General features: G+C 43.1%; 3 protein-coding genes across 4 annotated transcripts; 2 read left to right on the top strand and 1 right to left on the bottom strand.

The window, feature by feature from the left end:
* The first annotated feature begins 244 nt into the window (after positions 1–244).
* Positions 245–13,389, top strand: LOC139536249 (zinc finger protein ZXDC-like). Of its 2 annotated transcripts, XM_071336608.1 has the most exons (10): positions 252–2,320; positions 4,690–4,842; positions 6,291–6,369; positions 9,710–9,840; positions 9,937–10,107; positions 10,195–10,919; positions 11,246–11,327; positions 11,725–11,897; positions 12,139–12,240; positions 12,649–13,389. In XM_071336608.1, exons 1-10 carry the CDS (start codon positions 280–282, stop codon positions 12,733–12,735), a joined length of 3,744 nt encoding a protein of 1,247 aa, XP_071192709.1. In that variant the 5' UTR covers positions 252–279; the 3' UTR covers positions 12,736–13,389. The 2 variants fall into 2 exon arrangements, 1 of the variants encoding a protein (XP_071192709.1); XR_011667281.1 differs by lacking the exons at positions 12,139–12,240; positions 12,649–13,389 and having other exon boundaries at positions 245–2,320; positions 10,195–10,947; positions 11,725–11,791.
* Positions 13,390–14,462: 1,073 nt separating this feature from the next.
* LOC139536250 (cilia- and flagella-associated protein 100-like) lies at positions 14,463–37,662 on the bottom strand. The gene is made up of 13 exons (XM_071336609.1): positions 37,572–37,662; positions 37,217–37,243; positions 34,704–34,798; positions 31,724–34,361; positions 31,468–31,548; positions 23,129–23,343; positions 21,809–21,905; positions 18,375–18,417; positions 16,488–16,642; positions 16,040–16,175; positions 15,581–15,783; positions 15,176–15,269; positions 14,463–14,887 (listed from the first exon to the last, which is right to left on the bottom strand). Exons 4-13 carry the CDS (start codon positions 32,047–32,049, stop codon positions 14,774–14,776), a joined length of 1,464 nt encoding a protein of 487 aa, XP_071192710.1. The 5' UTR covers positions 32,050–34,361; positions 34,704–34,798; positions 37,217–37,243; positions 37,572–37,662; the 3' UTR covers positions 14,463–14,773.
* An 11,037-nt stretch (positions 37,663–48,699) lies between these two features.
* Positions 48,700–58,582, top strand: LOC139536248 (Krueppel-like factor 15). The gene is made up of 3 exons (XM_071336607.1): positions 48,700–48,889; positions 50,829–52,342; positions 58,222–58,582. The coding sequence occupies exons 2-3, from the start codon at positions 51,084–51,086 to the stop codon at positions 58,385–58,387; spliced, it is 1,425 nt and encodes a 474-aa protein (XP_071192708.1). The 5' UTR covers positions 48,700–48,889; positions 50,829–51,083; the 3' UTR covers positions 58,388–58,582.
* Positions 58,583–60,948: the final 2,366 nt, after the last annotated feature.

Raw genomic sequence — 60,948 nt, 5'->3', positions numbered from 1 at the left:
AATGAGCTTATAGTGGCACCTAGTGGTCCTCAATAACACAATCCCCGGTAATTAATAAAAACATTTAAAAAATACTGTACTTCATTTTGCTTTCAGAAAATACGCATGACAATGATAATAACATGAATGTAACGAGTATAAATTAAGGCTATTAGGGGCTTTTGAATATGGTTTTGCCCGATCCATTCCACAGTTCACTCCTCTTGGGCCACGGTTCACCATAGACTGTGGAGTGGCTTCCGGGTCTCCTTCCATAATTGTGTGAAGGGCGGGCCTTTTATGCAGTACTGCTACAGGGATACAAAGATGGAAATACAGGGGCTTTCTCATGCCCAAAACATTCACTGTCAACATGGCGCCCCACAAAGAACAGGTTCGTATCCCCTTAGGACAACGACAGGGGCACGTTCTCTCTCCATTTCGAACGAAAATGAAGCACAGGAGGATTCGGAATCGCATGAACTTCAAAGTGACAACAACAATAGGACAAGAACATCTACATTTCGCCTACTGGCAGAAAATGGCAGCGTTCTTTGCCTGCCCGTCTGCAAGCAAAAGGGTAAAAACAATAGCCCACTTCAAACCCAAACAGCGAATGTGGGGCTTCGTAACATGAATACTTTGAAAGCGAGGGAACTGCTCCGTAACATGAATACCTTGAAAGCGTGGGAACTGAACGCAAAACTACCTCCACACGATTTTTTTAGGACTGGTTACAAATACGAAATTGAAAGTGGGGACAAGTTATTGCAAATGGCGTTGCCTTTCTTTGCAGGAGAAGAGGAACAATATCAGCAACAGCAGCTACAACCTCCGGTTTTACGGCAGCAACATGAAGACGGCGCTTCCCTGTTGCAGTCATTGTCGAGCGAGAGCACCACTAACGCTAATAAAAACACAGAGGAATATTATGTGGTTTTCAACATTGTCCAAGATGATGGTAATGGGGCAGATAAAGACAGACTGGGAAATCCATATAAAGATGGGGATACGTTAAACGGTAATATGAAGCTTGAACATTCCAAGATCAATCAATGTAATTCGATGGAGTTTCAAACCACCAGTACTCTTATTGAATCAGATGACAACTTGAACAATTTAGCAGCAGAGGCCTTGAAACGAACTGTTCATTTGTGTAGTTTGTTAAATTCAAGTTCAAATAGTGAGGGTGAGGCAACTGTAACGAATGAGAAACCGTCTGTGTGTTATGAAACGGGGAATGAAAAAAATGATGCTTTGACAAACGAATATGTCGAGAACCTATGTGGCCACCAAGTTTGCATTGAAAACATTGACAGCAACACGCCTGACCAATTATCATCTCAGATCGAAGCTCAAGATAGCATTGCCTTGATTTCAGAAAACACCGATATTGTGGAAATGAGCGACGCTATAGACTTATTTTACGACACTGGTAGGAGCCTGTCAGCCAATGCAGATCCCACCGAGTCCTTCTCTGGAACCATCATGATTAACAACCAAAGCATCATAGTAACCATAGAAAACGGGATACTGACTCTAGCTGCACCTCCAGATGGTTACACCCACAAAGATGACGGAATATTTGGCTTGAAGGAACACCTTGGAATGAAAGACCACGAGGACATAGTGCTTCTCAACTATGATAGCGGGACCAAATCCATTGGGAAAATAAGCAACATGGCAGGTATTCGGGCAGGTCTCCACGAACAGTCTCGGCTGGATTTGACTGTGAGTGACTCGGAACTGGCTCTGGCTGACAACTGTTCACTGTCAGAGTTGGGTCTCTCCCTGGAAACGTGCCCAGTCATCAAGCAGGAGAGCCGGAATCTGTGTGCCATAAGCGAAGGTGACTTGGTTTCCCAGCGCCCAGAGGGTTCTTCGGTCGACAATGACGGCTTCCAGCCTGTCAGCATCATCGGCGCTTTGGGACTCTCCAAGAAAGGTGCCTTGGTCACGATGTACTGCTGTCCCCAGCCCGGCTGCCCCAGCACCTTCGACACGCGCCAAAAGCTCAAGATGCACCTTCTTAACCACACTGAGGACCAGAGGCCCTTTAAGTGCACTTTTGAGGGCTGTGGCTGGGCCTTCACCACCTCTTACAAGCTCAAACGCCACCTGCAGTCCCACGACAAGGTGCGGCCTCACAAGTGCGAGTGGGAGGGATGCGGCCGCTGTTTCACCACGGTCTACAACCTGAAGGCGCACGTGAAGCAGCACGACCAGGAGAACACCTTTGTGTGCGAGATCTGCAGCGAGCGCTTCCGCAGCGCTACGCGGCTGACCAATCACCAGCGGGCCCATTTTGAACCCGAGAGGCCGCACAAGTGCGAGTTTCCAGGTGAGGCAAATTACTTTTTAGTGTGGTTGAATTTGACTCATGTTTGTGTTCAAGGAAATACCACTCAAACTATTTTGGTGTTTGTTTCAATAGTCCACTCACTGTTGATACAGTCCTAAAATGTTTTGCATGTCAGCGGTCAAGTTTTCAAGATATAGGATCGGAGGGGTGAGCCCCGAATGGGAAAAATTGGCATCCAACTCGGAATTCCATGTTGGGAAGGTGGGCATCTTTCTAGAGTCCCGCCTTTCTGACCTGATCACTGACATTGTGATTTTACCTTGGTGCAAGAGTGTCACTTGCCACATCATCATGATGTGTTTTGCATTATCATGATGTGTTAAGTGACACTATTGCTGTGTTCAAAACAACCTGGAAATGGTTGATTTCAGTGTGTTCAAGACAAATGGGAACTTTGGGAGGGGGACGGGGACTAGCTCCGATTGGGGAAAAATAGTTTTGAACGGTCACCCAAGTCGGAAACACATCTTTCTAGAGCTCTGACCTGAAGATCACTGAAGTCATGATTTATTTTTTTATTTTTTTTCTGAGTACCCAGTTGTCTTGAAAGCACTATTTGCTTCTTGAAAATCCATTATCCCAACTACTTACATTACCAGTCAAAAGTTTGGACACACCTACTCATTCAAGGGTTTTTCTTTATTTTTACTGTTTTCTACATTGTAGAATAATAGTGAAGACATCAAAACTATGAAATAACACACATGGACTCATGTAGTAACCAAAAGTGTTAAACAAATTAAAATGTTATTTTTGAGATTCTTCGAAGTTGCCACCCTTTGCCTTGACGGCTTTGCACACTCTTGGCATTCTCTCAACCAGCTTCATGAGGTAGTCACCTGGAATGCATTTCAATTAACAGGCGCTACTTGTTAAGTTATTTCCTCAATGCGTTTGAGCCAATCAATTGTGTTGTGACAAGGTAGGGGTTATTTGGTAAAAGTCCAAGTCCCTATTATGGCAAGAACAGGTCAAATAAGCAAAGAGAAACGACAGTCCATCATTACTTTAAGACATGAAGGTCATTCAATGTGGACAATTTCAAGAACTTTGTAAGTTTCTTCAAGTGCAGTCGCAAAAACCATCAAGCGCTATGATGGAACTGGCTCTATTAGGACCGACACAGGAAAGGAAGAGCCAGAGTTACATTTGTTGCAGAGGATTAGTTCATTAGAGTTAACATTACCTCAGATTGCAGCCCATATAAATGCTTCAGAGTTCAAGTAACAGACACATCTCAACATCAACTGTTCAGAGGAGACTGTGAATCAGGCCTTCATGGTCGAATTGCTGCAAAGAAACTACTACTAAAGGGCACCAATAAGAAGAAGAGACTTGCTTGGGCCAAGAAACTCGAGCAATGGACATTAGGCTGTTGGACGTCTGTTCTTTGGTCTGATGAGTCCAAATTTGAGATTTGTTGGTTCAATCCGTCATGTCTTTGTGACGCGGAGTTGGTGAACAGATGATCTCAGAATGTGTGATTCCCACCGTGAATCGTGGTGTGGGGGTGCCTTGCTGGTGACACTGTCAGTGATTTATTTGGAATTCAAGGCACACTTAACCAGCATGGCTATCACAGCATTCTGCAGCGTTACGCCATCCCATCTGGTTTGCACTTAGTCCCACTTTCATTTGTTTTTCAACAGGACAATGACCATACACACCTCCAGGCTGTGTAAGGGCTATTTGACCAAGAAGGAGAGTGATGGAGTGCTGCATCAAATGACCTGGCCTCCACAATCACCCAACCTCGACCCAATTGATATGGTTTGGGATGAGTCGGACCGCAAAGTGAAGGAAAAGCAGCCAACAAGTGCTCAGCATATGTGGGAACTCCTGCAAGACTGTGGGGAAAAGCAAAGGGTGGCTACTTCAAAGAACATAAAATATATTTTAATTTGTTGAAAACATTTTTGGTTACTAGACCACTCCATGTGTGTTATTTCATTGTTTTAATGTCTTCACTATTATTCTATAATGTAGAAAATAGTACAAATAAAGAAAAACCCTTGAATGAGTAGGTGTGTCCAAACCTTTGACTGGTACTGTATATGTAAAACTTTTTGGGACTGTATTAAGTGGACTCATCAAAAAATATAAGTGTATATGTGTGTGTATGTATGTACAGTTGGAGTATGTGTGTGTATATATATATATATATATATGTAATGTATGTATGTGTGTATATATACATGTGTGTATGTGGATTTTTACTTTAAGTCATTGACCATGTTTCCTTGCTTAATTCTATCGGAGTAAATGGTTTATATGCATGTGTGTGTTCACTATTCAAATGTATTGTCATCACTTATTTCCTGTGTGTGTGTGTGTGTCTCTTACCTCAGGCTGTGAGAAGAACTTCATCACCTACAGTGCCCTGTTCTCACACAACCGCACACACTTTCGTGAGACGGGCCAGTTCATCTGCGCCTACCCGGGCTGTGACAAGCGCTACGACAAGGCCTGTCGCATCAAGATCCACATGCGCAGCCACACAGGTACTTTATAAGGATGGATTTGTTTATATAACATTTCAAGAGGTCTCCGGGCCATTTACATTGTCTGGAGTAAGGAGGGAACTTGCGTTGTGTGTCGCATCCACCTGAAATGTTCCCATACTACATATACAGTGCATTCGGAAAGTATTCAGACCCATTGACTTTTTCTACATTTTGTTACGTTACAGCCTTATTCTAAAATGGATTAAATAAAATAAACAATCTGCATCAATCTACACACGTTACCCCATAATGACAAAGCAAAAACATTTATTACAAATAATAAACATCGCTTATTTACATAAGCATTCAGACCGTTTGCTAAAAGACTCAATTGAGCTCAAGTGCATCCTGTTTCCATTGATTATCCTTGATGTTTCTACAACTTGATTGGTGTCCGCCTGTGGTAAATTCAATTGATTGGACATGATTTGGAAAGCACACACCTGTCTATATAAGGTCCCACAGTTGTCAGAGCAAAAACTAAGGATTGGGGTTGAAGGAATTGTCCATAGAGCTCCGAGACAGGCTTGTGGCGAGGCACAGATCTGAGGAAGGGTACCAAAACATTTCTGCAGCATTGAAGGTCCCCAAGAACACAGTAGCCTCCATCATTCTTAAATGGAAGAAGTTTGGGACCACCAAGACTCTTCCTTGACCTGGCCACACGGCCAAACTGAGCAATCGGGGAAGAAGGGCCTTGGTCAGGGAGATGACCAAGAACCTGATGGTCACTCTGACAGAGTTCCACTGTGGAGATTGGAGAACCTTCTAGATAGTCAATTATCTCTGCAGCACTCCACCAATCAGGCCTTTAGGGTGGAGTGGCCAGACGGAAGCCACTCCTCAGTGAAAGGCACATGACCGGCCGCTTGGAATTTGCCAAAAGGCACCTGAAGGATTCTGACCATGAAAACAAGATTCTCTCGTCTGATGAAACCAAGATTGAACTCTTTGGCCTGAATGCCAAGTGTCTCGTCTGGAGGAAACCTGGCACCGTCTCTACGGTGAAATATGGTGGCAGCATCATGCTGTGGGGATGTTTTTCAGCTGCATAGACTGGGAGACTAGTCAGGATCGAGGGAAAGATGAGCGGAGCAAAGTACAGAGATCCTTGATGAAAACCTGCTGCAGGGCACTCAGGACCTCAGACTGGCGCGACGGTTCACCTTCCAACAGGACAACGACAAGAATGGGAGAAACTCCATTCAAGAAAGTACTGAGTAAAGTGTCTTAATACTTATGTAAATGTGATATTTCCAGTTTATTTTATTTTTTATAATAGACCGTTTAAAAATCATATATAATTGTTTGTTGGCTGAACACTATACAAGCTGAATGAAAACTGCCACAGATAGATATGATCAAAATGGAGACACAAATTCCTATTATTATGTTTGTTTCACCAGCAGTAGTTTCTCTAGGCTAAGTCTTGCTTTTGGTTTCAGGCGAGAGGCCGTTCGTCTGCGACTCAGAGGCCTGTGGCTGGTCCTTCACCAGCATGTCCAAGTTACTGAGGCACAAAAGGTAACTTGAAGCTTTCCCTCACTCAACTGTCCATCCCTCTGTTTAGGCATTGTGCATTATGACAGTGTGGGTCCTGTGTTTTTAGTTTATGACCTCCCAACTGTCCTCCCAATAATTAATCCTATGTGAAAGTGTTGGATTTATAGTTGAGTCAAGACTCTTGCCTAATTGATAATATACACTGGACAAAAATAAATGCAACGTGCAACAATTTCAAAGAGTTTACTGAGTTAGTTTATATAAGGAAATCAATCAATTGAAATAAATTCATTAGGCACTAATCTATGGATTTCACATGACTGGGCAGGGGTGCATCCATAGGTGGGCCTGAGAGGGCATAGGTCCACCCACTTGGCAGCCAGGCCCACCCACTGGGGAGTCAGGCCCAGCCAACCAGAATTAGTTTTTCCCCACAAAAGGGCTTTATTACAGACAGAAATATTTTATGGGAGAGAAATTAACATGACATTTTCTGGCAACAGCTCTGGTAGACATTCCTGCAGTCAATGTGCCAATTGCACACTCCATCAAAACTTGAGATGTCTGTGGAATTGATTTGTGACACAACTGCACATTTTAAAGTGGCCTTTTATTGTCTCCAGTACAAGGTGCACCTTTTTATTGAACCTTTATTTAACTAGGCAAGTCAGTTAAGAACAAATTCTTATTTACAATGACGGCCTACCAAAAGATGGCCTTCACTACTCAAAAATAGGCTATTCAAGGTCTCGCATCTGAGCCCGACAGATGGATACATACAGAGCATTCGGAAAGTATTCAGACCCCATGACTTTTCCCACATTTTGTTACGTTACAGGGTTTTTTTTCAATCTACACACCATTTTTTATTTTTTTTTAAATTTAACTAGGCAAGTCATTTAAGAACAAATTCTTATTTACAATGACGGCCTACCAAAAGGCAAAAGGCCTCCTGCGGGGATGGGAGGCTGGGATTAAAAATATAACAACAGCATGGTAGCAACACAACATGGTACAAACATTATTGGGCACAGACAACAGCACAAAGGGCAAGAAGGTAGAGACAACAATACATCAAATGAAGCAGCCACAACTGTCAGTAAGAGTGTCCATGATTGATTCTTTGAATTAATACTCCAGTTTGAGTGTTTGTTGCAGCTTGTTCCAGTCGCTAGCTGCAGCGAACTGAAAAGACGAGCGACCCAGGGATGTGTGTGCTTTGGGCACCTTTAACAGAATGTGACTGGCAGAACGTATGTATGTGGAGGATGAGGGCTGCAGTAGATATCTCAGATAGGGGGGAGTGAGGCCTAAGAGAGTTTTATAAATAAGCATCAACCAAGGGATCTCGCGAGGGGTAAACGGAGTAGTATAGAGTGCAGTGATGTGTCCTATAAGGAGCATTGGTGGCAAATCTTATGGCCGAAGGACATTTAGCCGCTCGAGAGCACCCTTACCTGTCAATCTATAAGTTATGTCTCCGTAATATAGCATGGGTTGTTTTGGAGGTGTTCAGAACAAGGTTAAGGTCAGAGAAAGCTTGTTGGACACTAAGAAAGCTTTATTGTAGAGTATTTAACACGAAGTCCAGGGAGTGGCCAGCTGTGTATTAGACTGTATCATTTGCATATAAATGGATGAGAGAGCCTCCTACTGCTTAAGATATGTTGTTGAAGAAAATAAAGAAGTGCGTGGGGCCTAGGATCGAGCCTTTGTACTCCCTTGGTGACAGGCAGTGGCTGAGACAGCAGATGTTCTGACTTTATACACTGCACTCTTTGAGAGAGGTAGTTAGCAAACCAGGCCAAAGACACCTCCGAGACATCAATACTCCTTAGCTGGCCCGCGAGTGGAATGGTCTACCGTATCAAAAGCTTTGGCCAAGTCAATAAAAATAGCAGCACAACATTGCTTAGAATCATGGATTGGCAATGGTGACATCATTGACCTTTAAGGTTGCGGTGACACATCCATAACCTGAGCGGAAACCAGATTGCATACCAGAGAGAAAGCCAGACATCAAGAAAGCCAGTCAGTTGATTTATTGACCCGTTTTTCCAAAACTTTTGATAAACAGTGCAAAATAGAAATTTGCCTATAACAGTTAGGATCAGCTTGATCTCCCCCTTTTAAATAAAGGACAAACTGTGGCTGCCTTCCAAGCAATTGGAACCTCCCCAGAGAGAATTGATGGGTTAAAAAGGTCAGAGATATGCATGGCGATAATAGAGGCAGCAACCTTAAAGAAGAAAAGGTCTCAACCATCTGAACCAGATGTTTTAGGAGATCCTTTAGCACCTCTGACTCAGTGACTGCCTGTAGGGAGAAACTTTGTAGCGGGGCAGGGGGAGAAGAGGGAGGAGCATTAGAGGAATTCGCATTAGAAGGGGTGGAAGATGGGGAAATGTTGGACGGGCAAGGAGGCATGGCAGAGTCAAATAGGAATCCTGGAGTCAAATAGGAATCCTGACTTAAGTGGTTATTAAAGAGGTCAGCCATGTGCTCCTTATCAATAACAAACACATAACACCCAGCCGATAACACCCAGCAACAGTCAACAAAGACTTATTTTAAAGTTTTTAACGCGTAAAACCATCAACTCATATTGTTTGGGGACAGGCTTGGTTCAGACAACCGAGCACTGAATGTGTTCCTTGGTAAAGATTGCCACTCCGCCAACTTTTGGAAAATTTGTCTTGCCGAAAAGGGTTATAACCAGAAAGGTTAACATCAGTGTTCAAAACACTCTTCCTTAACCACATCTCAGTAATGACCAACACATCTGGACTGGAGCTGTGAACCCACACTTTCAGTTGATCCATTTTAGGTAATAAACTTCTAGTGTTAACATGCAGAAAACGCAGGCTTTTACGAGAGCAGAAATCATTGAAGCAGATATCAGAGCACAAATCCGAGTTGGGGCTGGCAACAGAAGATGGGCCAGGGTGTACATGCACATTTCCAGATATAATCAGCAATAATACAATCAGGGCACGGCAGAAGACAGGGAGAGCTCTGCAGTGTTGATTTGTAAAATTTGCATGTGCATTAGATGGCAACAAGATCATAATGTATAGCAATTTCATCAGTGTGCAAAGCTGTCAAGGCAAAGGGTGTATACTTTAGAATCTCAAATAAAAAAATATATTTTGTTTAACACTTTTTTTGGTTACATGATTCTACATGACTCTACATGATGTGTTATTTCATTGTTTTGATGTCTTCATTAGTATTCAACAATGTAGAAAATAGTAAAAATATGGAATGGAATGAGTAGTTGTCTAAACTTTTGTCTGATACAGTATGTATTACAAATAAATTAAACCTTGAATTACATTGCCCCCCCGACTGTTGTTTTCAGGAAGCACGACGACGACAGGCGCTTCACCTGCCCAGAAGAGGGCTGTGGAAAGTCCTTCACCCGGGCAGAGCACCTCAAGGGCCACAGCATCACCCACCTGGGCACCAAGCCCTTTGAGTGCCATGTAGATGGTAGGCATCACTCATTTGTGCCACTGTCACTTTCTTTTTTGTGTCTGGTCATTTTATACATGTAGGGTTAATGGAAACCTTTTTATCTTATTGTAGGCTGCAGTGCCAAGTTCTCAGCGCGGAGCAGTCTGTATATCCACTCAAAGAAACACAAGCAGGATGCGGGCAGCCTGAGGACCAGTTGCCCTGTGGCCAACTGCAGCAAGCACTTCTCCTCCCGCAGTAGCCTGAAGAGCCACATGCTCAAACACCACCACCTCAACCCCGGTACGGAACACACACGCGCACACTTCCTCAAGAAACACATGCTCAAATACCCCCACTTCTTGTGTAATGACTCTCTCCTCCAATCAGACGTGCTGAGCCAGCTGGAGGTCACTCCCACCCTGACCCCCAGCAGCGAACTTGTCAGCGCCTCCACCACCACAGGAACCGGCTCTGGGGGCGACCAGCTGGCCCACCTGGACCTCAGCTCCCTGTTCTCTGCTGTGCCCGGGGGTCCCGTGCCTGTACGCGGCACACGGCCTGTGGGTGCCTTCGCCATGGACCTGTCACTGGTCAGCTCGGGAATCCTCGCCATCGACCCTGCTTCGGTTGGCTCAGCCCTGTGCACGTCCGGGCATGGCGCCACCGTGGCCAAAGCTTCCTTGGAACCGCTTATCCTTGCGGCCGGGGACGACATGGTCGGGGGAGTCCTCCCTACTCGGGGCACCCTCCACCTGGAAGACGTGCAGACGGTTACCCCCGAGGCCCTAGGCTCCCTCACAGTCCTCACCATGCAAGCTGCTAGCTCCTCTGCGGACCACCACATCCTCAGCTCCTCCAGTGCACTGTCCCCCGAGCCCTTTCCCTCAACCCTGGCTGTGCCCCCCGGGCCCGGGCTCCTCTCGTCCCCTTCTAAGGTGGCTGAGGCTGGAGGGAGCAGGGTTGGCAGCAGGCCGAGGCTGGACTGTGTGGAGGTGCTGGGGCAGCACGAGGCAGACAAGGTGCTGACCCAGTTTAAGGGCCATGGCGGCGGCAGCACTTTCAGCCCGCAGAAGGACTCCGTGCTCAGCCACATCTCAGCCTACTCCTTCCTGGTGAGTGGCTTACTAAACGAACGCTCTGGTGAGTGGCTTACCAAACGAACACTCTGATTACAAGTTGCCCTTCAAAGCACTGATGAGTGGTCTATTCACAGAATTAAATAGAACAGTATCATATTTAACCTCTAGCGATCTGTTTTTGGAATGTGCAGACTCAGTGTACTCTTATTTGAAGTTTTTCTTTATAACCACAGATCTAGGGTCAGATCTCCCTACCCCCAAACCCATTTGACATCGATCCATTTGAGGTCTGACGTCCGTTGAGACGCGATGTTGTTTTGTGAGTCACTGCATATTTTTTTTATGCGTCTGTCTTGTAGGAGAGTAGTGGTTCAGCTCGGACCGACTACAGAGCCATCCAGCTGGCCAAGAAGAGGAAACAGAGCGGCCCCCCCTGCTCAGGTACATTATAACACACACTCAACTCCGTCATGGGTCTAGTGTCGAACAGGAACAATTTATTTGTTGGTTGCATATTGGGCTCCCGAGTGGCGTAGAGGTTTAAGGCACTGCATCTCAGCGCAAGAGGCATCACTACAGTCCCTGGTTCGAATCCAGGCTGTAACACATTCGGTCATGATTGGGAGTCCCATGGAGTGGCGCACAATTGGCCCAGCGTCGTCCGGGTTTGGCTGGGGTAGGCCGTTATTGTAAATAAGAATTGTTCTAAACTGACTTGCCTAGTTAAATAAAAAATAAATTAAAGCAACATCCAAGCTAGCATTTGTTTTGTAGCAGTGCTTGTGGAAACTGATTGAACCTGCATTCAAAAGCTGTTTTTGTTTCATTGTCTTCACAGCAAGCTCAGGATTGTGCCAGAGGAAGAGTAAAGGCGGGAAGGCCAGCAGTGCCTCAGTGCCAATGGTTCCCACAAGCACCCGTTTTGTTGAAGGTTCTGCAGCAGCCAATGGGGGACTGACTATCTGTGACCCTGTCACAGGGGCCCAGTATGTTCAGATACAACTCCTGCAGGTGAGAAGGTTCTCTAACAGCAACATTTAGAATGCTGTTAATTACTTTTTCAGCATTTCTTTCTATAAAGCACAGAGCAGAATGCCAAGGTGAAGGCATGTATTACAGGCCAAAATAAGTTTGTGCGTGTGTCCGCTGGCAGGGGCCACCTGGCTATATGGAGGTTTTTTAGTATCCATGCATCTGACCTTTTGAATGTAATGTGATTTATGGATTCATATAAAGTATTTGTCTGTGTCAGGATGACCCGGCCAGTGAAGGGGACCTAGCCTTCCAGCTGAGCTCCCAGCCTTCCAGCTCCCATTCCCAGCTGACCGTGGACCTGCCAGTCAACATCCTACAGGTGAGTACTCCCCATGAAATCATAAAGGGTCATTTCTTAGCACCGTTTCTTATACAGATGTATAAAATCAACATTTGAACATATCTAGACACTGGTATGTTGCTGGACATCATTAATGTGAGGTCTTAAAGTGGTGGAGAGTCTCTTTTTAACTGGACAAAACAATGTGTCCTCCATAGGTCGTCACATATGTAGTGAGCTGCCAGTTTAATTGAGAACCACTGCAATCCTGAAATGGAGATGTTTTAAAAATAAAGATGGAAGGGATTTAAGCTAAGCTTTTTAGTTAGGTCTGTATTTGAATGTAAGTAATTGAGGTGTGTTTGCCTGTACTATAATTGGGGTGTATTTGCCTGTACTGTAATTGAAGTAGAACTAAATGAGTCATTTCTGTCTGCCTTTCCTCAGGAACCTCCTGCTATGACGGAGGAAGACAATGGCTCGGACAACTCCCAGTTTACAGGAAGCACCATCAACCTGCAGGACCTGGAGTGAGAGGGAGGGGGTATGAGAAAGTTGTGTACATCTGGGGTGTGGATGAAGTGGAACCCAGAACCAAATGCACCTTGGGAAGAGTTGAATGATAAATTAAATGAACATTTACATTTTGGGACTTTTTTTCTTCTCACTTTTTACTGTTTCCGAAATCTTGTTTGTACCACAATCATGATTGCGAGAAAGACACGCTGTCTGTCTTTTTAAAGAGAGACTGTCGTTTTGCACATCCAGTAGGTCCTTCGTCTCTTGTCAAACTGTGACGTCTTGTCAGTCTCAGCTACGTTGCCATGTTGCCAGACACTCATACACTGTGCTGTTGTCAGAGCTTCTGTCTAATAATGCCTTACAGACATGATGTACTATACTCATCCATTTAGCAGACACTTTCTGTTTGTTAGACTTATGTAGTTGTTTGTTAGACTTTTATGTAGTTTTAACTTTTTGGTGGTGGGTAGGGTCAGATATATTTTTCTACAGCTGTCATATGAGCTACGTAGGAATGAGACGTTCAAAATGTTGCCGGTCCACTTGTTTATAATATCTGTAATGCTTATCTATGTGTGACGACTTCCATCTAGTTATTTATTAGCCTTGTTTTACAAAATGTCTGAATCCAATCGCCAGGAGATTAAATAAAAGATTGAAGCACAATTCTACATTTATTTTGTACAATAAGCCTAGTTTTGTGTTATGGACTTGGCTAAACATGGACTTCATGAGCACAGGTTCGTGCCGTGGGGGAGATCTTCGTGGGCTATACTCGGCCTTGTCTCAGGATAGTAAGTTGGTGGTTGAAGTTATCCCACTCGTGGTGTGGGGGCTGTGCTTTGGCAAAGTGGGTGGGGTTATATCCTGCCTGTTTGGCCCTGTGCAAGGGTATCGTCGGACGGGGCCACAGTGTCTCTCGACCCCTCCACTCAGCCTCCGGTATTTATGCTGCAATAGCTTGGGTCAGTCTGTTATCTTATCTGGTGTCCTGTGTGAATTTAAGTATGCTCTCTCTAATTCTCTTTCTCTTGGAGGACCTGAGCCCTAGGACCATGCCTCAGGACTACCTGGCCTGATGACTCCTTGCTGTCCCCAGTCCACCTGGTCGTGCTGCTGCTCCAGTTTCAACTGTTCTGCCTGCGGCTATGGAACCCTGACCTGTTCACTGGACGTGCTACCTTGTCCCAGACCTGCTGTTTTCAACTTTCTAGAGACAGCAGGTGCGGTGGAGATACTCTGAATGATCGGCTATGAAAAGCCAACTGACATTTACTCCTGAGATGCTGACCTGTTGCACCCTCTATAACCGTTGTGATTATTATTTGACCCTGCTGGTCATCTATGAACATTTGAACATCTTGGCCATGTTCTGTTATAATCTCCACACGGCACAGCCAGAAGAGGACTGGCCACCCCTCATAGCCTGGTTCCTCTCTAGGTTTCTTCCTAGGTTCTGGCCTTTCTAGGAAGTTTTTCCTAGCCACCGTGCTTCTACACCTGTATTGCTTGCTGTTTGAGATTTTAGGCTGGGTTTCTGTACAGCACTTTGTGACATCAGCTGATGTAAGAAGGGCTTTATAAATAAATTAGATTTTTATATCTGGCTCTCCTGTTTTCACTGTTTATATAGATTTTAGGTTCCTATTGAATTCCCCAAAGAGGCTAGAGTAGTCAGTCCATATAACTGCTATTCACGTATAAGGTAAATAAGAAGCACAATAGATGTGTAAGAATAATATGGTTTGACAAAATATTGTAATTTAATTCTGGTATGTTAAAATAATCTAATTCTATAAAATATGTGGGGAGAGCACTGTCCATCTGCCTCTCCACCAAAACAAAGTCCACGTGCTCCCTTATTCCATCATGTGACATTACCAGTGCCCAATAGGGTCATTGTAAAAGCCATACTTATACCCGTCATACCCAATTATTTAAAAAGTCAGTATTTACAGTGAATCAGTCACAGCCCCACAATAGGCCAAAACAGAGATGAAAGGAGTTCCGGTCAGTTGTGGTGTATGGGGCCGTGTTGTGTCTTGGCCCTTTACATGAAGAAGTAGAGCTGCTCATCTTTCTCCTTGTCTGAGATGTCATACACCTGGCTGGTCTTCAGCTTGCGGGCAGGGCGCTGTGATCTAGCCATCAGTTTCTTGCCAGTCTGGAGAAAAAGGCCTTATGTTAGCATCAGCAAATAAAGAGAACACAATGGTATGGTTTCTTTAGTACAATTATATGAAATTAACTCATGACATTTACCCAATTGTATTGTACTAGAACAGTCCACTTGGTAATTAAACCAATGGCTTAGTTATGCAATATCTCATTTAGCCTATAGGCATCTAATGACAACGTAATGTTACACACTGATTTTCGGGCAGAAATTGGCTCATAATTTTGTACTATAGGATTGTAATGGTGTAGTATTGAGGCAGATTGTGTGACTGACTGTTTTCTTGACGTCAGCCTGGGCTCTCTCCAGGGCCCTCTTTAGCCTCTCTTCCTGGTGCTGCTTGTCCTGATGCATCTTCTCATCACGCAGCCTGGGGAAGGGAAGGAGGAAGTGATTATAGGGGGGAAAGAAAAGGGTAGATTAATCTAAACAGCTAGATACGTTTCAAACTAAAACATTATCTGCTCTGGTACTCAGCTACCACATGGAACATGAAATGTAACGGGGCCCAAGTCCAATTGCACAGACCTGAGTTTCGTCCTCTGCATCAACTAACCACGTTCATGAACTAACCAAAGGCAACTAGGCAAAGCCTAAGGACCTAGAGATTTAAATGGAATAGGGCCAAAGTGACTAGCCTATTTGACGGTCCTACGAGGCTGCGTTCCAGCTCTTGCGTACCTGAACCTCCTCTCCTTTTCCTTGGCCCTCTCGGCGAGCACCAGCCGCTCCTTGGGGACGATCTCCACATTCTCCAGCAGCTCGTCCAGGCGGCTCTCGATGGCCTTCAGCATCTGCAGCGTGCTCAGGTTGGCCTCGCTGTCGCCCACGCAGCCCCGGTACACCTCCTCTACCTTAACGCCCAGGGAGTCAAACATACCCTCCTTCAGAGTAGAGGGAGAGAGAGAAGGAGAAAGAACAAGAGCGTGAAATATCTATGTGATCTAAGGCCAATGACTGGCACACTACTGGTATTAGCATGTCCTCTGATTCTCTGCGTAACTCCCAGTGACCTGTTCCATTTCCTGCTTTGGGTAAAAGTTGTCCGAAGTCACAGATCTAGGATCTGCTTACTTTCCCAAAATCCTAACATCAACCATGTGCTCTAAACTGACCTTAGATCAGCAACTTTCTTCCTACCTGGTCGTCCGACTTGTACTTCCCAAAGTTGAAGAGGCGGGCCCTCAGCTCCAGCTCGGCAGCCCGTTCCCTCTCCCTCTGGATGGTGTGGGTCATGATGTCTATCTGCTGGGTCAGCTGGTTGGTCTCCACCTCCCTTCAGAGAGGTGGATGTGTGCACACAAATAGAAACAAATGCAAGTGAGGAAAGAGAGAAGGAACTATAGAGGGTAGAGTGTTGACATAAAACCTTGCTCTTGTCAATGTCAGTCAACATCATTTCTCATCCTCCTTTTTATAAGTGAAGTCCGACTGTACGAGCACCCATATTACGTAGAGATGAACTCTGCTATACCATTGAGTTCTAGCCTATCTACAATAACTATGGTAGTGTACATTCACTTTCAACTTGGCCCTCACTTCCCTCTCTATCTACCTCTGACCTCTGACCCCTGCAGACCTTTCTTACATCTTCTTGCGGTTGTAGTCCATGACCTGTCGGAACTCCTCCTGGGCGTCTTCGGTCTCCCTGGAGTTCTGGATCAGAGAGAGATTCTGCTCTTCCAGCTCTGTCAGCAGCTCCAGCAGCTGCCTGGGGTCCTTGAAGTACAGCTCCGGGTCCTCCTGCAAGGGGCAACAAACACCACATACAGGTGACAGACTTCTTTCGGGGTAAGTGGAAAACTAAGGGTAAAGTTTATAAAACATTTAAGGGAAAGATATCCTTTAACAGGAAGCTAGATGGCCTAGATGCGAGAAGTGGGGTTTGAGTTTGGCATTGTCAGATTTGGGGCTGGTTTTCCCAGATTAATCCTAGTCATGCTCTCTTAAAAATAAAGGTTAAAGTTGGAACCAAATAAGGTTTCTAAGAGCGATGCCATATGCGGAACCATTTTAGGTTCTCTGAAGAAACTTAAATTAGATGGTTATGTGAAGAACCATACAAAACTCCAGGTAGAAACAAAAAACAGAAATGTTTCGGCCCTCTAGGACCGGAATTGCATAGTTCTGCTGTAGGGTCTTGAGCCTTATTTGCATATTTCCCAGGGTGCCTTTCAAGTGAATTTTAGAGTTACGAGTACCACCCATGACTATGTTTGCTAGTGACAGAGACACTATTGTTGTATTAATTCGTTTTCATTACTGTGGTCTTCACCAAGTGAAATACTAAATGAATATGAGAAGACTAAGATACTTTATGAGACTACCTAAAGGATTTAAACTAGAACAATCATTTCAGTAATGGGTGCAATAAATCCAAGTAACAGATTGGATTAGTTGAGAAAAATCTGTTATTTATATTTCAGTAGAATAAGATTAATTAATAAATCAATGTACATGCAAAAACTGATATTGAAACAAGCAATGCTAAAAATCTACCTGCAGTAGAGCATGCTTGGAAATATGATAATGATGGGCGTGGTTTTGGTCCAACTCTGGTTATTAACACCAACACTGGGGTTATTTTACACCACTGAGAGTCAATTGAACTCTTTACAGTATAAATTAAACTCCTGAATCAACACTAGAAATATTACACTGAAAAAGCAACAGTAGTTATCAGTGGCCAATTTGCTGTGTGCTAGGAAAGGGAGACATCCGCAGGCTTCCGTACATTTCAAGAATTCTGAAAAACCGTAGATGCCACGCCAAGAAACCGACACTTAACTCAAAGGTTCTTTATCGGGCAAGTGTTCTCCAAGGAACATTAAGAGCTGAGGAAGAACCATTTAAGAACCTTCACCTTTTTCAGTGTGGAGTAAAGATATTTTAAGTAGACCTGGGTTCAAATACATGTGTATTCGTGTATCTGGTATTCAATTTTAGTATTTTCAAATACACAGCCCAAAACTACTTTTATTTGATTATTTGAATGGTTATGTGTTAAAAACCAAATCGTCTACCAAATTATATTTGAGAGTATTTTCAAATACTTATTTCAAACTATATTTCAAACACTATTTTCAAATACCTGGGTTAAATGCATGGGAGTGTATTTGAGTCAATGTATTAGTGTTTTCAAATACTTTCCAAGTGTATTTCCAAATACAGTAAAATATTCAACTACTTTTATCAAATAAAAGATATCTGAATACTTACTCTGAATGTATGTGAAAGTAATTGAGATATTTTAAATAGTATTTCAACTCTCCATTGAGCTTGCTTTTTAGGCCTGGGGCTTAATCTGTGTCCAGAAAACCAGCCCATTACATGTTCTGTCATATTCAGGCTGTATTTACATTTTATTCAAACCGTCTCATTCATAAAATTCTGGTGTCAGCTTATCAATGGATGAAATTTGCCAGAAAGCAGTTGTCTTCCAGCGTAATTCTGATCTTCTAAAGTTGAAACTAACCTCATATTCAGAGCTGTCAGTCTTCAGCTCTGCCACAGGGTTCCTGAAAAGACAGGAATTCAGCACTATAGCAACAATTAGAGCATATAACATGGTCATCACTTTTCTTTTCTTTTTTCTTTTATTTAACCTTTATTTAGACAGTCAGTTAAGAACAAATTCTTATCAAATTGTATTAGTCACATGCGCCGAACACAACAGGTGTAGACCTTTCAGTGAAATGCTTACTTACAAGCCCCTAACCAACAATGCAGTTAAAAATATATGAATAAGAATAAGAAATAAAAGTAACAAGTAGTTAAAGAGCAGCAGTAAAATAACAATAACGAGACTATATACAGGGGGTACCGGTACAGAGTCAATGTGCGGGGGCACCGGTTAGTCGAGGTAATTGAGGTAATATGTACATGTAGGTAGAGTTATTAAAGTGACTATGCATAGATAATAACAGAGAGTAGCAGTGGTGTAAAGGGGGGGGGGGGCAATGCAAATAGTCTGGGTAGCCATTTGATTAGATGTTCAGGAGTCTTATGGCTTGGGGGTAGAAGCTGTTTAGAAGCCTCTTGGACCTAGACTTGGCGCTCCGGTACCGTTTGCCATGTGGTAGCAGAGAGAACAGTCTATGACTAGGGTGGCTGGAGTCTTTGACAATTTTTAGGGGCTTCCTCTGACACCTCCTGGTATAGAGGTCCTGGATGGCAGGAAGCTTGGCCCCAGTGATGTACTGGGCCGTACGCACTACCCTCTGTAGTACCTTGCGGTCGGAGGCCGAGCAGTTGCCATACCAGGCAGTGATGCAACCAGTCAGGATGCTCTCGATGGTGCAGATGTAGAACCTTTTGAGGATCTGAGGACCCATGCCAAATGTTTTCAGTCTCCTGAGAGGGAATAGGTTTTGTCGTGCCCTCTTCATGACCATCTTGGTGTGCTTGGACCATGTTCGTTTGTTGGTGATGTGGACACCAAGAAACTTGAAGCTCTCAACCTGCTCCACTACAGCCCTGTTGATGAAAATGAGGGCATGCTCGGTCCTCCTTTTCCTGTAGTCCACAATCATCTCCTTTGTCTTGATCACGTTGAGGGAGAGGTTGTTGTCCTGGCACCACACGGCCAGGTCTCTGACCAACTCCCTATAGGCTGTCTCATCGTTGTCGGTGATCAGGCCTACCACTGTTGTGTCATCGGCAAACTTAATGATGGTGTTGGAGTTGTGCCTGGCCGTGCAGTCATGAGTGAACAGGGAGTACAGGAGGGGACAGAGCACGCACCCCTGAGGGGTCCTTGTGTTGAGGATCAGCGTGGCGGATGTGTTGTTACCTACCCTTACCACCCGGGGGTGGCCCGTCAGGAAGTCCAGGATCCAGTTGCAGAGGGAGGTGTTTAGTCCCAGGGTCCTTAGCTTATTGATGAGCTTTGAGGGCACTATGGTGTTGAACGCTGATCTGTAGTCAATGAATAGCATTCTCACATAGGTGTTCCTTTTGTCCAGGTGGGAAAGGGCAGTGTGGAGTGCAATAGAGATTGCATCATCTATGGATCTGTGGATCTGTTAGGGCGGTATGCAAATTGGAGTGGGTCTAGGGTTTCTGAGATAATGGTGTTGATGTGAGCCATGACCAGCCTTTCAAAGCACTTCATGGCTACAGATGTGAGTGCTACGGGTCGGTTGTCATTTAGGCAGGTTACCTTAGTGTACTTGGGCACAGGGACTTTGTTGGTATTACAGACTTGGACAGGGAGAGGTTTAAAATGTCAGTGAAGACACTTGCCAGTTGGTCAGCGCATGTTCGCAGTACACGTCCTGGTAATCCGCAGCCTTGTGAATGTTGACCTGTTCAAAGGTCTTGCGGAGAGCGTAATCACACAGTCGTCCGGAACAGCTGGTGCTCTCATGCATGTTTCAGTGTTATTTGCCTCGAAGCGAGCATAGAGGTAGTTTATCTTGTCTGGTAGGCTTGTGTCACTGGGCAGCTCTTGGCTGTGCTTCCCTTTGTAGTCTGTAATGGTTTGCAAGCCCTGCCACATCCGATGAACGTCGGAGCTAGTCCAATTCGATCTTAGTCCTGTATTGACACTTTGCCTGTTAGATGGTTTGTTGGAGGGCATAGCGGGATTTCTTAAAAGCTTCCTGGTTAGAGTCCCGCTCCTTGAAAGCGGCAGTTCTAGCCTTTAGCTCAGTGCTGATGTTGCCTGTAATCCATGGCTTCTGGTTGGGGTATGTATGTACGGTCACTGTGGGGACGACATCATCGATGCACTTATTGACGAAGCCAATGACTGATGTGGTGTACTCCTCAATGCCATAAGAAGAATCCCGGAACATATTCCAGTCTGTGCTAGCAAAACAGTCCTGTAGCTTAGCATCTGCTTCATCTGACCACTTTTTTATTGACCGAGTCACTGGTGCTTCCTGCTTTAATTTTCAGATTTGACAAATGGAGGGTGAGGGAGAGCTTTGTACGTGTCTCTGTGTGTGGAGTAAAGGTTGTCTAGAGTTTTTTTTTCTCCTCTAGGTTGCACATTTAATATGCTGATAGAAATTTGGTAAAACAGATTTAAGTTTCCCTGCATTAAAGTCCCCGGCCACCAGGAGTGTCGCCTCTGGATGAGCATTTTCCTATTTGATTATGGCAGAATACAGCTCATTGAGTGCGGTCTTAGTGCCAGCATCGGTCTGTGGTGGTATGTAGACAGCAACGAAAAATACAGATGAAAACTCTCTAGGTAGATAGATTATCTCATGATAAGCTGTAGACCACACTAACTCAGGCGAGCAAAACCTTGAGTCTTCCTTAGATATCGTGCATCAGCTGTTGTTTACATATATCCAGTCTGCCACCCCTCGTCTTGTCAGACGCCGCTGTTCTATCCTGCTGATACAGCGTATAACCAGCCAGCTGTATGTTGATAATGTCATCGTTGAGCCACGACTACGTGAAGCATGAGATATTACTGTTTTTAATGTCCCGTTGGTCGTTTAATCTTCCTCGTAGGTCTACGATTTTATTTTACAATGATTGCATGTTAGCTAGTAGAACGGATTGCAGGGGGGGTTTATTCGATCGCCTACGAATTCTGAGAAGGCAGCCCGACCTCCGTCCTCTTTTTCTCCGTCGTCTCTTCACACAAATGACAGGGATTTGGGCCTGTTCCTGGGAAAGCAGTATGTCCTTCACGTCAAACTCGTTAAAGGTAAAAAAAAGCTTCTGCCAGTTTGTGGTGAGTAATCGCTGTTCTGATGTCCAGAAGTTATTTTCGGTCATAAGAGACGGTAGCAGCAACATTATGTACAAAATAGGTTAAAAAATAAGTTACAAACATTGCAAAAGAACAAACATAAAAACACAATCGGTTAGGAGCACGTAAAACGTCAGCCATCTTCTCCGGCGCCGTCTTCCACTTATTTATAATGACTTGCACACACAAACACTCACAATTTGTCACTCCGACCTGTCGACTGTCTAGAGGGGTTCCTAGCATCCCGGATCGGTGGCAGCTCTCGGTCCGCAAATGACCCCTTACGGTCCATAGCTGTGTGTGTGTGTGTGTGTGTGTGTGTGTGTGTGTGTGTGTGTGTGTGTGTGTGTGTGTGTGTGTGTGTGTGTGTGTGTGTGTGTGTGTGTGTGTGTGTGTGTGTGTGTGTGTGTGTGTGTGTGTGTGTGTGTGTGTGTGTGTGTGTGTGTGTAAGAGAGAGAGAGAGCAAGGAAGAGAGAGACATAGACAGAGAGAGAGAGAGATAGATAGAAAGAGAGATAGACAGAGAAAGCGAGAGAGATCGACAAAGATAGAGACAGAGAGATAGATAGAGCCACAAAATGAGGTGGAAACTGAGCTGCACTTCCTAACCTCCTGCCCAATGTATGACCATATTAGAGAGACATATTTCCCTCAGATTACACAGATCCACAAAGAATTTGAAAACAAATCCAATTTTGATAAACTCCCATATCTACTGGGAGAAATTCCACAGTGTGCCATCACAGCAGCAAGATTTGTGACCTGTTGCCACAAGAAAAGGGCAACCAGTGAAGAACAAACACCATTGTAAATACAACCCATATTTATGCTTATTTATTTTAACTTGTGTGCTTTAACCATTTGTACATTGTTACAACACTGTATATATATAATATAACATTTATAATGTCTTTATTGTTTTGAAACTTCTGTATGTGTAATGTTTACTGTTAATTTGGTTTATAATTGGCTCATTCATCCCCCTCCTCTCCCCTGTAACTATTCCCCAGGTCGTTGCTGCAAATGAGAATGTGTTCTCAGTCAACTTACCTGGTAAAATAACGGTAAAAAAAAATAAAAAATTGTATTGTTTATTTCACTTTTGTATAATATCTACCTCACTTGCTTTGGCAATGTTAACACATGTTTCCCATGCCAATAAAGCCCCTTGAATTGAAATTGAATTGACAGAGAGATAGATAGAGACAGAGAGATAGATAGAGACAGAGAGATAGATAGAGACAGAGAGATAGATAGAGACAGATAGAGATAGATAGAGAGATGAACAGAGAGATATACAGAGTTAGAGAGACAGAGTTAGAGAGACAGAGTTAGAGAGACAGAGTTAGAGAGACAGAGTTAGAGAGACAGAGTTAGAGGGACAGAGTTAGAGAGAGAGACAGAGATAGCGAGACAGAGGGGGAGAGAGAGACTTATATAAAGGGAACTTTAGTGTAGACACAATAGAGCATCACATCCTGTATGTTTTATAACAAACACTAAGAAAGAACACATACTAGTACGTCTTTTCGGAGTAGCCCTCTCATCTTTGTCTTTCTCTTTGGGCTTGTCCTTGGTGGCAGACTTGGTGGCAGACCTGGTGGCAGACTTGAGTTTAAGGGTCTTGGCCTTGGCCCTATGTGCCTCTTGCCACTCTAGAGGGGACAGCTTGAAGAGGAACTCCTTGTGCATCTTGAACTCCTTTATGATGTCCTCAAACTTAGAGATGTCACTGCAGTGGGAGAGCACACACGCACGCACACAAATGAACGAAGGCATGAACATGTGCACAGACACACATCCTTGAGATATACATGATATACACACACAAACATCATGCATTGATGTTATAGTTGATTTCCAATATTATACTGAGGTAGGAGGCCATGCCCATATTAGCTGTAATGCTCTGTATGTTACCCACCTCTTAATGCTCACCATATTAGCTGTAATGCTCTGTGTGTTACCCACCTCTTAATGCTCACCATCTTAGCTGTAATGCTCTGTGTGTTAACCACCTCTTAATGCTCACCATCTTAGCTGTAATGCTATGTGTGTTAACCACCTCTTAATGCTCACCATATTAGCTGTAATGCTCTATGTGTTACCCACCTTTTAATGTTCACCATATTAGCTATAATGCTCTGTGTGTTACCCACCATCTTAGCTGTAATGCTCTGTGTGTTACCCACCTCTTAAAACCTCTCTGGACCACCCATCCCGGATCCGGGATAACTGTCATCAGAAACGCTGACTAGCATAGCCTAGCCTAGCGCCACAGGGATATAATATAATATAATTTCATGAAATCACAAGTCCAATACAGCAGATGAAAGATAAACATCTTGTGAATCCAGCCAACATGTCCGATTTTTAAAATGTTTTACAGCGAAAACACAACATATATTTATGTTAGCTCACCACCATATCCCAAAAAACACAGCCATTTTTTCACAGCAAAGATAGCTTTCACAAAACCCACAAATAGAGATAAAATTAATCACTAACCTTTGAACAACTTCATCAGATGACAGTCATATGACATCATGTTATACAATACATTTATGTTTTGTTCGATTATGTGCATATTTATAGCCAGAAATCATGGTTTTACATTGGCGCCATGTTCAGAAATGGCTCCAAAATAGCCAGAATAATTACAGAGAGCAACGTGAAATACAGAAATACTCATCATAAAACTTTGATGAAAAATACATGTTGTACATATAATTAAGGATAAACATCTTGTGAATCCAGCCAACATGTCCGATTTTTAAAATGTTTTACAGCGAAAACACAACATACAGTGGGGAGAACAAGTATTTGATACACTGCCGATTTTGCAGGTTTTCTTACTTACAAAGCATGTAGAGGTCTGTAATTTTTATCATAGGTACACTTCAACTGTGAGAGGCGGAATCTAAAACAAAAATCCAGAAAATCACATTGTATGATTTTTAAGTAATTAATTTGCATTTTATTGCATGACATAAGTATTTGATCACCTACCAACCAGTAAGAATTCCGGCTCTCACAGACCTGTTAGTTTTACTTTAAGAAGCCCTCCTGTTCTCCACTCATTACCTGTATTAACTGCACCTGTTTGAACTCATTACCTGTATAAAAGACACCTGTCCACACACTCAATCAAACAGACTCCAACCTCTCCACAATGGCCAAGACCAGAAAGCTGTGTAAGGACATCAGGGATAAAATTGTAGACCTGCACAAGGCTGGGATGGGCTACAGGACAATAGGCAAGCAGCTTGGTGAGAAGGCAACAACTGTTGGCGCAATTATTAGAAAATGGAAGAAGTTCAAGATGACGGTCAATCACCCTCGGTCTGGGGCTCCATGCAAGATCTCACCTCGTGGGGCATCAATGATCATGAGGAAGGTGAGGGATCAGCCCAGAACTACACGGCAGGACCTGGTCAATGACCTGAAGAGAGCTGGGACCACAGTCTTAAAGAAAACCATTAGTAACACATTACGCCGTCATGGATTAAAATACTGCAGCGCACGCAAGGTCCCCCTGCTCAAGCCAGCGCATGTCCAGGCCCGTCTGAAGTTTGCCAATGACCATCTGGATGATCCAGAGGAGGAATGGGAGAAGGTCATGTGGTCTGATGAGACAAAAATAGAGCTTTTTGGTCTAAACTCCACTCGCCGTGTTTGGAGGAAGAAGAAGGATGAGTACAGCCCCAAGAACACCATCCCAATCGTGAAGCATGGAGGTGGAAACATCATTCTTTGGGGATGCTTTTCTGCAAAGGGGACAGGACGACTGCACCGTATTGAGGGGAGGATGGATGGGGCCATGTATCGCGAGATCTTGGCCAACAACCTCCTTCCCTCAGTAAGAGCATTGAAGATGGGTCGTGGCTGGGTCTTCCAGCATGACAACGACCCGCAACACACAGCCAGGGCAACTAAGGAGTGGCTCCGTAAGAAGCATCTCAAGGTCCCGGAGTGGCCTAGCCAGTCTCCAGACCTGAACCCAATAGAAAATCTTTGGAGGGAGCTGAAAGTCCGTATTGCCCAGCGACAGCCCCGAAACCTGAAGGATCTGGAGAAGGTCTGTATGGAGGAGTGGGCCAAAATCCCTGCTGCAGTGTGTGCAAACCTGGTCAAGAACTACAGGAAACGTATGATCTCTGTAAATGCAAACAAAGGTTTCTGTACTAAATATTAAGTTCTGCTTTTCTGATGTATCAAATACTTATGTCATGCAATAAAATGCAAATTAATTACTTAAAAATCATATAATGTGATTTTCTGGATTTTTGTTTTAGATTCCGTCTCTCACAGTTGAAGTGTACCTATGATAAAAATGACAGACCTCTACATGCTTTGTAAGTAGGAAAACCTCCAAAATCGGCAGTGTATCAAATACTTGTTCTCCCCACTGTATATTTATGTTAGCTCACCACAATATCCAAAAACACACCGCCATTTTTTCACAGCAAAGATAGCTTTCACAAAACCCACAAATAGAGATAAAATTAATCACTAACCTTTGAACAACTTCATCAGATGACAGTCATATGACATCATGTTATACAATACATTTATGTTTTGTTCAATTATGTGCATATTTATAGCCACAAATCGTGGTTTTACATTGGCGCCATGTTCAGAAATGGCTCCAAAATAGCGAAAGTAATTACAGATAGCCACGTGAAATACAGAAATACTCATCATAAACTTTGATGAAAGATACATGTTTAACATATAATTAAAGATACACTGGTTCTTAATGCAATGTTAATGTTAGATTTAAAAAATAACTTTAGTAAAAAGCACAGCATGCATTAATCTGAGACAGCGCTTAGCCATTCTCCGCCATGTTGGAGTCAACAGATATACGAAATTACATCATAAATATTCCCTTACCTTTGATGATCTTTCATCAGAATGCAGTGCCAGGAATCCTAGTTCCACAATAAATCGTTTTTTTGTTTTATAATGTCCATTACTTCTGTCGAATTAGCAACTTTGGCTAGCATGTGTAGTTCACGTGTCCATAGAACTTTACGCTAATGAACGAAAACTTCAAAAAGTGATATTACAAATCAAATAAACTGGTCAAACTCAGTTGAGAATCAATCTTCAGGATGTTTTTCTCATATATATCCAATAACGTCCCAGACGGAGCATTTCTTCATGTCTATCTAACGCATTACAGACAAGGACATGACATTTCCAATGTGCGTGGCCGAGAACTGGCAATATGCCTGACCTGTCACTCCAAAGGCTCTCATTCGGTCCCACATCAGGCTAGACGCTTCATTCCACGTTCTACTGCCTGTTGACATCTAGTGGAAGGCGTATGAAGTGCATACAGATCCATAAATATAAGGCAATTGAATAGGCAATACCTTTCACAGCGACCCATTTCAGAATTTTCACTTCCTGTTTGGAAGTTTGCCTGCCATATGAGTTCTGTTTTACTCACAGATATAATTCAAACAGTTTTAGAAACTTCAGAGTGTTTTCTATCCAATAGTAATAATAATATGCATATCATATGATCTAGGACAGAGTACGAGGCCGTTTAATTTGGGCACCAATTCATCCAAAAGTGAAAATGTCGCCCCCTAGTCTTAAGAAGTTTTAATGGTCACCATATTAGCTGTAATGCTCTGTGTGTTAACCACCTCTTAATGCTCACTATCTTAGCTGTAATGCTCTGTGTGTTACCCAACATCTTAGCTGTAATGCTCTATGTGTTACCAACCTTTTAATGGTCACCATATTAGCTGTAATGCTCTGTGTGTTACCCACCTTTTAATGGTCACCATATTAGCTGTAATGCTCTGTGTGTTACCCACCATCTTAGCTGTAATGCTATTTGTGTTACCCACCATCTTAGCTGTAATGCTATGTGTGTTACCCACCTTTTAATGGTCACCATATTAGCTGTAATGCTCTGTGTGTTACCCACCATCTTAGCTGTAATGCTGTGTATTACCCACCTTTTAATGGTCACCATATTAGCTGTAATGCTCTGTGTGTTACCCACCATCTTAGCTGTAATGCTATATGTGTTACCCATCTTTTAATGTTCACCATCTTAGATGTAATGCTCTGTGTGTTACCAAACTTTTAATGGTCACCATATTAGCTGTAATGCTCTGTGTGTTACCCACATTTTAATGGTCACCATATTAGCTGTAATGCTCTGTGTGTTACCCACCTCTTAATGGTCACCATATTAGCTGTAATGCTCTGTGCGTTACCCAACTCTTAATGGTCACCATATTAGCTGTAATGCTCTGTGTGTTACCCACATCTTAATGGTCACCATCTTAGCTGTAATGTTCTGTGTGTTACCCACATCTTAATGGTCACCATCTTAGCTGTAATGCTCTGTGTGTTACCCACCTCTTAATGCTCACCATCTTGGCTGGAATGCTCTGTGTGTTACCCACCTCTTAATGCTCCCCATATTAGCTGTAATGTTCTGTGTGTTACCCACCTCTTAATGCTTACCATCTTGGCTGGAATGCTCTGTGTGTTACCCACCTCTTAATGCTCCCCATATTACCTGTAATGCTATGTGTGTTACCCACCTCTTAATGTTCACCATATTAGCTGTAATGCTCTGTGTGTTACCCACCTCTTAATGGTCACCATCTTAGTTGTAATGCTATGTGTGTTACCCACCTCTTAATGCTCACCATCTTAGCTGTAATGCTCTGTGTGTTACCCACCTCTTAATGCTCCCCATATTAGCTGTAATGTTCTGTGTGTTACCCACCTCTTAATGCTTACCATCTTGGCTGGAATGCTCTGTGTGTTACCCACCTCTTAATGCTCCCCATATTACCTGTAATGCTATGTGTGTTACCCACCTCTTAATGTTCACCATATTAGCTGTAATGCTCTGTGTGTTACCCACCTCTTAATGGTCACCATCTTAGTTGTAATGCTATGTGTGTTACCCACCTCTTAATGCTCACCATCTTAGCTGTAATGCTCTGTGTGTTACCCACCTCTTAATGCTCACCATATTAGCTGTAATGCTCTATGTGTTACCCACCTTTTAATGTTCACCATATTAGCTGTAATGCTCTATGTGTTACCCACCTCTTAATGCTCACCATATTAGCTGTAATGCTCTATGTGTTACCCACCTCTTAATGCTCACCATCTTAGCTGTAATGCTCTGTGTGTTACCCACCTCTTAATATTCACCATCTTAGCTGTAATGCTCTGTGTTTTACCCACCATTTTAGCTGTAATGCTGTGTGTTACCCACCTTTTAATGGTCACCATATTAGCTGTAATGCTCTGTGTGTTACCCACCTCTTAATGGTCACCATATTAGATGTAATGCTCTGTGTGTTACCCACCATCTTAGCTGTAATGCTCTGTATGTTATCCACCTCTTAATGCTCACCATATTAGCTGTAATGCTCTGTGTGTTACCCACCTCTTAATGCTCACCATCTTAGCTGTAATGCTCTGTGTGTTACCCACCTCTTAATGCTCACCTCTTAATGGTCACCATATTAGCTGTAATGCTCTGTGTGTTACCCACCTCTTAATGCTCACCATCTTAGCTGTAAATGCTCTTTGTGTTACCCACCTCTTAATGGTCACCATCTTAGCTGTAATACTCTGTGTGTTACCCACCTCTACATGCTCACCATATTAGCTGTAATGCTCTGTGTGTTACCCACCTCTTAATGCTCACCATATTAGCTGTCATGCTTTGTGTGTTACCCACCTCTTAATGGTCACCATATTAGCTGTAATGCTCTGTGTGTTTCCCACCTCTTAATGGTCACCATCTTAGCTGTAATGCTCTGCGTGTTACCCACCTCTTAATGCTCACCATATTAGCTGTAATGCTCTGTGTGTTTCCCACCTCTTAATGGTCACAATCTTAGCTGTAATGCTCTGTGTGTTACCCACCATCTTAGTTGTAATGCTCTGTGTGTTACCCACCTCTTAATGGTCACAATCTTAGCTTTAATGCTCTGTGTGTTTCCCACCTCTTAATGGTCACAATCTTAGCTGTAATGCTCTGTGTGTTACCCACCTTTTAATGGTCACCATATTAGCTGTAATGCTATGTGTGTTACCCACCTTTTAATGTTCACCATATTAGCTGTAATGCTCTGTGTGTTACCCACCATCTTAGCTGTAATGCTATGTGTGTTACCCACCTTTTAATGGTCACCATATTAGCTGTAATGCTCTGTGTGTTACCCACCTTTTAATGTTCACCATATTAGCTGTAATGCTCTGTGTGTTACCCACCATCTTAGCTGTAATGCTGTGTGTTACCCACCTTTTAATGGTCACCATATTAGCTGTAATGCTCTGTGTGTTACCCACCATCTTAGCTGTAATGATGTGTGTTACCCACCATCTTAGTTGTAATGCTCAGTGTGTTACCCACCTCATCATGTTCACCATATTAGCTATAATGCTCTGTGTGTTACCCACCTCTTAATGTTCACCATATTAGCTGTAATGCTCTGTGTGTTACCCACCTCTTAATGGTCACCATATTAGCTGTAATGCTCTGTGTGTTACCCACCTCTTAACTGTCACCATATTAGCTGTAATGCTCTGTGTGTTACCCACCTCTTAATGGTCACCATATTAGCTGTAATGCTCTGTGTGTTACCCACCTCTTAATGCTCACCATATTAGCTGTAATGCTCTGTGTGTTACCCACCTCTTAATGCTCACCATCTTAGCTGTAATGCTCTGTGTGTTTCCCACCTCTTAATGCTCACCATCTTAGCTGTAATGCCCTGTGTTTTACCCACCATCTAAGCTGTAATGCTGTGTGTTACCCACCTTTTAATAGTCACTCTATTAGCTGTAATGCTCTGTGTGTTACCCACCTCTTAATGGTCACCATATTAGCTGTAATGCTCTGTGTGTTACCCACCATCTTAGCTGTAATGCTATACTGGTCACCATATTAGCTGTAATGCTCTGTGTGTTTCCCACCTCTTAATGGTCAACATCTTAGCTTTAATGCCTTGTGTGTTACCCACCTCTTAATGGTCACCATGTTAGCTTTAATGCTCTGTGTGTTACCCACCTCCTAATGGTCACCATCTTAGCTGTAATGCTCTGTGTGTTACCCACCTTTTAATGGTCACCATATTAGCTGTAATGCTCTGTGTTACCCACCATATTAGCTGTAATGCTGTGTGTGTTACCCACCTCTTAATGTTCACCATATTAGATGTAATGCTGTGTGTGTTACCCACCATCTTAGCTGTAATGCTCTGTGTGTTATCCACATCTTACTGGTCACCATATTAGCTGTAATGCTCTGTGTGTTACCCACCTCTTAATGGTCACCATAGTAGCTGTAATGCTTTGTGTGTTACCCACCTCTTAATGCTCACCATATTAGCTGTAATGCTCTGTGTTACCCACCATATTAGCTGTAATGCTCTGTGTGTTACCCACCTCTTAATGGTCACCATATTAGATGTAATGCTGTGTGTGTTACCCACCATCTTAGCTGTAATGCTCTGTGTGTTATCCACATCTTAATGCTCACCATATTAGCTGTAATGCTCTGTGTGTTACCCACCTCTTAATGGTCACCATATTAGCTGTAATGCTCTGTGTGTTATCCACCTCTTAATGCTCACCATATTAGCTGTAATTCTCTGTGTGTTACCCACCTCTTAATGGTCACCATATTAGCTGTAATGCTCTGTGTGTTACCCACCTCTTAATGATCACCATATTAGCTGTAATGCTCTGTGTGTTACCCACCTCTTAATGCTCACCATCTTAGCTGTAATGCTCTGTGTGTTACCCACCTCTTAATGGTCACCATATTAGCTGTAATGCTCTGTGTGTTACCCACCTCTTAATGCTCACCATCCTGGTTGTGATCCTCTTGATCTCAGACATCTTCTCCATTTTCACTTTGGTCTCCAACTCAGCACTGCGCAAAATGGAGACACTATGTGACATTAAGAAGACAATACATTGGACATACTGTACATCTAACACATTGTTAGTTACACTTTGATGTCCTCCACTGACTTTTCTATAGAGCTCTCCGTGTTGGGGTTTGGGTTAGTGTTACGTTGTGAGAATGTTAGTTGTCGGTTACTTACACTTTGATGGCCTCCACAGAGTTCTTGTTGTTCACTTTAAGGAATTGGTCAAAGATGATGGCGTCGTCCTCTAGGAACTGCTCGGCGTGCGTCAGCTTCCTCTCCTCCGCCGCTGCCACTTTCACCAGCTGCTCTATCTCTCCACGCTTCACCGCCAGGGAGTACTGAGAGAGAGAGAGGGTTGGGGAGAGAAAGAGAGAGAGAGATGGGGGAGATATGGATGAGGAGGAATATACCGGGATGGATGGATGGATGGATAGCAGTGGAGGCTGCTGAGGAGAGAACAGCTCATAATATAGTCTGGAATGGAGCCAATGGAATGGCATCAAACCATGTGTTTCATGTAGTTGATGCCATTCCACCTACTCCGCTCCAGCCGTTACCACGAGCCCGTCCTCCCCAATGAAGTTGCCACCAACCTCCTGTGATGATAGATAGATAGATAGATAGATAGATGGATTGATGGATAGATGGATGGATGGATGTAGGTGGAGAATCCCAGAAACATGTGGGAGGTGGAGAAAGCTTGTATGGGCTACCCTTCACTAGTGAAAACCAATAAAGACAATGATACATAACAATTACATTATCAATTGTGTAAAGACCGAATATCTGCAGACACATTCCAGTTGTCGTCGATCAAGATCATAACATAATTACCAGGCCAGTTTATATGGACTGTTGTTCCCTTCTTACCTCCAACAGAAACATCTCCTTTTTCTGGTTGATAAACTCATTTATGCTCTCTTTGTCTATATTACAATCTGAGGAGAAACGGTAGGGTTGGTTACACAGCATGACATTGTTAAACGATGGGACTGAGGTTGAGTATAGAGGCAAAGAGTCAATGACAAAGGCTTTTGATTTTCCATAAGAATGATTTCAGTTGTATCAATGACTTCAGTGCAAGCCTAAGGCCTTTGTGTTTAGACCTACACTGTATGTGTGTGTAGACCTAAAGTGTGTGTGTTAACATGTACACTGAGTGTACAAAACATAAGAAAAACCTTGCTAATATTGAGTTGCATACCCTTTTGCCTTCAGAACAGCCTCAATTCGTCAGGGCATGGACTCTACAAGGTGTCGAAAGTGTTCCACAGGGATGCTGGCCCATGTTGACTCCAATGCTTCCCACAGTTGTGTCAAGATGGCTGGATGTCCTTTGAGGGGTGAACTATTCTTGATACACACAGGAAACTGGACTTCAGGAAACAGCAGAGGGAGCACCCCCCTATCCACATCGAAAGGACAGCAGTGGAGAAGGTGGAAAGTTTTAAGTTCCTCGGTGTACACATCACAGACAAACTGAAATGGTCCACCCACACAGACAGTGTGGTGAAGAAGCCGCAACAGCGCCTCTTCAACCTCAGGAGGCTGAAGAAATTTGGCTTGTCACCCAAAACCCTGACAAACTTTTACAGATGCACAATCGAGAGCATCCTGTCGGGCTGTATCACAGCCTGGTACGGCAACTGTACCGCCCTCAACCGTAAGGCTCTCCAGTGGGTGGTGCGGTCTACACAACACATCACCGGGGACAAACTACCTGCCCTCCATGACACCTACACCACCCGATGTCACAGGAAGGCAAAAAAGATCATCAAGGACAACAACCACCCGAGCCACTGACTGTTCACACTGCTACCATCCAGAAGGCGAGGTCAGTACAGGTGCATCAAAAGCTGGGACCCGAGAGACTGAAAAACAGCTTCTATCTCAAGGCCATCAGACTGTTAAACAGCCATCACTAACTCAAGAGAGGCTGCTGCCCACATTGAGACCCAATCACTGGGCACTTTAATAAAATGGATCACTAGTCACTTTAAACAATACATTCTAAATAATGCTACTTTAATAATGTTTACATATCTTACATTACTCATATCACATGTATATACTGTATTTTATACCATCTATTGCAACTTGCCTATGCCGCTCGGCCATCGCTCATCCATATACTTACATGTACATATTCTCATTCACCCCTTTAGATTTGTGTGTATGAGGTAGTTGTTGGGGAATTGTTAGATTACTTGTTAGATATTACTGCACTGTCGGAACTAGAAGCACAAGCATTTCGCTACACTCCCATTAACATCTGCTAACCATGTGTATGTGGCAAATAAAATGTGATTTGATTTGAAACTGTTGAGCATGAAAAACCCAGCAGCATTGCAGTTCTTGGCACACACAAACCCGCACACATACACAATCCATGTCTCAAGGCTTAAAAATCCTTCTTTAACCTGTCTCCTCCCCTTCATCTACACTGATTGAAGTGGATTTAACATCAATAAGGGATCACAGCTTTCACCTGGTCAGTCTACGTAATGGAAAGAGCAGGTTTTCCTAATCTTTTGTACACTCAGTGTATGTCAATTATGGTGTAGCAACATGGTGTTTGTGTGTGTGTAGGTGTGTTTGTGTCCGTGCATGTGTGTCTGTCTTTCTGTCTGTCGCCACCTTTGATCATGGCAGGGGTGTTTTGTAGCTCGGCCAGCCTGCTCTCCTCCCCTCCTTGCTGGGCTGTGTCCTCTTCCTCCAGCCCCTCTCTCAGCTTCCTGCGAAGATCAGCCTGCTTGGCCTTCATACGGCCTGCATACGTCACCTTCTCATGAACCTGCAAGCCCAACTGGCTCTGCAGCTCAGGGAAAGAAAATAGGTGCATGTTTTAACCTGATGTTGGCCAGATACCAGTTGGACAGAGGTAACTGAACAATAACTATGTGTGTAATGCATTGAAAAATATATATTTTGGTCGGGATTCAATCCGATTGTGGGCTATAGGCATTGCTGCTTTTAAAGGCAATGCTCCTGAGTTCGGGGAGATCCCATTCCTGGTAAATGCTGTATATGTTCTCTTATTCAGAAATTGCCTTTAAAATCCGCAATGCCTATACCCCACGATCAAATTGAAACCCGGCCCAGGCCGCTTTGTCAACAATTGGATTGAATGGATAATAACAACGCATATACACACCAGTTTCCTGCTCTCCTTTTCCTTCTTCCTGATCGGGAAAATGTTGTCATCGAGCACTTCGAAAGGGTTTGCCCTAGGCTTCAGTTTACCAACATCTTCACACGTTGCAATAAAAACAGGGACAAATGTCAACGGAGAAGAATAGCCCTTGTATTTAAACCAGTACCAGTACAATAATCTCTCCAAAACAGCATGCATGTTGTAACAACACACTACCAAGAATAAACTGGTACTAACTACTATGTCACTGTCTTTTTTAGGATCGTATCATACTTTTCCGAACCCCAACTGTTGATTACATTTTCCATACAATTTGTTTTTATCTACAGTAGTTTATAAATGGGGTTAACCCTAGACTGGGATTTAGTGGGATTAGAGTGATGTCAAATGGAACATGCAGTGAATGGAAATTAATGGAATTGGGTCAGGTGGTTCCCATGACTACTTCCTACTCTCTTTTATGACAGAATCCTTCTTGGGCTACCTCAGACTGACTCATTATCAATCTTACAAGTAATGCTAACCAGTTAGTTAGGTCAGGGTTTCCCAAACTCGGTCCTGGGGCCGCTAGCACTACACAGCTGATTCAAAGAATCAAAGCTTGATGATGAGTTGATTATTTGAATCAGCTGTGTAGTGTTAGGGTAAAAACCAAAACCTGGGCGGGGTCAATGACTTGGTGGCACTCGCCGACTGGGCAACCATCAGAGGACCTGTCAGCATGTTTGGTCCACCTGTCAAATAGGATCATATAGAAAATCTAAACTAGAATTCACCCCAGTAGAAACACCAGGCTATTATGTGATTAGTAGCCTAGTCTTGCGTGGCCAGCCTTCCAAATCCTGTCTCATTCACAGCCATTGTTCATACAGCATCAGTGCATCAAGATGAAGACATTGTTCGTACAGCATCAGTTTGTCAAGATGAAGACATTGCTAGTACAGCATCAGTGTCAAGATGAAGACATTGCTAGTACAGCATCAGTGTCAAGATGAAGACATTGTTCGTACAGCATCAGTTTGTCAAGATGAAGACATTGCTAGTACAGCATCAGTGTCAAGATGAAGACATTGCTAGTACAGCATCAGTGTCAAGATGAAGACATTGTTCGTACAGCATCAGTGTGTCAAGATGAAGACATTGTCAGTACAGCATCAGTGTCAAGATGAAGACATTGTTAGTATAGCATCAGTTTGTCAAGATGAAGACATTGTCAGTACAGCATCAGTGTCAAGATGAAGACATTGTCAGTACAGCATCAGTGTCAAGATGAAGACATTGTTCGTACAGCATCAGTTTGTCAAGATGAAGACATTGTTCGTACAGCATCAGTTTGTCAAGATGAAGACATTGTTCGTACAGCATCAGTTTGTCAAGATGAAGACATTGCTAGTACAGCATCAGTGTCAAGATGAAGACATTGTTAGTATAGCATCAGTGTGTCAAGATGAAGACATTGTTCGTACAGCATCAGTTTGTCAAGATGAAGACATTGCTAGTACAGCATCAGTGTCAAGATGAAGACATTGCTAGTACAGCATCAGTGTCAAGATGAAGACATTGCTAGTACAGCATCAGTGTCAAGATGAAGACATTGTTCGTACAGCATCAGTGTGTCAAGATGAAGACATTGTCAGTACAGCATCAGTGTCAAGATGAAGACATTGTTAGTATAGCATCAGTTTGTCAAGATGAAGACATTGTCAGTACAGCATCAGTGTCAAGATGAAGACATTGTTCGTACAGCATCAGTGTGTCAAGATGAAGACATTGTCAGTACAGCATCAGTGTCAAGATGAAGACATTGTCAGTACAGCATCAGTGTGTCAAGATGAAGACATTGCTAGTACAGCATCAGTGTCAAGATGAAGACATTGCTAGTACAGCATCAGTGTCAAGATGAAGACATCGTTCGTACAGCATCAGTGTGTCAAGATGAAGACATTGTCAGTACAGCATCAGTGTCAAGATGAAGACATTGTCAGTACAGCATCAGTGTGTCAAGATGAAGACATTGCTAGTACAGCATCAGTGTCAAGATGAAGACATTGCTAGTACAGCATCAGTGTCAAGATGAAGACATTGTTCGTACAGCATCAGTGTGTCAAGATGAAGACATTGTTAGTAGAGCATCAGTGTCAAGATGAAGACATTGCTAGTACAGCATCAGTGTCAAGATGAAGACATTGTTAGTACAGCATCAGTTTGTCAAAATTAAGATTTATAAGACAATACAGATGTTGAATCTTAATTTGATCACCCTGTTGCTGGAGAACTTTGACGCAATGCAGGAAATGTAAAACGTGTAGTGTATTTGAGGTTTAAAAAGTCTTCTGAAGTTTTTAATTTTCACTTTGAAATTTCAGACTTGATTTTCTCTTATGAAAAACATATCAACCCATACAAAACTGGCCATTAATTATAATCCACATAATTCATATTTCCTGTTGCTGCAGGATTATTTTCCTGCTGTAGCAAACTGTCTCAAATTAAGATCCGTCGTGTCTACTTACTGTGCCTTGATGCTGGTGACAACATCCCTAGAGTAGAAAGTGAATGCAAGTTACCACAATTAGGGGCGCGAATACTTGTAAAAAAGGGACCGTTTTTTTTCTCATATATTGCATGCCAATTATTACTTAATCTAATAAATATCCCAACACTGTATAGGCCCAGGGTGTTCAATGTAGCATAGAATGTTACCAATGGTGAATATGCCTAGTTGTTTTCTTTATCTAGAGAATGTTACAATGTTTCAAAAAATCGAACAACAACGTAACCAAATTGGCTTGTTGTGATTTAATTTAACTAATTTAAGCTAATTATTGTCAGAGTAAAATACGGTTTTGTTTTAACACCTTTCCTTACCTTCAATTTGATTTAACCCTTGACAATGTCTTCTGCTGACACTTTGTCATATTAGCATCTTGAGAGAGTTCTGCCCTACTTTGGACTTGGAACTCGATTGTTCCGAGTTTGCGTTATGTTGCCGTGGTAACATAATTCTTCAGAAGGTTCTATTTTCTTACCACTAGATGACGCTGTTTCCCAACATTCTCCTCAGTCTCAAACCCGTTTTTAATAGGACTTCATTCAAAAAGACTGTCAGGGATTTTGGGAGTTAGATTGTTAAGCATCAAATTGGCCTGGAGGTCTCATTTGTTTACTTTGGGCACAGAAAACTATTTGATAGGTTATTAAAGCACAACTGACCATTTTGGATATGAGCCAGACCGCAAAATGCTATATTTGCACCTTTTTTGCATAGCTGTGCAGATGGCAGACGTGTGGGCGAGCGGTTTGCTGATGTCAACGTTGTGAACAGAGTGCCCCATGGTGGCAGTGGGGTTATGGTATAGGCAGGCATAAGCTACGGACAACGTACACAATTGCATTTTATCGATAGCATTCAGGCAATTTGAATGCACAGAGATACGATGACGAGATCTTAAGGCCCATTGCCGTGCCATTCATCCGCCGCCATCAATTCATGTTTTAGCATGATAATGCACGGCCCCATGTCGCAAGGATCTGTACACAATTCCTGGAAGCTGAAAATGTCCCAGTTCTTCCATGGCCTGCATACTCACCAGACATGTCACCCATTGAGTGACAAATAAAGGTTACATTTAAAAATATAATAAAAAGTTTACAAAATGAAGCAAGTTTGGGATGCTCTGGGTCGACGTGTACGACAGTGTGTTCCAATTTCCTCCAATATCCAGCAACTTCGCACAGCCATTGAAGAGGAGTGGGACAACGTTCCACAGGCCACAATCAACAGCCTGATCAACTCTATGTGAAGGAGATGTGTCGTGCTGCATGAGGCAAATGGTGGTCACACCAGATACCGACTGGTTTTCTGATCCACGCCCCTACTTTTTTATAAAGGTATCTGTGACCAACAGAAGCATATTTGCATTTCCAGTCATGTGAAATCCCTAGATTAGAACCTAATGAATTGATTTCCATTGACTGATTTCCTTATATGAACTGTAACTTTGTAAAATCGTAGAAATTGTTACATGTTGCATTTATATTTTTGTTCAGCTATTGTTGTATACACTTGTAGTGTATGTGGTAGAAAACATGCATTGGCTAAAGTTAAGTGAAGTAGTGGCTGCATAAAGCCAAACCATGGATTACCGTTTCTCCTGACTCATAAAGTACTTTCAGGCCAAGGAACCATCTAACATTACGTTGTAAATTACTCAACTTATCCTTTAACGGGTGGTGTTAGAAACCCTTTAACGGGTGGTGTTAGGAACCCTTTTGGAACCCTTTAACGGGTGGTGTTAGGAACCCTTTTGGAACCCTTTAACGGGTGGTGTTAGGAACCCTTTTGGAACCCTTTAACGGGTGGTGTTAGGAACCCTTTTGGAACCCTTTAACGGGTGGTGTTAGGAACCCTTTAACGGGTGGTGATAGGAACCCTTTTGGAACCCTTTAACGGGTGGTGTTAGAAACCCTTTAACGGGTGGTGTTAGGAACCCTTTTGGAACCCTTTAACGGGTGGTGTTAGAAACCCTTTAACGGGTGGTGTTAGGAACCCTTTTGGAACCCTTTAACGGGTGGTGTTAGAAACCATTTTGGAACCCTTTAACGGGTGGTGTTAGGAACCCTTTAACGGGTGGTGTTAGGGACCCTTTTGGAACCCTTTAACGGGTGGTGTTAGAAACCCTTTAACAGGTGGTGTTAGAAACCCTTTAACGGGTGGTGTTAGGAACCCTTTTGGAACCCTTTAACGGTGGTGTTAGGAACCCTTTTGGAACCCTTTAACGGGTGGTGTTAGAAACCCTTTAACGGGTGGTGTTAGGAACCCTTTTGGAACCCTTTAACGGGTGGTGTTAGAAACCCTTTAACGGGTGGTGTTAGGAACCCTTTTGGAACCCTTTAACGGGTGGTGTTAGGAACCCTTTTAGAACCCTTTTGTCTATGAGTATGTCTGCTGCAGGACTGTGTCTAACTGTTTTAGTCCTAGACGGCTAGATGATGGAAATACTAAAAGTGTGTGGTTGGTATTGTAACAAACCTGTAAGGCCACCGAAACGCGCACGTTGTTTGTTGACTAGAGTAAACAGTCTAGGACACTGATTTCCCATGGAATAATCAAGTCGTTTTTTTATTTGGATGAACAGACAGTGCACCCCAGCACTGACCAACCGCACACAACGCCTTCTCAAAAATCCCATTTCTCAGCATGCTTCCCGCATCCTCACATACAGCAACTCATTTGCATAATATTGTGTGAAAGGCTGAGAGAATTTCGAATGTGTAAAACATTACCCCTTTCATAAACTGAACACACCCTGTGTTTAATAACCTGGATAAACACACACAAAATACCCTTTGAGAAGTGTTCAGTAACCAAACACATTCAGAATGCGTTGACCGTGTACTTAAAATGTTTTAAACTAGGCAAGTCAGTTAACAATGACGGCCAAACCTCGGCCAGTTGTGTGCCGCCCTATGTGATACAACCTGGATTCGAACCAGGGACTGTAGTGACGCCTCTTGCACTGAGCTGCAGTGCCTTAGACCGCTGTGGCACTCGGGAGTTCTACACATAACCCTCTTGCCAAACAGGCCTCCTAATAGTTATATGGGGTCTACCCCCCCTGACCCATGTGATCTTCTGCTGCAATTGACTCAGGTGCTTGACCCGTCTCAAAGGAGACACTTTCTATTGCAGGTGCACAGGGCAACTCAGTGTTCACGACCATTTGCGTGGTATGAGTCTCTGTGTCTTCGACTGAGCTTTTAGTCCTGACAGTGTCCAGTTCCCGTTCCACTGAGGCATTAACATCCCTTGGAGCCCACAGTCTCACAATGTCCCCCACCCTTCTCCTGAAGGGTAACCTAGGCAACATTGGTTGCTTTTTCCTCGGAGCACCCTGTGTCCTTGAGGGGTAGTATGTCTGACTAGGCACAAATGAGTCAGTGCTCAACTCAGTCTCTTGTTCCGTGCCAGTGACCTCATGCTGTGAAACAACCCCAAAGTAAGGTTTGATCCTGTTGTAGTGTACCACGGCATGATAAGGTCCATTACACTGTACTACTTCATACAGCACCTCTGACAGTTTCTTTGCAATTTTGAAAGGACCCTTGAATTTCTTTCTCAGTTTGGGTGACAACCCCTTTTTTCTCTGGTAGTCTCTAAACCACATATATTCATTTTCCTCATACCTCTGGGGTGACACCTTTAGTGTAAAAGTATTGCTTTTGTTTACCTGTTGCTTTTAGGTGATTTCTCTTTACAGCTTCCCTTACAGTGCTTAAATACCCTTCCACCCTTTTCACATAATGAGAAACATACTGTTTCCCTTCATTTTGTTGTGTTCCCATAACCACGTCAACTGGTAAAGCCATTTCAGTACCAAACAGCACCCTGTATGGTGTGATCCTTGTGGAAGATTGAACACTAGTCCTGTATGCCGTCATCACAAATGGGAGTATCTCATCCACATTTCTTTGATTGTTATCCACAAAAAGTGACAGCATATTGATCAGAGTTTTGTTCATTCTTTCCACTGAACCATCAGATTGTGGGTTGTACAGCGTGGTTCGTGTTTTGTTCATTTGTAAAAGATTGCACATCTCTCTAAAAATAGTAGATTCAAAATTTCACCCCTGGTCGCTATGGATAGATCGAGGAATGCCTAGCTTCAACACAAATTCCTCTATCAGTTTCTTGGCCACTGTTTCTGCTTCCTGATTTGGTATGGCATATGCCTCTGACCACCTATTAAAGTAATCTGACAGTACCCGGGCTCCCGAGTGGCGCAGTGGTCTAAGATACTGCAGTACCTGGTTTGAATCCAGGCTGCATCACATCCGGCCGTGATTGGGAGTCCCATAGGGCGGTGCACGATTGGCCCAGCATCGGCCAGGGTAGGCCGTCATTGTAAATAAGAATTTGTTCTTAACTGACTTGCCTGGTTAAATAAAATACCATGATGTGTTTGTTACCTCTCCCCAGCTCTGTAAATGAACCCATTAAGTCTACAGCTATCCTTTCAAAAGGTTGGCTTGCGACATAACTTGTCATGGGTGCTCTGGGGGCTGGACCCTGTAACTTGTATGCACGCCACACAGCCCTTACACCATTGCTTTATGGCTCTCTGTCAGCCTGGCCAATAAAAAAAAGTTTAAAAAAAAAAGTTTTTAAACTCATAAATGGCCTCCTGTTCAATCAGGATAAAGGTAAGTATCTCATGTACGAGCTCATCTGCTACAACCCCTCTGCAGATGGTGTCATCTGTCTCATAGTTTTGACTCTCAAGGTATAACACTCCATTCTTCACATGTAATGCCCCCCACACTTGTTCGAAAGGCCTGAACTTTGTCTCTGATTGCAACTCCACAGGGAGCTCTGCTCTACCCTCCTTCCTTCCAAAAGAAAAGCTGCATTTTGGGGTTCTGCCTGGCTTGTTTGAGTTCAAACTATAGGCTCAATAGTGACATCCTGAGGCTTGTTTACGTTGGCTGACAGTGACCTCCTGTGAGACGGCTGTGTCTACACTCTCTGTCTGTGTGTGTCGGCGTGACACACCATCTGCATTACTGTGCAGTGTCCCTGGCCTGTGGACAATATCATAGTCAAACTGATCCAGGTTCTCTAACCATCTAGCCAACTGTCTCTCAGGTTGTTTGAAGTTACTCAGCCACCTTAGTGAGCTGTGATCAGTTCTCAGAGAAATTTCCTCCCAGGCAAAAGTGTCTGAAATGTTTAAGAAACACTACCACAGCAAGAAGCTCCTTCTTGGTAGTTGAATACTTCCTCTCCTGTTTTGACAGTGCCAGACTGGCATACGCTACTACTCTCTCTCTACCCTCGTGTTTCTGGGAGAGGACTGCCCCTATGCCTGTGTCACATGTGTCTGGTATCCATTATGAAATCTAGATTTGGGTCCAGGAAAGCCAGTATGGGGGGATGTGGTAAGCTTGGACTTTAGTTCATTAAAGGTCACTTCACGTGCTGCATTACACTCAAACATTCCCCCCTTATCTGTCAATCTGTACAAAGTACAAAGGCCCCGCCATAGCTGAAAAATCTGGTGTAAACCTCCTGTAGTTTAGGCCAGGCCTAAAAAGCTTCTTGCCTCTGTCAGTGACTTAGGGCTAGGCCATGACCTGACTCTCTCTGTTTTCATGGGGTCAGTGGACACTCCCTCAGCCAAGATGATGTGTCCCAGGTAGCTTATCTGCGACCTGAACAAATGGCACTTAGATGGCTTCACCTTAAGTCCTGCCTGCTCCAATTTGCTGAAAAAATTGTCTAAACACTTCAAATGCTCTTGGAATGTACGACCAACTCTGCTTGCAGATTAACAGGCACCTGCACCAACGCTTGTTTGATAGGCCTGGTGTCCCCTGTGTCAATCCTATGCTGGACTAGTTTTGTGTAACCCAAGTCAAAATCACCAGTGCTAAACACTTCCACATACCTTCCCACCATTTCCTTTACAGTTTTCAACTGCACCTCAGTTAGCTGGCTGCAATCTATGTCCAGCTCTTGTTTAACTGTTCTACGTCCAACTTTGCTGTGGTGGGAGAGTATGACGGTTGGTTAGAATCCTGTAGGCTAGCAACGATAGTGTCTTCACTACCCTTCTCCCAGATAGAGAAACCCCCCAGTTCAGTGCCCTCCCTCAGTAACTGTGATTCCGGAGTTACATTCATCACACGCACTGGCAGTTTCCCCTTCACTGAGCTGCACACGCTACATGCTACCATCAGGTTAGTTGTATCAGTGACTTTAACACAGGGCTCAAGAAGACCCTCAGTTTTGTCATTGTTTACTGTACCCTCAACTTTACCAGTTATAAACATGTCACTTCTGGAGGGGATAATCGTGTCATTCATCACCACCACTTTACACACTCCCCCTGCCCCTCCCCTGAAAATCAACGGAATCTGCTCCCCCAAAACACAACATGTTTTTTTTCCTCAAATCAAGTACAGCCACATATTTTACCAGGAACTCTGTACCTACCAGTGCACACTGGTCTGCGTCGCTAGCGACTACAAAATCCCAGGTCAGATTCAAACCATCAATGTTCATGACTGTGGACCAGCTCCCCAGGACTGAGAGAAACTGTCCATTTGCTACTTTAACTGTGCCGTGGTATGGTTGCAATGTACCACTCTTACCTCAAGTAGCATTTCTCCATACGGTACCTGTTCATGTACCATGGAAACCTTGGCCCCCGAGTCCACCATGACCTCACATTCGTAGTCAACAATTTTGCACTCCAGGAAAAGCCCACTCCCCACAACACTTGAAGTAATCCTCGCTGTGGCATGGTCAGCTGTGCATGTAGTTGAAACCGATGCTGCGCTGTGCTTTTCCATGTAAGGAAAGTTTTTTTTGTTCATGTGCAATGTGCAACCACAGTGCCAGCAGGCCCTGCTAATACTTACAGTATTTTAACCATAGGTTTTTATGTATTATGCTGGAGCTGACTTCTTGGCTATAGTCTGCCTTGTCAAAGGGCTCTTAGATCTCAATGTGACTCCCTGGTTTGAATGTTAACATATATATTTTTAAATAATGCATGCATCATTTCAACTGACAGTGTATGTCAACATATATTAACACATATATGTCATTAGGACATCTCCTTGTCCACACCATGTCATATACTGTATGTCAACATATTTGGCCACAGTTCAACTGTAGCCTATTGTCAGGCCTGTCATTAGGGATACAGTCAGTTTAAAACGTTAACCAACATTTTCTGGCTTCAAATATGAGCTCAGTCCGATCCCTCGAGGTCCAGGAAGTAGGCCAAAGGCAAAGCGACTAATCCATTGCTCCACGCCGCTCTCGACTCCCCTTTACATCCCTCTGGGTCATATTCAATAGGGCATGAAAAGTTTGTTAAAGTTTTGCAACGGAAAGTGAAAATTTGCATTTCTTATTGGACAAGTCCAGGTAGTCACTCCTGTTTCAGTCCTGTTTCAGTACGTTTGGCACCTAATGAACATGACCCAGCCCTAATCCAGGGAGTGACCCCGGGCGGGACGACAATCTCAACAGGTCTCCTAGCTGTTTGATTTGCGGATTAGGACAGGGCAGGTCAGCAAGGGCCTGCTGTTTGCCTTCCAGACAGACCAGACAGGCTGGCATGTCATACAACACGGTATTACATTCACACTAATACATTCCTACCAGCCAGACCCCCGCTGACAGACTGTGACAGCGGTCAGGCCCCATTCTGTGTACTACACTGGAGCTGATGAGGGTGAGAGAGGAAGAGAGAGTGTTACTGTGTAATGTCCATAGGCCTCAGAGGGTCGATTAAAGTACAGAAAGATATACTGTATAGAAATATGTACTGTAGAAATATATCAATGTAGAAGAAATATATACCGTAGAAATATATTATTGTAGAATAAATATATACTGTGGTCATTAAATGCTTATTCCAATATATGTCAGTTGTTATTTCCTCTAAAGGGAAAGATAATGGGGAATTATCCAGGTAATACATGTGATGGACTGTATTCTATCCACCACCAACAATATATCAACAGCAAGAGAAAGCAAATGTGTAATTTTCAGGACGCCCAAGATATCTATTTTCACTCTCCTCCTTCTCTAGGCGTTGTGGAAATGTAAACAAAACTCTCACTGTGTCCCAGAATAACTTGCTCCCCTGTCATGTGTTTCTCTCAGGATGCTGCAGAGACTGACAAAACAAACAGGCACGGTCAAGAGCATTCTGATGCTTTTGAAACATCCTGTTGGTGTACGCCTGGCTGCACTGGTCAGCCTACATTCCTCCTGAGTATGGGTTCCTCTCTTTGTAACTGAACTTGAAGCATGTTTGTTAAAGGAGGAGTGTTGTGTTGATTTGTGGTCATTAGCATATCTGAGGTCATTGACCTACAGTAACTTCTCTAGGGGGCCGATTCAGATCTGAGTAATGCTCCCCTAAATGGAACTTAATTCCCTTTTTATGCACTTTTCTCTCTACCCGTATTCTGACCTTGAACTTAGGCATGAAGTAAAGCGTGTTTCAGTCAGCTATTCTATTGGGGTGAAGATCAAAGGAATGGAGGTGTGGCAGAGGTGCATCTACAGATACACTGTATTCTGATTTTGACTTAATTCCCAACTTGACCTTTGATGAAACACTGAATAAGGTCGGTTCCAAGTGGAACAACATGTACTTTATTTTTTCCGATAGAAATAACACCATTCTCCATGCTCTGTCATTAACTAATTGATAAGAGCTATTGGAACTAGGTAAATGAGTAAGTTGTTTGGATAACGGGATCGTGAATATAAATCACAATTGTTTTAGATCTATTTTAACGTACCGTAGATAAATGGTAAACTAGTCATATGGCAGCAAACTGAAGCATATCAACATATCACGTTTTTCACAGTGAAGTTTATGAAATGCTGGCCTTATAACTTGCAGGGATGAAAACACAAGCTATAGGCTTCTGTAGCCATGAGCAATTAACAGTATAGCGCCAAACCTACTGATTTATGATTTCTCTAATGTTTTAGTTATATGCCCAGACTTTTCACTTAATATTTCAAAATTGTATCGTGTTAAATATTAGCCTCTATTGGTAGCCACCGTCATTTATACCCACATAACTGATACTTTAGAGTTAGTTTCCTTACATGTGCATCATTCCATGACATCATTAGTTTGCCTTTCTTTTCTCTGTCACATTCGTGTGGTTGTTCCTGAGGATCGCTAGCAATTATGGATTATATTAGGCTAATGTATTACAAGTCGTGCAATAATGTATAACATGTAGCCTATTTGAATCTTTATGATACGCAGAACATGTGTAGCAGTTTAAACCTGGAGCCTGGCACACGGTTCACGACTGGACCGTTGTCGTCACAGTTCCATGATTAGTGAGGATTATTAGGGTAGATTTATAGAACTACTGATCAACCCCTATTGTACGCTTTTATCACTTTCCAATATTTCATCGATTGAACTTGAATATGGCAACATTCAGGATGAATCAATCCACTGTATGTTTTATGCATTTATATATTTTGTGCGTAAAGGCTCTCCAAACCTGTTTTTTTATGATTAATGCATCTTTTCCTTACTCTAAATAATCTACAAGATCAGAGTCAATTTAAATCTCCCAATTGGTGGTGAAACAGAGGCAAATATGCATGTATTGAATCAATACACTGTATTTTATATGCATTTATATATTTTATATATTTAACTTGCCTAGTTAAATAAAGGTTCAATAAAACATCAAATAAAAACATTTATATGAATTTTGTTCATTGATCCCTAAAAGTCTGAACCAGAAGGGTAAACTCTAGTGAGTCTGTCCAGAAAATCAAAATTCAAGGTACAACCAATTTAAAGTGTCAATCAGCAGTTGAAACAATAACAAAGTGTCCACCCCTGTTTCGGTAAAAAGCTGAAGGATGTGGCTGGAGAAATGTGACCACTCTCAAATTCATAGACAGAGCTATGGATGCAATGTTGTGAGGCTATCTAGTGTTTGTTTACCTAGTTTTCAAACATTGGAGTATAACAAGCTTATATTTTGGGTTTTGATAGGGTACGGCAGTTGAACTAAGGTCATGAGTCATTTATAAGTTATGTTCTTCCACAATCAGTGGATTTATAAGTCCAAAAATGGACTGAATTGCACCTTTTAAAGGATGGCTTTACTTAAATGTACTGACACTATTGAATGAAAACTCCATGAGAAAATCTGTTGGCCAGCAAGTGAGAGGTTTTTCAGAGGTTGAATTAAATTTATTCAGCACGCGCCAGGGAACCACGCCTGCAAAGCCTGTTATGCATATGGTGTCTGAATACGAATACCAACTACTGAGAAATGCGTAGGAAAGGCGTGCATAGGAACGTGTACATTTCCTAGGTCTGAATCGGCCCTAGTAGAACAGGGCATCTTGATACTGTTGTGTATGACATTTGTCAAGTTCATTCACAGTAAGTAATACCACACAGTACTAGTCCACTGTGTTAGAAATGCATATTACAGTACTTCACATTCAATGTTTTGGTGTATCAATATTGCATGGACAGAGAGGATGATTGTAACAGTGTAATAACATTACATTGTAATAACATTATACAACATATTCAGTCATTCCAGTAGTTTGATAGCCTACATAATGAGAACAGCTCCTTTAGAGGAAAGCAAAATCATTTAATTGAAATGTGATAAAATGAACTCGATGCATTCTGCCAGTCACATTGTGTTAAAGGTCCCCAAAGCACACACATCCCTGGGTCGCTCCTCTTTTCAGTTCGCTGCAGCTAGCGACTGGAACAAGCTGCAACAAACTCTCAAACTGGATGTTTGTACCATGTTTTGTGCTGTTACCATGTTGTGTCGCTACCATGTTGTTGTCATGTTGTGTTGCTACCATGTTGTGTTTTCATGTGTTGCTGCCTTGCTATGTTGTCTTATGTCTCTCTTTATGTAGTGTTGTGTTGTCTCTCTTGATGTGGTGTGTGTTTTATCCTATATTTATATTGTATTTCTTTCTTTATTTTAATCCCAGACCCCCGTTCGCAGGAAGCCTTTTGCCTTTTGGTAGGCCGTCATTGTAAATAAGAATTTGTTCTTAACTGACTTGCCTAGTTAAACAAAGGTAAAATAAAATAAATCAAATGGATGATTTTCACAACCATGTCAATTTTCCATTCATGATCAATTATTATGTTGCTTTCTATTGGGGTCATATGAACCTCCTGAAAATAGCCTACAATCGGTCAACTTCCCCAGTCTCCATTTACTGCAACAGTTGTATCTGCTCCTCATGCGATAGGCAGATAAGGAAGGGAGAAACACTTGGAAATGGTCCTGTCTTCTGTCACTAAACATCCCACATGTAGGCGTACGCATCCTGATTGACGTATCCAGAGACCAGCCTCCGCGCTTCGTTGGCCAATTGCTGCACAGAGCTGAGTCGAGCCTTCAGATCCAACCTCTTATGTTGACTCATATAACACACACACACACACACCAGCAGTCATGTGACGGTAATATAGTACAACTACTCTGCCTCGCTGCTAATCAGTCTGAACGGTTCTGCTAGGCAAGTCTCAAGGACAAACCATGCATTCGAGATAGAGATTCCCCATCAAATGCAAAGGAAAGACAATGCATTGGGTTAAAATAAGGGATTTGTAAATGCTTTATTGAAAAAGGTAAGATGGAGTTTTACCGCATCTTTTCCTTGAGAATGAATGGGTTCTGCAAGAGATCGTGGGCGTGTGTTCCTTCAACCTATGACCATGTTCTGCAGCACGCACCGCTGGACGAAAACATGTTTACGTTGTAGCGGTGAAGCCGCACTTACTTGCGCATCCTATGCTACGGGATGGGCAGAAGATGTGCTCGTTTGCTTCAAAACTAGAGTCAATATGTTGACGGTTATGAGTTATGATAAAATGAGACAAGGATATGTTTACCGCCAGTAATCGGTAGAGGTGTAAGCCTAGCCTACGGTGTTTAAACTGCTTTGCATTTGATTTACATTTGATCGCCTATATACGCTCATTTGCGTTAATTCTTGTTTTAAAATATTCTCAATTATTATGTTGTAAGTATTCAGTGTTTGTTATGTAATAGCATGTAATGCTTGAATAATGTGTTTATGCACACGTGGCTTGACTAATAGAGATCATAAAAGCCCTGATTTACTGCTTGTATTCGGTGCATGTGACAAATAAAACTAGATTTGATTATAATCTATGTAGATGAACAAGATAAACGGTCAAGCAGAAACAAATCTAATGAAAACACATTTTATTTGTGGTGAACAAGATAAGTGGTCAAGCAGAAACAAATCTAATCAAATCTAATTTGATTTGTCATATGCGCCGAATAGAACAGTTGTATACGGTGAAATGGTTGCTTCCCAACGAGTAAAAATAAAACATGTAATTAAATAATAATAATGACGCGATAATCGCGTGTCATTCCACTACACGCGATTGGTGTTGATTTATTGCGGTTTGAGTGTTATAAACAGCATGACAGGTGATTTATGCACTATTAGGAGCGCAGTGCTCACGGCTGCCTCACGCGGTGTTATTTAATAATGTTGACGGTTCCTTTGGGGGTTTACTGTCGGTCACTGAGCCAAGAGGCCCAGAGAAGGGGACAAACGGTCAAACATTGATGACCATCTCAGCTTTGCCAGTTTTTTTTGTGTGTGTGTGTGGGGGGGGGGGGGGGGGGGGGCAACGCTGCATGGATGTTGCAAATTAGATATGAAGAAAAAAAACATGGCAACGTTCTGTAAGATAAAAAAGATGACAATTTTTCACTATAGTTGACTAAAACATTTGTTCAAATGACAGAGTATTCAATAAGTTCATTTGATTAAAAAAATGCAAGCAAAACCTATTGCATCCATAGACACTCTTTCTGACACACACACACACACTGCAACAGCCACTGCACAGCTGTGGACTCACAACAGGAGGTGCTCATGTGGCCTCGACCCAAATGCTTCGGTTAGTTTTAGTTTCCACCAGTGGAAATATGACACCAACGCCATTCTCACATATCCCAGATATCTCGTGCCTGACAAAAGTGTGAATCTGAGGGAACACATTTATATCTTTTGACATCCCTCCATTTAACACTTTGATCGCAGCCTGACAGCCACCACCTTCTATTTTCTGACTATACTGTAGTTGTTTTTGCAAGTCTTGCCCATTGTGTTGTTGTGTGTGTGTGTGTGTGTGTGTGTAACAGAGTGCATTCATCAAGTTATTTTGAATTGTGTTGAATCTGAAACACAAGTAAAGGAATGCGATAGCCGCCTATGCTCTCTGGTAACCGCTTCAGCTCTCACGCCAACCGCGTGTGAACTTGAAATGGAAACAGGCATAGCATTCCATACTTTGAACATGCAAGCCAGGAACAGAGAGGTGGAAGATCATTTGTTTCACAAGTGGTGCATTGGTGACTCATGACTTGTCTTTACAGTAGGTCTTGCCTCTGTTCTTTTGACTTTAGATTCTTGTCTGTGTGTTCTTACAGTGGCATGCATTACTATGTATAAAATGTATTAATCTCAAAACTCAGTTTAGTAATCTTCTCTCTCTTCTTCTCTCCTAATGGGTATTTGTCTAGATATATCCTGGCTGGAAACCTTGGAATGAAAGACTTTTCCTACCGAAGCATTCCTCTTTTTTTATCCTGAGAGAGAACAACAGGTGTTTCTCTATTTTTCTTCTGCAAAGCGTGACCTTGCTGTGGTGACCCCTTCTGGGGGTTATTTGTTGACAGTTTCCCGACAACAAGAGGAATAACCCTAACAAACTGTTATATCAGTAAGACAATTTTCAAAACAAAGTGGAGTGACATTCTCTTGGCCCATAGCCAGGAATGGTGGATAACTTCCTAGTGAGCGGCGAGGAGACTTTCTTAACTTACGATAGCGCCCCTTCAGTGTATCACCTGTCGGACATGGTGACGGATGCAGGGACCTACCAGGTGATGCCCTCGCCCTTCTCCGAGGACGACCTGAGCGAGTCGTCAAGCCCTCGCTCCTGTTCTAGCCCCGACTCCCAAGTGCTCAGCTCCAGCTATGGCAGCAGCTCCAGCGCCGAGAGTTCAGACAGCATCCTGGACTTCCTGCTGTCCCAGACCTCCCTAGGCGGAGCAGGGACTGCGGCGGCCATCCCCATGTCACTGTCCACCTCTCTGTGGGACTCACAGAGGGATGAGCCATCCCACCCCCACCCAGAGGCCTTGAAGGAGGAGAGTGTGGACTTCTCTGTCTGGTCCTTGGTGGACATGGAGCAGCCATCCTTCCAGCCCACCTTGGAGGAGATAGAGGAGTTCCTGGAGGAGAACATGGAGGTGGTGTCATCCATGAAGCAGGAGGCCCGGGAGGGGGTGCTGGGGCTGGGTCTGGAGGAGATCATGGGGCTGGGGGTGGGACTGGAGGTGTACAGGGAGTCCTCATCCCCAGGGCCAAGGCTGGAGCCCGAGGCCAAGCATTCAGACCAAACTGTGTTTACTGAGAATGCCGCCACCACCACCGAGACCAAAAGCACACCGGCCTCGCCAGCACAGGAGTCCATAGAAGGTCTGCACGGCGACAGGTCCAAGAGTGATTCATTATCCAGCAGGCTTGGGACCACAGAGAGCGTTGCAAACAGTGGCAGCAGTGGGATGCCGGTCATCCTGCAGATCCAGCCCATGCAGATCAAAAAGGAACCCAGTTCCACGGCTCCTCATCATCCTCCCCAAGTCGTCCAGCCTCCCCCTCAGCCGGCATCAGACATCAAAATTGCCCAGCTGCTGGTCAACATCCAGGGGCAGACCTTCGCCCTGGTGCCCCAGCTGCTGCCTTCCACCAGCCTTAATCTCTCCTCCAAGTTTGTGCGCATTGCTCCAGTGCCCATTGCAGCCAAGCCCCTGGGCCTCGGGGAGGTGCTGGTTGGGGTCCAGGGCCAAGGGCTCCATGTGGGGGGTCAGCAGTTTCAGAAGAACCCTGTGGCGGACCTCATCAAAATGCACAAATGCACTTTCCCCAGCTGTACCAAGATGTACACCAAGAGCAGCCACCTGAAAGCCCACCTCCGGAGACACACAGGGGAGAAGCCCTTCGCCTGCACCTGGCCAGGCTGTGGATGGAGGTGAGTGGGTGCTCGTCGTTTTATGGATTTGCTATGCCTAAAGGCCTTTAGACATTCAAGTTAGTAGACATATACCAATAGAAAACATCCACCACTGAGCACATAACATGATGATTCTTCATAATGAATTGCGATAGCTGCAATGATCTCATCACACGTTATCAGAATTGTATTCGGGAGGTGTCAGGGTTTTGAAGTTAAATAGTTTAAGACATCTGTCTCGAGATTTGAATGACATTGCTAGGTTAACGGCAGGTTGTATAAAGAATGCTTAGGGTGAGTGAGTGACTAGTCAGTGAGCCCAAGCTTTCACAAGCATGTCTGAGATATGGAGGGGATTATCCCTTGTTGTTATCGTTTGGCCTTTCTGGACACTTTGGGGAAATTATATGTCAATGGGACAACCCAGCAAATGTCTTGAGGACATTCAGCGACATTCCCATTAGGTCCCTTATGGCTTGTGGCGTAACAATATCCCTCTGACGTTCTGAGAACGTTCTAAGAACGTTGTGTATTGGTCCCAAGGGAACGTTCTCTGGGGGACCTTTGTCTAGTTCCCTGGACATCACTGAGGACCAAATCAGGATCTTTTTAGGACATTCTCAAGACTTTCATTTTACTTGTTCTTAGGACTTTGGGTGATGGTCATAAGGGAACGTTCTTTGGGGGACCTTTTTCTAGTTCCCTGTTTGAGCCGGGGATGTCCCCAAATATGTTTTAGGAAGTTCTTAGGACGTTGTGTCATGGTCCTCTGATGCTCCCACGATTGTCCTAGGTGTCCCAAACCATTATAAGTAATGAAACGGGATCTGAGTTTTAAGGTAAGTTGTATGCTGTTCCTAGCAAAGGAGTGCCATCTCCACTGCTATTGTAATTATCAGTTAATCTGACTATTGTCTCATTGATTTACTTATTTCCGAAATTTGAGTTTGGATTGTTAATATAGTTGTCTAATGTTGGTGGGGCATATTGTTCTGTTTTAATGTTACTGCTGAATCACTATGATAGATATCATCGTTTTTCATGGGTGTATTTTTAACAGAGCTGAGATTTGCGAAGGGTAGTAATAGGACTAGAGGTGAAATCAGTCATTGATGGTGGCAAAGCAGGGCAAATGGGAACACTGTGAACCAAGAGATAGTGAGTGCAAATCCCAGGTGAGGACATGTTAAATAATAATTACTGTATGATTAAACATACACAATGTAATATATGTAAGTTGTTAAAAGCACAGTTTGTGTGTGGGTGTCCCTAGCATTGCCAAAAGACAAAGAGCTGTGAATGGATCAGTGGTTCACCAGTCAGGGCCTTGATGGACCATGTGCCCTAGGTAGAACGTTTAATTCATTTTTGGGGGGAGAATGTTTATTTGAGACCATCAGTAATTTTTTTAATTTGACCTTTATTTAACTAGGCAAATCAGTTAAGAACAAATTCTTATTTTCAATTACGGCCTAGGAACAGTGTTCAGGGGCAGACACTTGCCTTGTTCAGGGGCAGAACGACAGATTTTTACCTTGTCAGTTCGGGGATTCGATCTTGCAACCTTTTGGTTACAAGTCCAACGCTCTGACCACTAGGCTACCTGACACCCCAGTAAATTGGAAACTATAGAAAATCCTCCAGAGGACCATGACACAACGTCCCAAGAACATCCTAAAAATGTTCCCGGGTCAAACCGGGAACTAGACAAAACCTCAAGGGGATCATGACACAACATCCTGATGACATTAGGCAACCATTTTGTGACGTCCCGGGGACGTCCTAACGACTCATTGTTGTTAGCAGGGAAGTTCACTTTACAGTACAAGCTGGGTGTCATGTTTCTCAATTGAAGGCAGCTTTTGTACCACAGACTGTGACTGGCACCCAAATTGACCAGTCCAATGAGGTCATCAATTAGCGCCAGTGAGTGTCTTAAAGTGAGACTTCACAGGATCCAGAGGCCCCTTCAGATAATATTGCTTAATGTGCGTCCCAGATGGGACCCTATTCCCTACACAGTACACTATTTTTGACCAGGGAATAGGGTGCCATTTGAGATTCAGCCTTAAAGACTTCCTCTCTCACAGCATCAAGCTTTCAGAGTAGGTGCAGCATTCCTTCTGGTTAACATGGATTTGAGTTGCTTGTTTCATTTTGGCTAATTGGCGATCACTCGACATGCTATTCCTTCACTGCAGCCTCACAATTTAGTCGCCACAGTAGCAGCGCTGTGAATCATTTTACTTGGCAACCACTTAGTGATATTCCCTTTGGGGACTTCCTGGTAAGTACTTAAAATCAAGACGATGTCTCTTTAATGGAACGTATTTGACTTTTATTTATTTTATTTATTTAACCTTTATTTAGGCAAGTCAGTTAAGAACAAATTCTTATTTACAATGACGGCCTACCAAAACGCAAAAGGCCTCTCCTATGGGGGCTGGGATAAAAAATTAAAATATAGGACAAAACACACATCACGACAAGAGACACACCACAACGCTCCATAAAGAGAGCAGCAACACATGACAACACAGCATGGTAGCAACACATGACAACAACACGGTAGCAACACAACATGGCAGCAGCACAAAACATGGTACAAACATTCTTGGCTAACAGCACAATGGGCAAGACTTGCAAAAACAACTACAGTATAGTCAGAAAATAGAAGGTGGTGGCTGTCAGGCTGCGATCAAAGTGTTAATTGGAGGGATGTCAAAAGATATAAATGTGTTCCCTCAGATTCACACTTTTGTCAGGCACGAGATATCTGGGATATGTGAGAATGGCGTTGGTGTCATATTTCCACTGGTGGAAACTAAAACTAACCGAAGCATTTGGGTCGAGGCCACATGAGCACCTCCTGTTGTGAGTCCACAGCTGTGCAGTGGCTGTTGCAGTGTGTGTGTGTGTGTGTGTCAGAAAGAGTGTCTATGGATGTCTTCATCAACAAGATCTCATTGTATCCCTCAAAATGGAGTCTATTTGTGGGTTAGTTCTGTGTGTTTACATGATAAAAACAGAAACAAGTCAAATGTTAACAGTTTATGCATTGATTCCGAGTGGTTAAGGTTAGGGCTATGGTTTGGGAAGACTTAAAACAAAATAATAAAAAAACGACATGCTATTACCATCAAGTATCATCAAGTATCCTCAAGGCTTGCGAGAGCATTGTAAACTGCGGTGATGCATTGGTCTGAGCAGCACGCTTTAGTTCTGAACATCATGAGTTCGCACCCAGTGCTGGGCAATTTCTGTTATTTTTTTGTGAGCGCTGAGGAATGTATATAGTGACGTTTTCAGAACCTTTTCAAACGTTCGATATCGAAGTCTATTTGTAGTGAGCAGGCTGGTCATGTTTTGAATAGGGGTGTCAGTTTTCAACCGTGTGTGTGCTTGTGTGTGTGTGTATGTGTGTGTTTGAGCTCGCATTGATGAGTGTGCATGCGTGAGAGAGTTGGTGAGTGTGTGTGTGTGTGTGTGTGTGTGTGTGTGTGTGTGTGTGTGTGTGTGTGTGTGTGTGTGTGTGTGTGTGTGTGTGTGTGTGTGTGTGTGTGTGTGTGTGTGTGTGTGTGTGTGTGTGTGTGTGTGTGTGTGTGTGTGTGTGTGTGTGTGTGTGATGGAGTGTGTGACTCTTGGCACTCAGCTGCCTGATTTCCTGAGGACACAGGGTCAGGTGGAGAGAGTGACAGTCTCGGGTGAAAGAGTATAACCTTTGGCTTTGTAAGCCAGGGAGGAATGTTATCTATATGCCCTGGCCTGCAAAGACCTTACTGAGTATAGGTGGCTAACACATGGGCAAAGTACAAGTAGGGATATGTGAATTGTGACTGTACTTACAAAGAGGTGGACGAGGTAACGCGTGTGTATTAGTGTGTGTGTGTGTGTGTGTTAGTGTGTGTGTGAGTGCATTCTGTTGTGCCCTGAGCAGGGATAGAACTTGTAATGTTTGACACAACATCACATGCGATTCAAACCAACCATCTATGCCAATAGAGCAAAAGATTAGTCTGTCACTGCGTGAGTGACGTTTGTCTTCAGATCTAAGTAATCTCGCTTATCTAGAAGTAAAATTATCTCGCGGAGGATTGTCATTTATTTTTTTACTTCTGGGGGGAATGCCGTTAACAATTGTGATAACCTTTGTGCAAGGGAAGGAAGTGAAGTGTCCTGCCTCGCAAACGGAAACTCTCTGCCAAACTAATATCACCCGTGTTTATCATGGCCAAAAAACACATTTTTGGTTTTCATGAATTTTTACAATATAGACAATTTTTACTTTTTGGCTGTGGAATCTAGTGGAAAACTATATAATCTGCACACAGGTTTGAAAATCACCACACCAGTTTAAGAACTTTCTTTGCCCAATCCTAATTCGTTCAAATAATCATTGACGAAAACCCCAAACCAGGAACTACTGCTGCTCATAATCACATAATTCTACGAGAGTCTTGACAGATTCATCTGTCCACCAAAATTTGTCCATGAGAGTTTAAGGTCTCAGGGAAAGTGTGATGTCACTGAAGTTTTCCAGCAAACATGCTACAGACGAGTTTCACATCCACTACAGGTGCATGTGTGTGTCTACACACTCCATACAGCATATTAGTTTGTATAGAATCAGCTTACCTTCCGTTTCTGATATGCTCAATCATTCATGGACTCCAGTCCACTTCTCCACAGAGAGCAATCTACAGTCTATTGCTGAAAAGGCCGCTGGGTTCTTCTCAGAGTAGTGTGCCCACACATGAGAGGAATGTTGAACAGGATAAGGCCAAGATGAGAAACTACCTTACTCTACAGACTTTACTACTCTCTAGCCGCCACCATGGGCCTCCGTACACCAGTACTAGAGCAGTAGCAGTAGAGAGTAGTAGAGATTGTGTCATTATGTGCTCTGAATGTGTGCCCTAGATTCGTACTCTTGTATAAACTGTCTACAATCTACTTATAAACGCTTTTCAACATCCTTTACAGGGTTTTTACATGTCTGCACTGTAATTGATTATTAGCCGACTGTTATTAATAACAATGTTATTATTTTATTACTATCATTTGACTATAAGCCATTATTAGAGAGAGTCACTGCTGTAGGCCTTCTGTAGTTGCCTATCTACTGAGATTAGCTCGCTGGGTCTAAACCTCTTCTCTCCTTTCATTGTGGTTTGGGGACTCATGTTTTATGTGTGTGTGTGTGACAGATAGTAAAGTGGGTTTTATTCCGACTCCGCAGCTAAATCACAGGCTTGAGATTGCATGAATTCATCATCCTGTCAGCTCTGTCTGTAACATCTGGGAGACAGAAAGAGCTAGGCTTGTGAGAGACTGCTGGGAGGCCAATAGTTGTCCTGCCTTAAGCTTTATTCATCTGTTTCACGCTATCGCTAACTATTTAGAATTTCCGCATAGCATTTATCCAGGGTTTATTCCTGGGTTTTAAGCTAGCACTGACTAGCTAACAATGATCTGCATAGCACTGGTAAGGTAATGTGTTTTAAGCTAGCATGAACCTTTTTTATATTGCCATTCCTTAAGCTTAGCCTAGCCATGTGTTTTAGGCTAATTATTTAGCATTGCTAGTATTGCTTTAGGGTTCATTACTATGAGCCATCCTCCCCTCAGCAGCCTCCTGTGAGCTACGTGCTGTAAAATTACTATCGTGACTGTAGACAAATCTGTATATCTTACCATTTCGGAATCGCTGTCAACGTTTAACAATAATATGGAATGAAGCTAAAAGCAAATTCTCTTGTCTGTTGCTATGTCAAAGAAAATTAAAAATATTATTCTGAAAAAAATAAACAAATCACATTACATATGTAAACAATAATGTTTTATTCTGTTCTATTTTAAAATCATTGACATCTCTCTCCTATCTGTGTCTCTCCCAGGTTCTCGAGGTCAGATGAGCTGTCGCGACACCGGCGGTCCCACTCAGGGATCAAGCCCTACCAGTGTCCAGTGTGTGAGAAGAAATTTGCCCGCAGTGACCATCTGTCAAAACACATCAAAGTCCACCGCTTTCCGCGAAGCCGGACACTGCGCACAACAAACTGACCACACCCGGATCACTCTTCAATGGACATAGGCCAAAGGAGCACGGAATGTGTGTGTCTGTGAGATGGAATTTGTGTGAATGTGTTTGTGTGAGAGTGTGGTATGACTTACGGGGAGCGAGAGAGAGAGAAAAAGAGCGAGAGAGAGAGAGCAAGAGAGAGAAAGAGAGAGAGAGAGAGAGAGAGAGAAAAAGAGCAAGAGAGAGAAAGAGCTAGAGAGAGAGAGGTCGAGAGAGCGCGAGAGAGCGATGGAGATGGAAGATTTATGTGTGTGCCTTGCCTTTTAGAGAGATCTATAACAGTGGTCTTGTGCTATAATTTATTGTTGAAAGCAAAACCAACACATGACACTTACCATCTTCTCAGTAATCAACGTTTCTTGAGATTCTTGTTGCTGTTGGTATTTTGTATGTTGTACTCTTTTTATTTGTTTTTCTGTTCAGTCTTTATTTTCTTTTTCAATGAAAGATTGTTTTCATTTGAGATGAAATGTATTAATTGCTTCAGTAATAGCCTTGCGTTTCTATTTTACCTGGATTTGACTGCCTTTTACCTTGTTAAGAAGTGCCAATGTCTTTGACATTCCTCATCCAAGTCAGGTTGAAGTTTGCCTGGAAAAGTTCTCCTTGTGTTTTGCCTTGTCACTCAGCTCATTGACAGAGGGTAAAGAATAGCTTACTCATTCATCACACTGTTTGTTCAAAGGGAGTGGCAGAGCTTATTGCCAATTCTGTACATAAACTACTGATAACAAATATGAACACGTCGCTATAAGCTACTGGGACTCTTCTCAAGTTCCAGAAAAACTTCACTGGCTCAGATTCTGAGACAAGGCGGGTGAAAGTAAAAGAATGGAACAAAGAAAGAATTGCGCACATGTATGATTGTTGATTGTTTTATGTGTAAAAAAAGCCTTCCAATCAGTGTTAGATTTTGTATTCAGCTTTTTATTCTAAACTCATGTTGTGTATTTGTTGGTCTTTTTCGTGTCAGTGGCTCAAGCCGTTTGTAAGACACTTGTCTGGCCTTAACCCACCACAGCATCCTTACCAGGGGGGCAAAATTGTAAAATAACAAGTTATTCACCGCAGGCATGTTTTATGGATTAATGGTGATATGGTTTGAGAGCATGAGGAAAGGGAATTGGAACTGCATAATCCTTTAATCCTGTCCATGGAATTGAATCTCAATTAGCTTTTTCTCTCCTTTTTGCTGTTGACACAAAATCTGCCTCAAATCAGCTCCCCAATCTGATCTGTTACTGGAATACCCCACAAGCTCTTGCCCTCACACAGTTATGTTGAAGTGAGGTTATCATGTACGTGGATACCACTCCACCACGGTGCTGAACAACCAGAAGAACTGCCTTCTGGAAACTGTTGTCACAACACACTTATTGAGGCCATGGCACAATTGTCATTATTCTTGATGTCCTGTTTGCTCTTGAGACTTGTTTGTTAAGTATGCCACGCCCTGTTGTGAATGTACGGTGTGTGAGACACCGTCCATACATAGTTAATGTAATGTTCGCAGATGAAAAAGCAGGGGTACATTATATTGTACATAATTCCTTTCATTCAATTTTTGAATTTTTAATGCTTGTTTAAACACAGGTGTTTTATCGCATCCTATGAATGCATGTGAATATGCAGGAGTGTACATAGCTACACAGAAGGCTATTGTAATAACATATCTTAAGGCCAAGATTCAGGACTCTATTCAATCTGTAAAGCTGAAGCGTCATTTCCGATTGAGCTGACATATGCAGTGTTTACCGTGAATCCAGTCTCCGCTAAACAGGAACCTTGCCTTTAAATTTAAATCACTCTGTAAAGCTGAACTTCTGCGATGGGGATTGAATAGAGCCCTCAATCAGATCAAGTGTTAATCGGCGATAGCCGACACCTGCATAGCTGATGTTTTGGCGTTGTCTGAACTGCGTTGGAGCGGTCAAATCGTTGAGCAGCTGCTCTTGTTATCTTTTTCATGAAGCCACACCCATCCCACTTGCATTAGAAGTTCAGAACGAGAAAGTGTAGGCTATATAGAAATAATGATGCTCAAATTGAAAATGATTCAACAAAATATTAAGGATTTCTATCAGTCTAATAGAGGTGTAGATTCCATCTCGCATTCCAGTGTTCCAACTTGTAAACAAGGCTGCATGGGATTTCTCTTAATGCGACTCTGTGCAGCCAATGGCAATGTCTGCTTTAGGTATAATGCAAGGAGCTGCTTGTGGAATTGACAGCACTAACGCAGTTCCACCTCGGACACCGTCAAAACATCAGCTATGTGGATGGCGGCTAATCGGGATCTGATTGAATCGGACCCTTAGTTTGTGGTTGTGTAGATTTCTAGTATACGCCCTAAACGTGTACATAACAAAACATTTCAGAACATATCAATATATTATATATTTTTTCTTTGTTCTACCCAAGATGCATTTACAAATAAAATTTTAAGAAGCGATCCTGTGACCATTACTTTTTATTATTTCTTCACATTTTCTCTTGTGACTTTATTACAGAAATGTATTCTCAACGTTAAGGGGCAACACAT

Source organism: Salvelinus alpinus, chromosome 12 (assembly GCF_045679555.1).
Source record: "Salvelinus alpinus chromosome 12, SLU_Salpinus.1, whole genome shotgun sequence".
Taxonomy (NCBI): domain Eukaryota; kingdom Metazoa; phylum Chordata; class Actinopteri; order Salmoniformes; family Salmonidae; genus Salvelinus; species Salvelinus alpinus.
The sequence above is the reverse complement of the archived record's forward strand: the minus strand, read 5'-3'. Positions and strand labels throughout refer to the sequence as shown.

What these genes read in the sequence shown, in the direction of transcription:
- LOC139536248 (XM_071336607.1), top strand. Translation starts at nt 51,084, where the DNA reads ATGGTGGATAACTTCCTAGTGAGCGGCGAGGAGACTTTCTTAACTTAC. An exon ending in TGGCCAGGCTGTGGATGGAG is followed by an intron (nt 52,343 to 58,221) that starts GTGAGTGGGTGC and finishes TGTCTCTCCCAG; the next exon opens with GTTCTCGAGGTCAGATGAGC.
- LOC139536249 (XM_071336608.1), top strand. Translation starts at nt 280, where the DNA reads ATGCAGTACTGCTACAGGGATACAAAGATGGAAATACAGGGGCTTTCT. An exon ending in GAGCGGCCCCCCCTGCTCAG is followed by an intron (nt 11,328 to 11,724) that starts GTACATTATAAC and finishes TTGTCTTCACAG; the next exon opens with CAAGCTCAGGATTGTGCCAG. An exon ending in TTCAGATACAACTCCTGCAG is followed by an intron (nt 11,898 to 12,138) that starts GTGAGAAGGTTC and finishes TGTCTGTGTCAG; the next exon opens with GATGACCCGGCCAGTGAAGG.
- LOC139536250 (XM_071336609.1), bottom strand. Translation starts at nt 32,049, where the DNA reads ATGCCATTCCATTGGCTCCATTCCAGACTATATTATGAGCTGTTCTCT. An exon ending in AGGATGGTGAGCATTAAGAG is followed by an intron (nt 23,344 to 31,467) that starts GTGGGTAACACA and finishes CTCCCACTGCAG; the next exon opens with TGACATCTCTAAGTTTGAGG. An exon ending in ACAGGTCGGAGTGACAAATT is followed by an intron (nt 18,418 to 21,808) that starts GTGAGTGTTTGT and finishes CTGTCTTTTCAG; the next exon opens with GAACCCTGTGGCAGAGCTGA.